The 72,089-nt window shown below is 41.1% G+C and overlaps 1 long non-coding RNA gene across 1 annotated transcript; it reads right to left on the reverse strand.

Moving 5' to 3' along the window:
- Positions 1–20,891: 20,891 nt before the first annotated feature.
- On the reverse strand, positions 20,892–42,470 carry LOC118974136 (uncharacterized). Its single transcript, XR_012126552.1, has 5 exons — positions 42,387–42,470; positions 41,070–41,179; positions 36,953–39,540; positions 25,230–25,456; positions 20,892–22,186 (listed from the first exon to the last, which is right to left on the reverse strand). It is a non-coding gene; the product is annotated as an uncharacterized lncRNA (long non-coding RNA).
- Positions 42,471–72,089: the final 29,619 nt, after the last annotated feature.

Below are 72,089 nucleotides of genomic sequence, written 5' to 3' on the forward strand. Positions count from 1 at the left end.
GGGTGAGACTTTTGGTTTGAGTTACTGTGAAATATTGGCTGCTGTCAACTGATGAGAGGCAGTAGAATTAAAAGCTTCTCCAAAGGTGCATTCTGCCACTAACTTATAGAGTTGGTTGGAAATAGCTCTTACAACTGGGCATACTCCATAGCCTTTGGAAGCCTGTGACTTCTTAAAGAACTTCTATATAGGAAGCAGGCACCCCTTTGATGCCTACCAAGCTTAAATGGATGGAAATGCTCAAACAGATTGTCTGGAAAATATTTCTTCATTAGAAGTGATCTAACTGCGAAAGTGTCTATTTGAAACAAAGCCCAGTTCCTAAACTCCTTGAAGCTTTTTCCTCTCAACAGGAAAGTAAAATTAGCAATACTAACTTCTACCCCACAGAGTCAGGAATTTTGCAAGAAGTGCTGGGAATAGCTGATTCATTTGAAAGAGTGAAGCCCAGGAGGGATGGCGGTGATCCATCGAATCACTGCTTCTAAAACTCAAACAAACTTGGAATGGAATCTAGCTGCACTGCTGTCTCTCACTAGCATGATAATGTGAATTCCCCTGATTGGTGGCACTGAGTCACAATGTTAAGGAAAGAGAGTGGCCAACTGGTCTTTTTATGTAAGACACACATAGGAGAACTCTGAAATTTGAAGGAAGGAAGGTAGACAAGCCAGGGATCTCAGGACTCCAGTACTCAACAGGATGATGGGTCCCCCGGGTTTTCTTTTTTCCTGACGTGTCCAACACTGAAGAACCCAGCAACCTGGAAATGCCAGTGGGCGTAGAGAAAGTCCCAACAAAAACTTCTTCTCTCAGTCAAAGGACCAGGAAATGGACGATCAACATATAAAGATGTTAGGCAACAACCTATCTACAGCCGCCATATGCCAAAGAAAAACCGTGGCATACCCAGCACCATACTAACAAACGGAGCAGCCTTGCTTCCACCTCGTAATGCTGTAACAAAACCCCAACACCAACGACTGGGGTTCTATCAGTATAGACCACTGGTGTCGGGGCTATATTGGAAGCAGGGATATCATAAAAAGCTGACCTATTTATGTCTCTGGGGAGCATGTGGAAGGCCTGGATTTCTGCTCCAACTCCCCTGGATTCCTACTCCGTTCACCTCCCCACTGCAACAGTGTCAGAGAAAGTCCAGGGGAGAGTCAGAACTTTGACCGTCCCCTAGCAGTCATAGAGCCACCCCTGCTGCAGTGCCTTGGAAAATGCACAGGGGGCCAGTCTCCTACCTAGCATTAATGATGAGACTCTCAACCTTGAGTGTCAATAGAAATCAAGTGGGGAATTTTGAAATGACAAAATTCTAGAAACAGGACAGATTGGACATTGCCAAGGGTATAAGAAGGGAATAGTGGGTCTGTATCTTTACTGTAGGAATGTTAGTATCTTGGTCATAATATTGCCCTGGAGTTTTATGAGATGTTACCATTGGGGGAGACTAGGTAAAGTCTCTCTATTATTTCCTATATCTCTATTATTTCCATGATATCTCTATTATTTCCTATAATTTCATGTTACAACTACAGCTATCACAAAAGAAATGAATTAAAATTTGTTGGTGAGATTAATGTGTATCATAATTCTTTGAAAATGCATAATCCATGACCAATGTTCTATATTAACTTGAAATAGGTGATTCCCACTGTGATCCTGATGTTATTTGTAGCTATCATACAGGAGAAAGAATTTGTCATCACATGCATTTGGAAAATTCTGGATTAAACATATTTCTCTTTTTTCAGAAATTCTCAGAACCAGTATTATATTAATCTGTTTAGTGGTTTTTCAAGTGACTGGTAGAATAAACAACATTCCTCCATATTTCTTGATCACTGAGACTTAATTCCTCTTCCCCTTCTCTCAAAAGGCTTGACACATCACAGGCTTGACACATCCGAAAAACATTTGAGACTGGTGTTCCATGGAATTCACTCAAGAAAATGCCAGTGTCTACACAATATGCTATTTGTTATTCTGGCTTAAAAACATAAGTAAGGAAATTCTAAGCCCAGGCAGCAACTTATCAGAAGGTACAAAAGTAGAAACTAGTATAGATTTTTGGAGTCAAGACTGAAGACATGGGAATGTACAAAGGGCTCACCGGAGGTACATCTGGAGGGCTGCCAAGTGGCCTGATCAGGAAGGGATTGGAGGGCCAAGCCTGGGAGTTTTAACTTTGTCCTGGAAGCCATGGAGTCTCTATGTAGACTTGAGGTCCATCCTTCCATTCTACAAACAAGGACACTAAGAATTGTCTCAATGACCCATGTAACTATAGCTGTCTGTATTTGACTATGAATTCTATAAATGTGAGTAGAAATAACATTAACATAGTAACTTACTAACGTAGTGAAATACGACTTTAACCTTTGATTTTAGTGATTATGGAGCACATTTATATAGGCTTAAATTCAAACACCTCTGCATATATTCATAATGTCCCGTATGGACCAGTAACTGTGAAGTGATTCTTCCTCAAATCTCTGTATTTTGAAGATAGAGCAACAAGCCTAGAATAACAGAAATGAGGTAAAACTCAGTCTTCTGTCTCCCAGCATAAATCTCTTTGCATTCTCCATCCTTTTCTTCTGAGGGAATCTTTTAGCCTGAACTCAGACATAACCCCTAAAGGAATATAGGCTTGCACCTGGACTTCTGGGACAGAGAGCAGCCCTGGGATTAATTAAAATCCTACACACTGATTAAAAGCATCCCTAGCACTTCAGGCTCAGTTAAGAAAGCTTTTCATCTTGCAGCCTCAGTTAGAAAAATCCAGTAAATAGCTCCTATTTCCAACCTGTATTTTGAGAACAAAAGAGCAGATCTGTCAGGAGGGAGAAAGAATGGGGGCTGGCAGTGGGGATTGTTTTTCTGTGGCTTCAGTATGAAATGATCTGGTTTGAATTGTTGTAAAGTACAAAAACAAATGGCATTCAGCTGTGGATCTAAACTCACAATATCAGTTTGAAAAAATGTTGTTTTCTCTTACAACTCAATGGAGCATCGTGTTTGGCAACTGGGCCCCATTACTGGAGTCCCTACAAGGGAAATGTCAGGTCAGACATTATTTACAATCCTGTATTTATTTTCTTGCAAAGACCATTCATGGCTCTGTCCACATTTCAAGTGACAGACTTCAAGCTAAAGTCATTTACTCTCTGTCCTGTCATGTCACAAGCCTTCAGATCTTAACATCTGTCATATTAGAGACTATGATAAATCTTCTCAACCAAAACTGAAGTTAGAGTACTGGAAATTTGTGTTAATGTATTCCCTGGCAAAGAACAATGTCTATTTGCTAATATTAATTTATCCAATGTTTTTATAAATGTTCAAATAGCAAATAAGGGTGATTGCAAACTGGTTCCTGCCATACAACTGGTGTCATACAATCTCAAGCAAGCCAGAAATGATACATGCACATTACATGGCATGCACCCCCATGTCTGCGCACAAGACCATCTGAACATACTAAGTCCAGGTGTTTTCATTGCTCTGTTTCTATCCAAGTTTGGTCTCTTTAGATAATGAGATGGATTGATCAGCTTCTCCTAGAAGAACCAAGTCTCTGGCATAAGGCCATGCTTTCATGAGGACATCAGAATCAGGTTTTCTTGAATGCCACTTCTTTCTCAAAATTATTCTTATTTCCACATAGCCCAGACAGAGGGGAGAAAACATGACTGCGTCACCATAAACACCTAAGTTCAAGCCCTTAACTTTAGCAATCATTGTCTCTGGGCAGTTACTTTAACTTCTTTAAGCTATTTCCCTGGTTATAAAATGGAGATAAAGATTTATGATGGTGACTCATTGTGAAAATTAGGGGACTGAAATTGTAAAACCTCTGGCATTACAGGGAATGTGCAGCAAATATTCAGCCCTTTCCCTCCATCCAAATTGCCCTGAAGGCAACTCTTACAAAGCCCCTTTGTCTGTGATTCTCCTTATATTACCACTGTCTATATACATTAATCAGGCAGCACCCGATGAGCTTCTTAAAGACAAGTGGATGATCAGCAAAAGATGCAGCAGATATAAAGATGTGTTCTTCCCTGTTTTAAACACAGTGAATCTCACAGAGTAGAAACTCACATGTGGCATAAGTAATTGAAGAAAACTGGAGCCATTCCAACCTCACTGTTTTGTGCCTTGAGTTCTAAGATGCCTGAAGATGGGGGCAGTTTGGCACTCATCTCTGTATCTCCATACCTAGCACAGTAGTCTGCATGTCCTTGGTGACCCACGAATGTCTTGCCTTACATAAATGTACTTGATTTTTCTTAGTTCTCGTCCCCAACCTCTGCTTCTGTGCTGGATTTATAGTAAGTCTCAAAAGAGCTCAGTAAGTCATTTTATTTAATGAACTGACAGAAATGCCCTGGGAAGCCGCAGATTTTGTCACTCATGTAAATGTGCCATTTGAGAGTGATGTGGACATACCACATTCATTTCTCTTATCTTCAAACATACTCATTGCTTGTATTTGCAGGGTAGAAGACACAGAGGCCAAAATACACTCTCAGACTCACAGTAAAACCTTCTCTACGTGGCCTGCCATGCGCCTCACGATCGTTCTCCCCCTGGTCTCATCTCCCACTGCAACTCTCTCCACCTGCCCTGCATCCCAGCCGGGCTGCTCTCTCCTTCATCTGTGAGCTTGAGCCAAGAGTTTGTTGCTTGTGGGCCCTCACGCTCTGTCTACCAGGCAGCTCTATTCCTCCTGCAAAATAGGACTCGAGCTGTCCTTCCTCTGTGAAGTAGTCCCCCAAATTCTTAAGCAGAGTTAGCCAGGCTTTCCTCTCCCCATTCGTCATGCCCCCCACATCACCCTTCACAGAACCTGGCCCGTAGCTTCATAACCTGCTCCTTAGTAAAATCATGAGCTACTTGAGAACTTAAATTCTAGGGTACAGCAGTGCCTGACACATAGAAGAGGGCTGGTAAGAATTTTCCAGATTCAGTGAGAAACCATAAGTGAGTAGCCAGGAAGAGGAGGAAAGAGAAATTTGGCTCAATAAAAAAAAAAAGAATATGTAAACAAGGGACATATTTTAAAACATATTAATTTCCCAAATGCTTTAATTTGATACAGTTTCTTTATAGATTTGAAATAATTATATGAATATATACTGTTTACCAATAACAGTAGAGGAAAGAAATCTTAAACTTCACTTACTAGCAATTTTCATAATTTGAAATCTAAACCTCTTTTTCCAGAAAAGCTTTCTCATCTGCTTATGAATATATTCACCATAACAAGGTGAAAACCAGAAAGCAAAAAAAAAAAAATGCTATGTAAAAGTGTCTATCAGACAAAATAAAACAAGGAACCCTTATGTCTGCAGTTTACTTTTACTTTCTGTACATGTTTCAAGAAAATTTCAAAACCGCCCAAAGAGAACTCAAATCTCAAACTAGCCCATATTTTCTGGTTATTCAATCATATTATAATTTCCAAGTTTTCAGTCCTAGCAATTTGTCAGTGATATGAGGAACACACACACACACACACACACACACACACACACACACACACACACACACAATCTTTGATGACTCAGCCTCCGCTTAGAGCACAGTAGCTATGGAGATAACACTTTTTCCTGTCTTTGACATTTTAGTTCTCAACTTTATAAATATGACTGCTGTTGGATTAAGTTTAAATGTGATGTAAGATTTTCCACTACTTCATAAGAAAAACATATCTCTCCTGAGTTTAAATAAGTCTAATTGTGTTTACTATTGTGTTAACGTGGGGAATTCCTGGATTCTCTTGCAGAGAGGGGTAAACAGCAATGTCCTTCTGCAGATATAAGGGGAGAGGAACCCTGAGGGATACATGCCAGCCAGCAGCAGTGAGTGAATTATGACCTATTAGGGTAAGAAGGGCTGAATTAGAGAATTTAGAGATGTTATAGATGGCATTTTTATTGAAAAATGAAAGGATAGTCATTTTAATGGACACTGTATCCTTAGCACCTAAAATACTGCTTATAGTAATTGTTGAGAAAAATAAGTGGATAGGTCATACTGCCTCACGAGGTAGAGGTTAGTGTATGTGAATGGCAGGAACTTCAAAACAAGGAAATCTCTGTACAATGTTAGAAGCTTTCTTTTCATTTTTCTACCAAAACAGGCTTTGGAGGAGTACAAAGATGAACTTTATTTCTTCTCCTATAACATGAAACTCCTAAAATTGCTGAAGAGGACTTGATTCAGAGGCCATTGCCCTCCTTGCTACCCCTCCTCTGCTTGTAACCATCCCCATCCCCATACTAGCTATGCTAAACAGCTCTGTGACCTCAGGCAAATTCCTTAAAATCACTGAACATTAGCTTTATTTTTGTACTGGGAAGATAGGGCTCTTCCTCTTTGTACTGTTTACTTCTCCCTGTCCTCACTCTGATTTCGAGACCCTTGTAAAGGCATGACACGCCAGTGTTTTGCTCTGAAAGGTTATTAATACTGCAATAGAGAGTTTCATTTATATTGCTGGTGAGCCAGTCTAAAGAAGTGAAGATCCAGGCTGTTTGACTTGGAAGCCTGCAAACAGATGGTCTCAACGTTTTGGAACTTTGGAGGAAGAAGAAAGGGAAAGAAGGAGAAAGAGGGAAGGAAAGAAGTGAGATTTACGATGTTCAGCTCGGTGATCTATAGAGAAGAATGAATAACTATGGTGTATCACTTGCTCGTGAATTGTCATGAATACGACTGAATTCTTGTACTGAGCAATCCAGACATTTCAAGAAAGCATAAGGGTAGAGTTATGCAAAATGGAGAAAAAGATATAAGCTCAAAGTAGAAATTACTAATGCTCACCATATCTGATTATCTTCTCCTTCCTGGAAATACAAGAAGAATTCACAGATTCCCTTGCAATTGGGCTGAGGTCATGTGACTAATTTTGGCCAATGGGCTGTAATAATTGTCACTTCCAATGGGAGGCTTTTAGAAACAGGGATGAGTTCTCCATACTTTCTCTTCCTGTACCACAGCAATCAAGAAAAACGTGATAATGACAGACCCACAAAGTGGAAACACCCTGTCTCCTCTATTACCACATAAGAAGCTGTCTAAAAGAGTCAACTTTTACCCATCAGACACAGTATGAGTAAGAAATAATCTTTTATATGTAAAACCATTACAATTTCGGGGTATATTTGTTACTGCATCACAGTCTAGCCTACCCTAACTAGTTCACTGCACTAGCAGTTGTAAGGATTAAATGAGAAATATTTGTCAAGTGTTCTGGAAACAGCAAAGTATGTTAAATGTCAGTTAATAATTTTGATGGAAAGATTTCTTAAGGGAAATTTTTATTACCAAATATCTCTATAAATAAGTACTAAACAAAGCATTCCAGACAATACATGATGTAGATTTTCATCAAGGAATTGTGTCACATTTAAGATGTCACATTCTTTGGTGGCATGATAAGAAACAGTATTTTGGAATCCAAAAACATGCATGCAAATCTCAGTTCTGTCATGTACTGACTTGGGATTTGGGGTAAACTAATCAGATTTCCTAAGCTTCAGATATTTCATCTGTAAAATGTGGTGGCAAGAGATATGAGAGAACAAAAAAAATGCCTTGACTGAATCATTATGAAAATGAAACTATATGTGCTCACTAAAGTCCAGTGCCCTATACGTAGCTCAAAGTACAAATAGTGGGCAATGTCCAATTAACATTAGACATTTTTTGATTGCTATAAATCATAGTGAAGGATGACAATAAATAGCTGGCAGATATATTTGATCTTTGTGTAAACCTATCCTGTGGAAAGAAAAGAGAAAAAAAGATAAGAAACAAAGTCAGTAGAAGGTTCTGGTCATGATACACCTTAAGAGAAAATTTGAGGAAGTAGCTGTCTTTCCATTGCCATTTCATTGGCCAAGTCCACTGTTGACATTGCCTTGTTAAGAATATGGACTTTAAGATTGAATTATATTTAGTCAGTTAAAACCAGCCTAGCTGAGTGATGTGAATAAAGAGTGTCCTCTAGAGCCAAGATGTAGCTATCGTCAATCATAAACAGACAGGAACCCAGGATGGAGTGGATCTTTGCAGAAAATATTTATGTCCATTACTATGCACTTGGGTTTTGGGAATATGTCTATTTTTCCAACAGTTAATGACATGTGACATTTAATGGGCTCCGGTTAGCCCTTGACTGTTTTCTGTCCCTTTTTCTTTTCTTCTTTCCTTTCTCCCTCTTTATCTCACTTCCTTCCTCCCTTGTAATGAATTACTTCCATGTATGTTGTCTACTATCCTTGGTTTTGGATGCATGAAATAGCTTATACTCTTAGTTCCCAGCTCATCTTCATTTCCAGCTTTGGATTTAAAAAAGAAAAAAGCTTTATAAAGTGTTAGGATGATCCTTGACATCAACTGCTTAGTTGTTTCATTTCATTACCCCTGGTTGGTATTCAGTTCTAGCCCTGGATTCCAAAGTGACTTTTTAAATTTTATCTTCAACTGATATCCTAGAAATAATGAATAAAAAACTTTGGAAAGACTTGAGTTCTTTTTATAGATGAGGAATCTGAAACTCATTTTATGTGATCCAGGGCCACTGGGTTGATAGAGCTAAGGTTCATCCAAATCCCAGGATTCCAGTGATTACATTTCTAATCAGAATTAGCCACACCTGTATCTTCTGCAGGGTAAAACATTTTAAAAGTCCTATAAAGGCATAGAGCAATTTAAAAAGCACTGTTCTCTTGACCCAATTCTCCAAGTAAAGTCTTCTCTGTTAGTTCAATGACATCATAATTCTTCAACTTAATACCTTTTCCAGGCTAAAATGAAACACCCTTCGGATTTTTGTGATGATCTCCTGAGAACATTCCTGGGCAGAGAAAGAGCAAAAGAGCACTAATCAAGGTGGGAAGAGAAAGTTACAAATACCAAGTCTTTGGAAAGAAATATCTAGAGCAAACTTCTTTGTCAGCTTTTGCCTAAAGCCAACTCAATACATTTAACAGCCAGATTCATATTTGCTTTTATTTATTTATCAAACTGTTTTTCTCTACTAAGTGAAAATCACTGTCCCAGGTAGTGAGGTAAAACAGTTCAGTGGGGAATGGTTACAAACTTCTGGGACCTTACAGGTAAGAAGGCAGTCATCGCATGTCATTTAACTAACATGGTGATAAAGCAGAATAAAATGCTTGCAACAAGGAAAACACACAAAGCACTCTCAGGGATTAGAGAGATTGATTTTAATGGGGAAATGGTGGAAATGGGAAAAGGTCCCTTGAGAATATGACCTTTAAACCGGACCTTTTAGAGTTAGCAGCAAGGAAAAGAATTTTGAAGCTGAGGGAATGTCATACCTGAACATCCATTCACCATCTTACAAACATTTCTTATGCTCTTTGCAAGACCCGAAGAATATAGCAAAGAAGACATTATCTTTGACTCAAGGAGTTTTCTGCCTCATATAAGCCATTGGACAAAACAGTCATTTAAAACAAAGTACCTAGAAGTGAACAAAAACACTAGGTTAGCTTATTTAACTCTAGGGAATGGGCCCATCCACTGCATTCCCTATAGACAGTGCATCTTGGATGGTATTTTCTTTTTTGCCCCAGTAAAGTTAAAGTAGGCAGCCTGCAGGGAGCAGCCTTCCTTGTTCAGATCTGTTCTCCCCCCCTGTACTTTTCCATGTTATGCTCGGGCCACAGGGGTGACTAGCCCTGTCTAGAAAAAGGGGTCCTAGTCCTTCCTTTGTCAGAAGCTATTCGCGATAGATTTTGGTGGCTGAATACTATTTGAAAAATGGTGTTGCTTGGACTCCATACCAGGTTTCTGTTATTTAGGTAATCTCCCTGAATAGCAGATCCAGATTATGTGGTTTACGGCTTTGTTCCTTGGGATACCCTGGGTCTCCATGCTCTGTGACATTGTAGAAATCACAGTACCTCTCTTTGAGCTTTAGTTTCCTCACCTGACAATGACTTGTACTCCACAGCAAAGGGAGTTGCTTCTTTCTCGTGTGTGCGCGCGCGTGTGTGTGTGTGTGTGTGTGTGCGCGCGCGCGCGTGTGTGTGTGTGTGTGTGTGTGAGAGAGAAAGAGAGAGAGAGAGAGAGAGAGAGAGAGAGAGAGAGAGAGAGGTGGAAGAAAAGTTAGCTGCTCAAAAAATTAGAGAATGTCAAATCTATCCCTGTCTGTTCTGCATCCCTATGTTGTGTGGGGAAAATTATGTTATGCCTTGTAATGCCTGAGTCTTCTATTTAAGAAGAAATGTATGAAGATTAAATATAACACTGATCAACAATGTAATCAAATAAGCCAGTTTGGTGAGGGGACAAGGGGAGAAGTAGGCCAGTTGACTGCTCAACTGAATTTCTGATTATTTGACTCTGTTGACCAGACTAATCAGAACCATCCGTCTAGTAGCCACGGGTGTGTGCACATATCAAAACAATTTCAGAAAAGGACTTGAGAACATCTGCTCATTTGGACTAATGTAGACAAAATATGGCTGGCTAAATGCTTTGATATCTTCCAATCGTAGCTGAAGCTCTCAGAAAAGAAAAAAAAAATGGTATAATAGAGTCCACAGATTTTTTTCAGCCTTGGCGAGGCGACAGAAGTGTGTCTCTACATATTTATTTCAAAAGAATGATGTCCCTTCCATGTTGCAAATACAAAAAACTAAGTTCATTCGTGTTCCTTTTTTTTCTTTATATGAGAGCAAAAGAATCATAGAAATAATAAAGATAATGAAGAAGAAAAATGAGCAGGAAGAAGATTACCAATAATAAAGAGGATATTTAATTATTTCAGACTTGGAATAGAATATTTTATAGGCACAATCTCTAATTCTCAAGACTTTAATGTCAGATATTCAATATACTTTTAAAAGAAAAAAACAAAACTCAAATAGAATACACGACAGATTATTTAGGACTCTTTTAGCTACAAGTAGCAAACAACAGCAGCAAAACCCCACCAGGTAAAACAAAACTAAACCAAAAAAGTGAAATTTGTTATAAACATAGAGTATGTTTCATGGAACCTTGGCAGAAATGTAGCTGAAACTCTTGGATGTCCAGGAAACCCTCCCTTCCTTTGTCCTTCACTGAACATGTCATTCTTAATCTCATTACTTTGTTCACTCTGTCCTATCTCGTTCTCCAGACTAACATTTAGGTTTCCATTTCTAGAAAAGAATTCATCTCTCTTACTCTTTGGTCACTTTTTAAATCCCCACAAAAGTACCCTCATGGCTCAACTTGCATCAAATCCACAATGTTGCTTCAGTCATCAGTGACCTCTGACTAGTTCACAGCTGCCGGGACTCTCAGCATGTGGGTGGAGCAGAGAAGCAAGTTCAACAGTGTGTACGCTGTATGGACTACAACTAATTTGAATCTGGTTGCAGAGCAAATTCACTGCTGAACAAGGATTTGAGCCCAGGTCTGTCTGGTTCTGAAGTCCTAAATGCCTTCACCACACAGTGATGCCATCATGTTATCATTTTTGCGGTCTGAAGAAAGACCATAAGAGCTCCTCCATACATAATAGGCATTTAGACTTTTTCATAAAGCTAAATTAAACTTAGTATAGGTGAAAGGAAGGAGCGACACACAGCAGCAATTCACCGGAGAGCTCCACTTTACTGGGGAAAAGTACTAGGTTATATAGGGAGGAACATAAGCTGATTGACATGCCACTTCAACGGGACTGGTGGCTATTGGCCAGGTGCTGGGATTGGGCTGGGGGCGAGAGGTGATTGGGCCTCGGGTAGCGCCGGCGGGAACCGAAGCCCCGGAAGAGAAGCAGAAGGTTCGCCATCTTATGGGTGGGGGCCCTTCAATAGGTACTTACAAAGATCACAAATATCAGGTTCCCACTTCATGATTAGTATGCCAGTAAGTATAATAATAATAATAATAATATTAATATATAATCCACATTTATACAACCCTTATTATTGCATCATTCTCCTATGTCAACAGAAATCAATGTGTATCTTATATAGAGAAAGACAGAGTTTATTCAGAGTCTTACTTGAGGACCATGGTCTGAAGTAACCGTTAATCAAACCGTTAATCAAAGTAAGAGTTCTGGTCAGACTGTTCCACTGGCTCTTTGTCTAAGAGCAGTTTATATACCTTTCTGCCACATGGAATAAATTAATCAACATATCAGAGCAGTGTGTCAAGGACGCATTTGGTTAGTGTCTTAAAAGAACAGACTGTGCACCAATTCTGGTGCTGTCTGTGTGTGAGAGGAGGCAAGGTCTAGGATTATTACTCCTTCTCCTGAAGAATCCTACCAAAGATGTGAGAACCAGGCTCCCATTCAGTCTTGTTTTCTTGCAACATTCGAGGCAGGTTCTCTCCTTGGTCGTGGGTGAAGGGCTGCAGCATTCTGGCTGACGTAGGCAGGAATGGCTGTATGGCACCTTCGTAGCACAGCGTGAGGTGTTCTGGTTGACTTAGGGCCCCTACAGCTTGTAGAGCTTTTCTTACCTGTGGAACCACCTTGTGGGACCACAAAAATTTCATTTTAATTCACACAGATGATCTCTGTTTCACCAAGGGGAAAACAGGAGCTGGAGGGAGAGTAGAAGCTATCAGGCATTTTCATCTCAGTGAGTCTTTTATTGGAAATTCTGAAAAGAACACTTGATAATTGTAAATGAGACAAAGTAAAGTATGATGTTCTCAGTTTTATGGCACAGAGAAAGACTTCAACAGTTACCTCATATATAGTGCTTACGGTTCACTGTGTGCCCTATTAAAGAAAAAATATCCTCCCATCAATCTCAGCAAGAACAGAAAGATACCCTACTCCCATTCTTTGATAAAATTGCTGAAAACTGAAGTCATTGTCTCCACATTTGTGGAGACAGTTCTCAAGCCTATAGTCTTGGTCTCTAACGATTTCAGAAGAGGGAAGACTGAGCCTTTAAGTGTGTTAGTTTACTATAGCTGCCATTAGAAAGTACTACAAATTATTTGGTTTAACACAATAAAATTTATTTCCTCACGATTATGGAGGCCAGATGTCTGAAATGAAGGTGTCGGTAGGATCCGACTCTCTCTGAAGGCTCCAGGGAGACTCCTGCGTTGCCTCTTCCAGCTTCTGGCGGCTCCAGGCACCTCTTGGCTTGTGGCTGCGTATGTTTTCCCCTGTCATTGGAGGCAAGATCCGCTCCCACAATTTAGGATGATCTTATTATCTCACAATCCTTAATTACATCTGCAAAACCCTATTTTCAAATAAGGTCACATTTACAGGTTTCAGGTGTTAGGACATGCACATATGTGTCTAGCAGCCACCATGAAACCCACTGCAAGTCCTTAGGGAAGTTCTTTTAGGTTTTTGTAAGAAACTTGGTGTACAAGACACAGTCCTAACTAAGTACTGTATTCTATCTAAAATGGAGGTTAGTACATGCGCCTCACAATGAATATCCTGACACTATTATCAAATAAATGACTCTGATCTAGGGAAATAAATGACTCTAAGCTAGGGAAAGGTTTGTTTTGACTTAATAGATCAAGAATAGGATAGACTTGTAAACTTCCACTTTCCCTCGCTAGAATACTAACTTTCTTAACTACAACTTTGAATTGGCAAAACACCCATTCAGATTTAATTAAGATCATATGTTTTAGTTTTCCCTCTTTTGACAGCCTTTAAAGTGTCATTCAGATGTGTTAACCTGGCAAAAAAAGGAAAATAAAGCTGTGAGGAAAATGAGTAAAAAGATTTTGAAAGTAAAAAACTGAAAATAATTTTAAGGGTAAAGATAGATTTGTATATTACTTTTAATATTAGTACTTCTACATTTTTCAGCTCATATGTTTTTGAGTATCAGGAATCTCTCAAATCTCAAGAAATTTTCATTGTTTTAAACTCAGAATAGCTTGAATCCTTAGAGGAAAGATGGGATTGTATTTGAGGGAATATAATAATGCCTTTGAGGAATGACCTGAACATTTATCTGAATATCTGTTGCTGTAGAAATGTTTATGTCTTCCTCAGAAATTCATATTTTGCAATCCTAATCCCCAATGTGATAGAATTAGGAGTGTGGGGCCTTGGGGAGATGACTAGGTCATGTGGCTGCAGCTCTCATGAATGGGATTAGTGCCCTTAATAAAGGAGGTCCCAGCAAGGCCCCGCCCCTCTGCAATCATGTGAGCATCGGAAAGGAGATGGCTGTTTATGAATTGGGAAGTGGGCCCTCACTATATACTGAATCCACCTTGATCTTGGAGTTCCCAGTCTCCAGAAATGTGAGAAATGAATTTCTGTCTATTTATAAGCCGTCCAGTCTAGTTAAGCCTGAATGGATTAAGTAAGACATCAATGAATCTCAGGTTGGAATGGTTAAAGAGTGGTGAGAGTGTATCAAGATCCTAGAGCATGTTTTTCCTTAGGAAAGCAGCATTTCCCAAAGTGTAGTCTCTGAAACAGCTGTATAATACTCAGTTCCTTGATTCTTCATTCAGTTCCTTGATTCAGTTCACACGTAACCACTCCCCATCTTAATATGTCTGAAATTCGGCTTCATGTTACACAATACCACATCATATTTGTTAGCCACTAGGCCTTGCTTGGGCAAACTTAGCCTTGTATGAATAAGGCCCTTTCATCTGATGATCACTTAAGGCAAGTTATTTGCATTTGTTGTACTTCATGTGGCTAAATTTAACTTGGGTGCTGAATTTTGCTTATAAAAGATTATACTTCCATGTTGCATTGAAATGAAACATTTTTATGAAGGCAGCAGATTGACAGAAGATAAGTGATTCAATTTAAGATGGTAGACATTGCCAAATCTCTTGAAGTAGATCATAAAATGTTAAAAGGTAGAAGTTGATGTGATTTATTTTGGAATCGAATCATTTTGTCTGTCCAAGTCTTCCAGCTAAGTTTCAAGAGAAGCTGATTATCTTCTACAGATACATACTCAAATTACGTACATAATAGGAAATGCAGACAAAATTCTAAGAGCATTTCATATAATATAGAATTATAGTGTCAGTCTTGAAGATCCTAAAGAAGTCAATATGATGAGCATAATTTATGAAAAACAACATGTCAATCTGATGTTCTATTGAATATTTTAGGATGATGGAAATCTTCCATTTAGGATTTCCAAAGGTGATTCACTTATTAAAAGTTCTTAGATACATTATAATAAATCTGCTTAGCTTTACCATAATATCCAAACATATATGAAACCAGAACTCCCTCACTCCCCCCACCACCACATGCACACACATAAACACACACACACACACACTGGCCAGCTACTACCATTTTACCCTAGGTAATAGATATCTAAAGTAATTTACCTCTTCCTCACTTTATAAATAATAAATTCACATATATAATCAAAAGGATAAAAGACTGTAATTCAGAAGACCCTACTACTACTTTTTCATTAATTTGTTTTATGACCATGAGCAGGTCCCTTCCTTTCTCTAAGATGATTTCTCCATCTCTTCAATAAATACAATGTACAAAATAATCCACAATTCTCCTTCCTGCCCTTCCCTTCAATGGCTACAATGAAGTCTATTAATTAAATGGGGGTAGTGGGTCAGGAATCTCAGCTTTGGTTCAACAAACAGTTCTCATTTGTAAACCTTTTTGCAAGACATAAAACCACAACTTATTCTGTGGTTTTCAAGAATAATACTAAAATTTTTTTGAAACTTATTCTCTTAGATCAGCCCCCTTTCCAATACCACATTCTCAGAGTGCTAGGCCAGCCATCACAAGGAGAGCTAGGAAATCAGATGTACCACCTGGTGTTCATTTATCAAATTCCTTTCACGTGCTGACCCTATTCTTTTGCATTGAGTAGAGTCATGTCAGGCCCCCAGAGTGGGGTCTTGGTCATGTACTGCACTTCATCAGGGCTGGTGGTGGTGGTGGTGGTGGTGGTGGATCTCCTCCTTTTTCTCTGTTGTTTTCATCATTTCTCATTTCCAATCCTCCTTCTATATTACTCCCTATAAGATTCAATCATGCGTGCCCCTGCCTAACATTTCAAATGCTTCCCATACATCCAGTAATGATATCCAGTGTCTTGCTTGGTATATCAGACCCTTTATGGTTCACCAGACCCTTTTTTTCTCACCATGCTAAACTTTTGCCATTTCCCACCAGCCACCGTGCATTGGTACTGAATGATCTCTCCTCGGTTCCTTGACTATACCAAGCTCTTTTTGGTCTCCGTGCTTTACATATGCTCTTCTTTTATCCAAGGGTGTTGTCTCCATCCCCACCTCCCTCCTTCTGCTGCCTCCATTTGGCTGTTGTTTTAATATGATCTCATTCTCATCCTAGAGGCAAATCCTCTGGGAAAGTGGATAGTGCCTTGTTCACCAGTACTGCTTTAGACTGTCCTCCTGTCAGCTTCACAGCATCTCCCGCGTTCCCTAATACAGCATGTCAGCTCTCTGTTGTAATTCCCTTCTTCCTTGTATGTACTCCAACTTAAAAAATCTCTTAGATGGCTTTTCTGCTTCATATTTTCAGATGGCATAAGGGTCCTGTGAAACTCCAGAGCTCTATTCAGCAGTGCGGCCAGGTCTGAAATCCACTGTCCAAAGCACACAAAAATATGAAGGATACAGCCTGTTGAAAGTCATTGTGAGTGACATGACCTTTTAAATCCCACCACTCCAATGTGATAGCAAAACAGTGTCCTAACAATGCACTATATACACAAAGCCCAAACAGCTGTGACAAATGTCCTACTTTGGAAATGATTCCCAGCTGCCCAAGGAATGTCTTCCATTGCAGAATACTCTTATTTGGTCTAGAGATCTAAAATTTTCTCTTTACTGTCCTAGCTTCCCTTTTACTCATGTGTTGACTGACCATATGTTTGCCTGGCCTGGGAGTGAGTTTCTCTCCCCTTCTACTACCAGATAATATAGCTTTTCTTTTGAAGCTGTGAATCAAGCTAACTGCCTGCCAATCTCTGATATAACCATGAAGGCACTACATGTGAAGGTCACTGAATCTAGAAAGCAAGTCTTTTTCACAACAGCAATTTATTAATTTACTAATATAAAGGCAATGATAAAAACTTTTTAGAGCCCACTGTGATCTCAGCACCTTAAATACACCATGTAAGTTAATCCTCTCTGCAGTCCTGCAGGTAGGTGTTATTATCCCTGTGTCTAAGAGGGAATGGTTTAATGGTTTGTTCAGAGTCATACAGCTGATTTACTCTCGAGCCTGGTGTTAGAAACCACATCTATCTGGTTCCAAATCCTGTTCTTTCCACTCCATGAAGATGTTTTTCACTGTTTTAGAACAAGATATCCAATACTTGCAGAATCAATTTTTTAAAAATGATTTGTTTGGAATCACTTGCTTTTCATATGCATTGTAGTAGATTAAAAAAGACTCTCTCTGAGCCATCCACTCTTATTGGTCCCTGAAGTGGGTAACTGCCCAGCAAGACCGCCAGCCAACCAGGATACATCTGTGGCAGGGGTAGCCACTGGGACTCACTGCCCCCTCTCCTGAGGAATGTTCCCTGAATAACATTCCCACCCCAATCCAGGCAGCTCTTTCATTGTCACATTCTAGGAGCTGACAATGCGCTGGACTGGGGACAAGCAGACCAGAGTTTGCGTCCTGAGTCTTCCACTTAACACTCAAGTGAATTGGATTACTACTAAATTACTCTTCTCATGAGGAGGAGGTGGGCACTCCCTAGGTTGGTGAGGGAGCCCATAAGTGAAATCATGCATGTGGGAGAGTGCTGAGAACTGTAAAAGCGCTCAACACACATAAGGCAATATTATTGTGCCCTCCAAATCAGTAGTCAGTAAAAACTTAAGGTGCCAGGATTTCATGTTGACATGTTGGCTTTTAAAGTGTAAGCACTGTAGGAGAGGAGACATAGTCTCATTGTCCATCTGTTGGTCCCTGCTCAGCCCCAGGGCCTCAAACAGAGCAGCAGCCCCACAGTGATGTACCCCTGTGGGTCCCTGCTCAGCCCCAGGGCCTCACGCAGAACAGCAGCCCCACAGTGATGTACCCCTGAGGACCTGGGATGATGGTATGAAGGAAGTGGCCTCTCAGTGCTCTGAGAACACTCACTGTCTGTAGTTTGTTTTTGATTTTTCTATTACATGTGCATGATAATGCTAACGGTGAACATTCATAAAGTGTTTAATTTGTGTCAGAGAAATTGTACTTTACAGACATTATCTAATATAATCTTTACAACTACCTCACATTTTATTTTTGTGCAATACGTATCACCATTTTTACATAAACTGACACCCAGAGATGGCAACCCTCTTTGTCTGGTTTGTTAGAACTCCCTGACGGAGAAGGATCTGAACTCAAGGCCCCCAAGGTCCAGAGCCCTTATTCAGGCTCTATGTCATGGACTTAGCTGAATTTTGACTTCAAGTCAGAGAACATGGCTTAACTGTGATTGTTTTCTCCAAGAAACCAGAAATTTGCATGGAGTCATTGTTAAATTAATATTCTCATATCCCTTACCTGTAAAAGAGATAGTAAAGATCTCTGTATCATGATGTTGTATGAGAATAAAATGCCATATATATCTGAGGCTTGGGCAATTTATTGTACAAAATGCTTTGCAAAGGGCTTCCACAGATAAACTTATTCAGTAAATTCAGCAGACAAGTGCCTATTATTACATATTCTGTTGGGAAATCATTTTCCTCAAACCCCGCTCCCCACTTCCCACAGCATGATACCCTCAAGTATAGTATCAGTACTAGTATTTCCTTTATTTGGGGCCCATATAAACACCTGTACCAGATGTGTAGCCCACAAAAGATGTGAATGCACAGGATGTAAAGTCCTGGGACCCGACTCACAGGGTAACCAGTTTGGGGGTCAGATCTGATGACCAGATAGGAACAGTTCCTCACAGGTGAAGAGCCCTCTACAGTTTAGAGTTAAGCAATGAAGCACAATGGTCAGTTTAAATTAAATCAAAGACCTGGTACTTTTATTGTTTCATTAAGTACAAATCAAGTGCTCCCTATATACTAAACGGGGAAAGAAATTTCATATTCACCAGCTTTTTGAACTCATTCAGGTCAATGAATTGCCTGAGCCTCCATTTCCTCATCTGTGAAATGGACATAACACAGTCTGTCTCACGGTGCTGTCAGCTTTATAGGAAGCAGTATTAAAAAGGAAAAGAAGGGACGTGAACTCCACAGTTCAAGCAGGTTTATTGCTAAACCTAAGAGGAACCTCTTCTGTTCTGGCAAGCAGACCAAAGAAGGTGTCTCTTACAGGCTGAAAGGCTTTTAGTGGCTAAGTTTTTTGGTGGGCTTTTGAAGGGTTGGATCAGGGAAGAGGTGGGCTTATGACTTGCTGATGTATCCTCCGGGGGATGCTTGTAGCCTAAGTAAGATGAAACCTAGGTCTCTCTGAGATGGTGGGTAGGCTTATTCAAAAAGGTGTTACTGCTGTCTGGGCTCTGTTAAATACAGTGACAGTTCTGAGAGCAGTGCCCAGGCACAGCAGCTCCACCTACTTGGCTTCTGTGTGTGACTCTTCACCTTATTTGATTCTCACAACAATCTTATACAACGTTTTTATGACCATGATCCCGATATTTGGGGTGAGGGATTTGAAGAGTCTCACTCAAACTTCTAACCTGTTCTTACTGATGGCACCAGGCACCTAAAAGGCATGTGTGGGTGACAGCAGGCACTCATCAGCTCTTCCTGAAGGAGACCTAAGGATCTGAAGGTACAGTTGCCCAGTGGCTACAGAGACTATTATCCCAGCTGTCTCTAAATCTTCCCACCACTGAGTCCTAGCACACCAGACACGGCCACGTGAATTTGCTGGGCCTCCAGGAGCTGAATGGAGGTGGGAAATTTTCCAGACTTGGCCTCACCCTTGGAAAAGTTCTGCCAACTCAGACACTTGTCATATTATTCATGCATGTGGTATCTTACCCAAGAAGCCGTTGGCTCCCCAAAGACTGGCATGGATAGGCAGACACTGGAAGCCCAGGCATCCAGACCAGGAGTGAGAAAATCTGGCATAAATTTGGGGCCTGCTGGGCTCAGCACTGTGGCAATTCTGGGCAAACCAAGAATGGTCTCCTAAGGCAGGCATCTTAGGGGCCAGTCTATCAGTCATGCCAGGGAAACCAAGTACCATGCCAGACACTGTGTGGAGAGCAGGAAGGGAGGTGTCCTGGGCTGTTCAGGCTGCTATGACAAAATATTGGGTGGCTGTGGCAACAAAAACTTACTTTCTCATACTTATGGAGGCTGGAGGTCTCACATTAAGGTGCCAAATGGTCAGTTTCTGGCGAGAGTTACCTTCCTGGCATAGACTGATGCCTTCTTGCTGTGTTATCCACATGGTAGAGAAGGAGAGTAGGCAAGTTCTCTGGTGTTTCTTGTGATAGGCCACTAACCACATCATTGGGTCCCTGACCTCGTAACCTCAGATAAACCTAATCATCTCCCAAAGGTCCCATCTCTAAATCACATCACACTGGGGGTTACAGCTTTAAGATATAAATTTCAAGGAGGACATAATTCAGTCTATAGCAGAAGGTAAGCATTTGCACTTGAATCTGGTGAACTTTGGCAGATATATTTAAGAGGATCAGTGACAAACTAGGAAATGCATAGAATAGAAATCAGAGTAGTCAAGGGTCTTAAAGTCATATTATATAGGAAAACGAAAAAAGTCAGCTATAACAGAACCATTGGGGACCTGCCCTAGTGTAACAAGAGAAAACAGTTCTGAAAGTACAAATTGTTAGGTTCTATCAGGTAAAATTTAAGATAGTATTCACAAATGTTTAATATTTTTATTGTAATTTTAGGATGCAAGTTATGTGGTTAGAGTGTCAATTGCAAATGATATGGATGATCATTACATATGACTAATGCACTGATTTAGTAATTAGCATATTAAAATTCAACCCTTCTGGTCCGCCTTTCTAGTAATATTCAAATTATTTAAGCAGAACTTTTACTTTACTCTGTACTCATAGGTGAGCAGTTATGCAATACTACTATTCAGTATTGACCTTTTATGGTAAATAAACCAAATCCCAAGTGAACCCTTAAACCAAGGGCCTTTACTTATTTGGTTGGGGTTAAGGACCTATTTGAGTAGTTGAAGAAAGCCAGAAACACATCCCTCTGAAAAATGCATTCATGGGCAAATCTTGACGTGTAGCTGCAGAAAGTTAATAAACTTTAGGCTTGGATAGTGTCATAGTTGGTGCTCAATGATTATTTGTTGAATGGCTTAATTAATGACTGACTGAATAAATATTGAAACCTACTTTATCTTGGAGTGTGGGTATTTCAAGTGTATAGTTAGATACCACTTTCCTTTCTGAGGCAGAGTCTGTTTCCAGAGATTTCCAGGCACACCTGTGACATTAGTTGGGCTCTGTTGAGCTCTGCTGGGCTTAGCTTTCACCTGCAGGTCTGGGTCAGGTCTGCTCTTTCTGTCTCATTCTGCAGCCCAAGCTAAAGGGACAGTGGACCCCCAGGCCAAGTGCTCATGGCAGTGACAGAAGCAGGATATAGATGTCATGTCTTGTTGATGATAAGTCAGCAGCCCGAAGTCTCAGATGGGAACATGTAGTGGCTACCATGAGGCCATAGCAGGGGTGTGGAAGGCTCATGCTGTTACAGAGGAATGAAGAATTGGGATCAATAATTCAATCCTCTAGACTCTCTCCTTTCCATTTATTTCACAGAACTTCACAAAGCTAGGTTTTGAAGATAAATTCAAGGGGGTTGAGAAAAGTTTCTGGAAAAAGAAACAAAGATGAAGAATTAGGAATAAATAAGGAATAATAAAGGAAGCAAGAGAGAGAATGAGAGTGGGAATCTGGAAGAACAACCTGGTGGGAAAAATTTTGATAAATACTGTCAATGTTTGAGGCCATTTGTTTGTTTGTTTGTTGTTTGAGAATTCCTTGAATTTCTGAGGCCCGGATAGGTTTAGCTCCAGTTCTAACATTGTGAGTACTTAGCCAAAGTTCTTCCCTTCTCAGTCTTGTTTTTCCATCTGTAGAGATGAAGAATTCTCTCAGGTGAGGTTGAAAGGCCCTTATAGCTTCAAGAATCCTCATACTCTGGTCTGAAACAAAAATGGAGCCATCCTGGAGTTTCCCTTTAGAGCCAGGAGCAAAGGAAAGAAAGAGTGATTAACTGGTTGTGTATCTGCCAGCATAACAATGGGGACAATAAATAGATGACATTTTCCAAGAGAAAGGACAACAGACCTGGGAAATCCATGCTGCAATGGATGTCCCTCCAGGTTGGCCCTGGAAGTCCCTGGGGGTAGAACATTTTTACCTCCAAAATTTTGAAGGGGCAGGAGGAGGCCAAGTCTGTATCTGATGCCAAATACATAACGGCCCTTCCAGTTAGTTAATAGAATCCACAGCTTGAGAAGAAAGCAACTTGTTTTTGCAAACAGTTCTAGGGAACCAACTCCTCTGTTTCCATTCACACCAAATAACCGCAGGTCAGCAGAATATGGGATGGATGGCCTTGGCCAAGGCCTCCAATAGCCAAGGCTAACAAGGCTCTAGGGGAAAGGACTTCAAAGAGTCCATGCATATTACTGTGTGTGCCAACAAGACTTTTGACCAAAATGAAGCAGAATTGGATTTCCAGGGAGGCACTGGCAAGAATGAAAATGTTGCATTAATGGCCATTTACTATGGACACTCCGCAAGCTGCTCTTCGGAGGTCTGACCCTGTTTGCCTGAGGCGCTGTGCCAGGGAGAGACACTTCCACCTAATCCCCGAAGAGTTAGGGAAGCTTGAAAGTTTGACAACTGGCAACAGGCAGCACTGGAAGGCATCTGGCTCTGGCTCTGAACCAGGCCCCAACTCCTGCATATCCTTGCAGGTTACTCTCCCTCTCTGGGCCTTAGTTTTCTCACTGTTAAAAGCAGGAAGTTGAGTTAGCCTTGACGCTTTGAGAATATAGAGAAGCGAGCTTTGCTTGAAGCAGCTGATATGTGGCTGGAATTTTATTGTAGGCTACTATGTGCATATGTGTAGCAACTTTATAGGGGAGTAAATTAAGACATTTCAGTTTAGTTGGGTACACATGGGTTGGGCATATTGCTAAGTTCAGGAGGCAGAGGAATGAATAAAGTTCACTTCCTTCTCTTGAGGAGTTTCTAATTGGTGGCCAAACAGACCTATAAAAAGATAATCGTAGCACAATGTGGTGTGCTATGAGGACCTAACACCGCTGAGTGGAGAGAGAGAACTAAGGCAGGAATGGAAGTAGGCCGTACTCCAGCAACTGCAGGAGGGGAGACAGAAAAAGAAGGCTTGCCAGTAGACAGGAAAAAACAATTCCTGAGTGGTCCTGTATGATGACTCTGGGTTGTCTTTTAAAAAAGCAAGGAGGAGTGGCTGGAGGAAAGGCTAAAGGAAGACTTCCCAAGAAAAAAGGCAAAGCATAAGGCATGCAAATGTAAAGAAATAGCATAACATGTGATAAAACTGGAAACCATCTCCTTAACTCAATGTTGTTGGAATATAACGTTGAAGGAAATCAAACAGTGGTTAATCGGGGCTGAAGCAAGTGTCTTCTAAAAGCAGATCCATTCTTCATCCATTACAACCACTCTGCTTTTATTTCATTTTGTTTGACAATACCTTTAAAATATTTTTATGTACAAAATGTTACAAAGAATAAAATAATTTCACTCACATGCCTACCAGTCCGTTTAAGAAATAAAACGTGGCCAACATAATTATAGAGCCTTGCATTCCCCACAGTGAGCAAACCCGTGGAGAGCAATTTCATTCCTCAAGTCATTAAATCACAGTAATTAAATTCTTGGGAATGGGGCATAAAATTGGAATTTTAACTTATTAATTTATATCACAAAATCTAACTGTCACAAGTCCATAAAGCAGTCACTTTGCCAAAAAGAAACTGTCCCGAACTCAGTACATTCCTTCCCTGTACAGGGTACACCACATCTTAGTCACAAGCCAATTTGTCACTTAGCAGTGAGAAATTCCAGGCAGTCTGACCAGTTTATTCTTTCCCAGTGGCTAATTCCTCATGAAATGTCAAATTATAGACAGATGTTCTCTTGGTAAAAGTCAGATAAATCAAAAATCTAATGTCACCAACTTCAGACAGCCTGATGCGTATCTTCTTCCCTCCCCTTTCCTCCCTCCCTCCTTTCTTCCTTCTTTCCTAGAGTTGCAAGAAAAAATACAGATCACCTAATTAAATTTGAATTTCAGATAGACAACAAATAAACATTAGTATAACTGTGTTCCAAATATTTCAGGAAACATATACCTATTTTTAAAAATCCATTTCATTATTCATCGGAAATTCAAATTGAATGGGGTGTTCTATATTTTTATTTGCTAAAGCTGGCAATCCTATAATCCTTCCTTTCTTTGGCAGGTATTTACTGAGAATCAAACACATGTTAGTGAATGGGACTTTTTTCAAACTTTCTTGGTACCTAGGACCTTTTGAATTCCCACATATTTTCAGAGATTTCTAGCTTTCCAAATCCTGTCTCACCAAGGTAGCATGGAAAGAATTCAATTCCCAGGTCTCTCTGAAAATGGGTCACAAGCAGGTCATCTGGCTGTACTAATGAGACTTACCCTTACTAACCTTTGAGTGGGAAGTCAGTAGGTATGGACGAAAGCGCCACTCAGAATCCCCGTCGCTAGCAAGTACAGTCTCAGAGACATCCACCTTTTGGTGGCGGGAGTATTTTAAAGTCTAGCCTGGTGGTTTTCTCTGAAGAGTACTCAGTAGGGCAGCAGTGGGGACAGAAGTGCCCCTGTCATCCCACTTCTTGAGCATGGTTTTTGGAGCATTTTTTTCTGGAAGTTCAGACCTGAGCATAATTCTCCAGCACCATTACTCTCAATAATACTATGGATGGTGAGCCCCTAACTTTTAACAACCTGTTTCAGCTTTGTCATCTGGAGTTGGTTTCTGCTGCCTATGCAATTCAAGAATCCTGCTTGTGCTAGGAACTAACGATATGAGTGATGAATGTACACAGACCCTGGCCACATGGATGCTTATAGATTCAAGGAGGATGCAGACATTAATTAAATAAATACAGAATTATAAGTCATGATAATTTATAATTACCTCTATGAAGAAAAACTACATCTATAGGAATGTTAATAAGGGTATTTACCTCCAGGGGATTCTACAGCAGCCTCCATGTGTATGATGCAAAATGAGTAAGAATTTCTCTTGAAGACAGTAGGAAGCCATTAAAAGGTGTTAGGTAAGAGAGTTGCTTGATCTGTTGTTTTTTTTTCTTCAAGTTCCCCCAGTGTGTAAAATGGATTTGCATTGGATCAAAAGTGAAAGTAGCCAATTCCAACCCCTTGAATGTGGTCTGTATTTAGTGATTCACATCTGAAAAGTAGAATATGGAAAAGGAAAAAACAGTCACTTTGTCAAAAAGAAACATGACGAACACTTACTTAACCAAATGATTAATATTACTAGCTGCTCTAGTAAATGTTTGTATACACCACAAATTCATATATTGAAATCTAATCCTCAGTGTGGTGGTATTTGGGAGGTGATTAGGTCATAAGGGCGGAGCTTTCATGAATAGAATTAGTGCCCTTGTAAGACCCCAGACAGACCCCTTGATGTGAGCAGACAGCTGTCTTAAGAACCAGGAAGTGGCCCTACCTGTATGCAGGATTTCCCAACACCTGATCTTGGGCTTTCAGCTTCCAAAACTGTTAAATAATTTTAAATCATTAAAAAATAATTTTTGTTGCCTATAAGCTACCCAGTCTATGGTATTTTGTTAAAAGAGCCCAAATAGACTATAAGATACCAGCAATAGGTCATGCTTATAATAAATACCTCCTGATTTGATGTGATAAGAGGGCACTTCAGTTTTATGGAATGCTTTCCCTAAATCCATAACTTTAGCCTAAACATGAGGCTAAACATAAGGCAAACTCAGATTGAGGGAATTCCACAAAATACCTGATTTCAGATACCCCTCAAAACTGTCAAGGCATGAAAAGTAAGAAAAGTCTTAGACAGTGTCACAGACCAGGGGGGACAAAGGAGGTATGATCACTAAATGCAATTTTGTATCCTAGATTAGGTTCTAGAACAGAAAAAAATACTTTTGTGTAAAAATTGGTCAAATCTGAACAAGTCTACACTACAGTTAATAGTTGTAACTCCAGGGAAAGGAAATCCCAGGGCAAAATACCTCTAAAAACTGAAATCAGGCAAAGGGAGAAATAAAGTTTAAAATCCACTTATTGCTTACAAACTGCAGTCCATGGCCGTCTCTCTCTCCTGCTCCAGTCCATGGCCGTCTCTCTCTCCTGCTCCAGCAGAAGCAAAACCACGACCCGGCCCCCCCCCAACCTCTCAAGTACAGATAAGCCCTCTGTTACCCAGGTAATTACTCATTGATATGGAGATGAACTTCTCTCCACCCCTGAGGAATGATGCAAATGTACTAAAGCCATACTTCTCTCCACCCTTGAGCACCTGCTGATATGCATATGTACTAAAGCCAGGCAAGATATTCTGGAAATATCACAATTTTACCCACAGGCTACCCCTCCAGAAATCTTGCCTTACAATTTACTCGTTTCCCCTCTCCAACCAAACTAATGACATACAGTAGCAACAGCAATCATGATAATTCTCAAGCCAGTGGGTTCAGCCTATGCAGATTAAGTAAATGTACTTTAAAGCACAATCTCTCATTAAGCACAAAATATGTTTCTACACTTGTTAACTCATTCCTAACAACCATGCTAGATTACTCACAAAACTTTTACCAAATATTAGACAAAGTCAAGCCTCTCTTTAAGCATTTTTTTCTTGACAACAGCAATACAATCATAATTCTCAAGCCAGAGGATTCAGCTAGGTATAAAGTCCAATGCAGGTTACGTCCAAAGCTTGTCCATTCCAGCCATCACGCAGCAGCTGCAGCCAGGGGGCGCATCCAGGCCACAAGGACTGTAGAAGCAAGTAACCATGATTTGGGGGAGGCAGGGTCACTCTGCTGTTACTCCAAGAATACACAGGAGGCCACTTCCAGGCCTTTTCCCCAAGGTGCCAGAAAGGCCAACCATCACTGGTCCATGTGTCAAAATGTCCAGGGTCATGTCCATCTTATTCCTAATTGCTGTACCCATCCTTGCAATGAATGTTCAATAAAGTGGGTGCCTTGATGGCTCTCAATCACTGGCAACCAGCCATATGCTGCAAAGAGATGCTCTAGTTCCCTCTTGGTGGTTTGCTGATCTACATAACATACAGGGCACTCCTTCTGGGCTCAGCTGACTTCTTCAAAGATCAATGGCAGCTCGACTGATGGGCTACAGCCCACATTGTCTTTTGCCCCATGTGCAACAAATGCTGATGTAGCCGTTGGGCCACATCAGAGGCAAGCTTTCCTTCTAGCCAACACACCTGGGCCAATGTGTCTGCTTCATCATTCCCTCGGGATACCAAAGGCAAATGGCCAGTCACATGATATACGGTAGGTGTCTGTGCCACACCACTCTGTGGCCTTTGGGTCCAGTCTCTCACCCACCCTGCAATGGGATAGGTGGTTATTACCTTGGTTGGAGCTGTTCTGGCGATGGGCTCAATAGCCAGGAAGGTGAGGTACACAGCAGCCAGCTGCTTCACTATCAAGATATACCGGACGTCTGCTTCTTTCCACAGTTGTGAACAGGCTCTGGCCGGCAGCAGAAGCAGCAGCAGTGGCAGAAGCAGTAGCCTTAGGCTCGGGCCACAGGCCAGGGTCAGCATGGCCAGCAGCAGTGGTGGCACCTCCATGACAACACGAGTGTAGACACATGTCCCTCGGCATGAGCTCTACTTCTCCCCATCATTTCTAGGGGCAGCCCTCCCAAAGGTCACACCCATTATGACAGATTTTGGGTTCAAAGGAATCCTGCCAAGTGCACCAGATGTAAGTCCAGAGAAAGGAAATCCTGGGACAAAATACCTCTAAAAATCAAAATCAGTCAAAGGGAGAAATAAAGTTTAAAATCCACTTACTGCTTACAAACTACAGTCCATGGCCGTCTCTCTCTCCTGCTCCAGCAGAAGCAAAACCACCCCTCCCCTCACCTCTCAGGTATAGAAAAGCCCTCCATTCCCTAAGGAATTACTGACTGATATGGAGATGAACTTCTCTCCATCCCTGAGGAATGATGCAAATGCACTAAAGCCATACTTCTCTCCACCCTTGAGCATCTGTTGATAGGCATATGTACTAAAGCCAGGCAAGATCTTCTGGAAATATTACAATTTTACCCACAATAGTAATGTACTAATGTTAGTTTCTTAGTATTGACAGCTATGCCATAATAATGTAAGGTGTCAGCATTAGGGGAAACTAGGTAAGAGGTCTATAGGAAGTCTTTGTATTAATTTTGTAACTGTTGTATAAATCTAATATTGTCCTAATATAAAATATTTATTCTTATAAAAGTAGAATAAGGAAAACCTGTAAACTGACCATTGCAGACAGTTGTAGGTAAGCAAATGGGGCATGGAGGTAGACAGAGAGGGGCACATAGATCTTTGCTTTGGAGGTCGGATTGGTGGTTCCAATATGTCCTTCTGACATTAGGGGAAAGGCTTTCCAACGGGAGAAGAACAAGTCCCAGAAACAAAAGCCTCACACGAGTCAAGTGTTTGCTAAGTATCCAAGTGTCCCAGCAACACACCAGATGTGTGCATGTCCCAAATCCTGATATATTTCCAATCCTCTAAATCCCATGGAGAATACAGTCTTTTTTATTTTACAAGTCCCAGAAGCTTTTCCCCCTGAGCTTCTTGTTTAGCTGATTCACAAATGTTTGGTTTTTCATTTGCATCAAATAAATTTTTCCAAACAGTAAGCTGGTGATTCAGCCTGGGTGGGAAGCTCCTTTTTGTCCTAGGGCAATGTGCTTGCTAATTTGTCATGCTGCACTTATGGCCTTAGGAATCCCTTTATTTATCCTGAAGTTAGCTGCGCTACTTCCGTCTTCAGTTGTTACAGGCTGGATGGAACTGAAGTGTATGTCTTGTTTCTCAGTGTACTGTGGGCTTGATGGGTAACTGTGGAAGGAGACCAAGAAGAGGGGCTATGTGCCTTGGCAGAGGTGGAGAATGGTGGGAGGATGTGGGGACATATACTTAGCAAGTGTTCTTCCAACCCAAGGTTTGCTTTAAGGAATTTGCAGGTCATCTTAGTTTTTGAGTCATGAAATCCAGGATATTTACTAGATAGAAACATAAGGGTACTGATGGCCAGGAACCCTGACATGCTTGTAAGTATAATCTAATAATGAAAGGTGGAGTAGTGGACCTGCATTTTTGCCTCCTTGTTCCTCCTTTATCTGTAATCTATGAAGTTCAGATGAGGCTGATGCCAGCCTATGGTAACTGAGAGAATTTCATTCTCCTATCTACAGTCAAGGTTGCAGCACAGAGTGACCTAGGACAGGCCAAGGAGAGTTAGACATGGACATTTTGCTACAGATGCTGGAAAAGAGACATTCTTTCTATTGAGGTTGCCAGTCTCCAGAGTACCAGTTCAACATCAGAAGGAAATGGGTGGTGGGATGGTTAACAAAAACGGGACTTGAGGTAGGACAGAAGGAGCCCTGATGGTGAAATGATGAACAGGGTATAGCCTGACATTTCCAATGTCCATTATCAACTTACAGTCTATCTGATGACAAAACCAGTAGGTCTGAAAGTGTGGGGGGTTGAGTTTGTCCTTGGTTCTTGTCTCCGCTGCAACAAAGAATTGAAGGGCAGAGACACAGTAGTGAAGCAGAGTTAAGGTTTTATTTAAATACACTCCAAAGGAGGAGGGGCCCGTCAAGGTAGACAAAGGCAGGTTTACTTGAATAAAGTAGAGAGGAAGGAAAAACAGAAGGAAGAAAGGGAAGCTTGTTGAACCCCTGCTCAGCACTGGGGCAGATCCCTTGCCAGCTCCTAAAGCCAGGGTCACCTGGCATCCAGTGTCTGCTTGAATCTGCTCAGCATGGAAACTAAGTCCCTACCTCCCCAGGTAGGCTTTGTTGTATGTATGTAAACAGATGAGTATAGCTATGTTCCAACAAAACATTTACAAAAAAAGGCGGTGTGCTGGATTGGGTCCACAGGCCATGTTTGCTCACCCCTGATTTAAACTAAGGGAACTAAGTGTTCTGTGACTTATGAGGAAAGTAAGTTTCTTCCTGGCTTTATTCTCTCTCCACCCCGCTCATGTCTGTTTTTCTGCCTAACAAAGCGTAGTGAGACAGGAAGACAACCTGTTCTTCGACAGCCCTGGACCCAGCTATGCCTAAAGCTGAGTATTTATTCCATCAATATATTGTTTTGACTATATGAGCTGATGAGTTCAATTTTATTGATGTTTGAAGCTGCTTAACTCAATACAAAGAGAAGTACCACTTCCAAATGTCTGTGAAAGGTAGCAGAATATGCTACTTTGACATACAGATTATTTTTAGCTGAAGAAAATTGAGAAGCAGCAGATACAAGGATATAAGAAAACTGTCTGCCCTCCCCAGTTTACTTAAAAGCCTGGCATGAATTTGTAAAGGTGTCCCCCCACCCTTTACACAGGATAGAGGTTAATCACCAGACAGCTCTAGACCTTGATCTTCCTAGACCAGATGCTAGAAGAATCTACATAACAACCTTGATAAAAGTAGCCCTTATCTACCATTAGATTCCATATATATATATATGTATATATATGTGTGTGTGTGTGTGTGTGTGTGTGTATAGATTCCATATATATATATATATATACCTTCCTGCAATTTGCATACCTAGAATCTCAAAGTCCTTTTCCTTTGTCTTGTCACTTGTCTACAAATTTATTGTTCTTTGCTAAGATGCTATGACAAACCCAAGATCTAAACACCCTTTTGAGTTACTCATCAGTAAGTACTCCTTGCTGTATTTGTGGTGCACACATTAATAAACTCCTGTTTGTTTTTCTCCTGTTAATCTGTCTTTTATGAGGCTAATTTACAAGGCCCTAACCAATGAACCTAAGATGGATAGAGGAAAAAGGGCATTTTTTCTCCCTTGCACCTGCTAAGTATTCCACACTAACCCTGCTAGGAGCTGATGTCTGATTTCCCTTTAATCCTCCCAAGAACATTGTGAAGCATTATTTAATCTCACTCACAGCTAAGGAAAGGGAAGAATAGAAAAGTTAAAAATCCGCCCAACGTTTACAAAGGGGTTAAGCAACGGAGCTGGGAGTCAGTCCTGAGTTACAACCTCACCCTGCTGACTTTTCCTTTAAGGACCAAAACTGTCTTTTGAGTGAGGTATTTCAGTGGAACTAAACAATTACCCAGTTGTGTGGATTAAACCTCCTTAGAGTCTGCCAAATCTTTTTTTCATCCCACTGCCAATACTAAACTAAACAGGACCAGGCATCCCCTGCAAATTTTAACAGCAGCCTGCTAAACCACCTCAAAACTGCTCCTCTGCTTGTGGTCCTCCCCCCACTTCGTTCTTTACTCTGCATCCAGAAGTAATTCCAATGCAATTTTAATCATTACTTGGTATAGTATTATTGTTTCATTTATGTTGTTTATTGTGAGGTCTCCAAGGACCAGGATTTGGCTTATTTTTCTCTGCTGGCTGCCCAGTGCCTAACAATGTTTGACATTACTCCCTCTGTGTTCTTATGCATCCTTCTATTTCTAAATACCTTCTGTAGGCTAAGTCTCCCAAATTTATATGTTCAGACTACACCTCTCCCCAGAACTTTGCCTTTCATATCTGTTGGTTTGGTTTTTGCACCTGCCTGTCTCATCGGTATTTCAAATTGAACACATCAAAACCTGAATTCCTGGTGCTCTCCCAGAACCTCCTCCCCATTTCCCTCATGCAGTCTTCCCCATGGGGCTTGGCTGATACAATCCATTTTAGGTGCTCAAACCAAAAACATGAAGTCACTCTCTGGCCCCCTCACCTGTTCATGCACACCACCTCCAATCCATCAGCAAGTACTGGGTCTCACTATAACTTCTAACCATACCCACTGCTCCCATTACAATCCAACTCACCATCACTTTTAGTTCCTGGGTTACTATACTAGCCTCCTAACTAGTTTCCTGTGTCTGTCCTTGCTCCGTCCCAGCCCCTAGGAATTATTTTTAACCAGAAGCCTAAGAACTTCATGTCTCGGCTCAGAACAATACTGTGGCTTCCCTTTGGACTTGGGGTAAAAGCTAGAGCCCACACACTGGACTGCAAGGTTCATCTCTTTAACTTTGTCTCCACACTAGCCCTTTGGGCTTCCTTGGTGTTCCTCAAACTTACCAGATATTTCCTTGCCTCCAGACCTTTGCCCTGGTTTTTCCCTTTGCCTAGAATGTTCTCCTCCTAATATTCTTACGGTTTACTCCTCACCTCCTTCGTATCTTTGCCCAAATGCCACCTTCTCAGTGAGACCCTTCCTGCTCACGGTACCTAAAAATCCCCTCCTGCCCCTCCAATGCACATGCTCTGTCTGATTTTGGTTTGTTTGTATGTTTTTTGTGTTTGTTTGTTTGTTATGCTTTATCTCAAGTGCCTGTATGTGTTCAGGAAAATGTTTCTTGAATAGAAAGTAGTAGATGGTAAATATTTAAAGAATGAATGCAAAAATAAATAGATCTTACCTAATCATTGATGGCTCTCCATTACCCTAGAATCAAGTTCAAATTCATTAGAGCACAAAGCCTCCCAGAATCTCATGCTTGACTGTTTATCGAGCTTTTTCTCACAACAGCCACCACACCACAACTTGCCTACACATACCCTGTGTCCTAGTCACACTTAAATATTTACTCAAACTGCATACAAAACTCTCATTTGATTGTCCATTGTGAAGTCTTCCTTGGCCTTTCACATTGCCTCCAGATGGAAAAGTTGACCTTTGTAGGGCTCCTACAGTACATCATTTTTCTCCCTTGTAGTACTTACCATACAGTTATTACTCTATTTTATTAATTTTCTGCTTCTGAAAGTTCTATGCAATGAGACTCTGATACCCGTCGGAGCAAAGGACATATTTTTCTGGCTACTGTATATCCAGGACCAGCACAGTGGCCAAATCTGTCTGACTACTTGCTGTCAATACTTTTTTACACTGAAAGCACCACCTCCCCTGTCACATAGCAGACATGTGGGGGAGACCTCCCGTGTCTTCCCTTAGTACGAAGGGCTTCCCTTAGTAAGAACTCTCTGTTGGCCATGGGGTGTTGCAGCAGAAAGAGGGGGTGGCAAGGGATACCAAAGAGACAGAGTCAGTAATCAGAAGCCTCAACTTTCCTGGAAATTGTTGCTTGGAACATGAACTACCTCCGTGTGTGACCTGAAGTTCTCCACCTCTGCTCCACTCCAAGCCTTGGTTCATCTAATCCCCATTTCAAGTGAAAGTGCTATAATAAAAAAATGAATATTGCTATCCTTCTCAGCAAAGGTTTGAGCAATTTTAATGTACAATTTTGACTTTAGTATATTTCTTTCCATTTGTTTCACTTGAAAACTGAGTAGATTACTCATTACATTAAAAGTCACCTGTATTTACTCTATAAGCAGTCATATGAATAGCCAGGGTTCTATAAAAAGTAATTTGAAACAATAAAATATAAAAAATGTCAAGCTGGCCTAGCCCCATCAACAGGAGTCATGCAAGATGAAAGTGATATTTGCTGGCTCTGGCACATTAAGTCTTGAGACGTGATCACCATTTCCCCCTGGAAAAGATCCCGTCACCCCCAGCCTAGCCTTTCCTCTCAAAGCCTTTGCTCTGTGCTCTCCCTTAGTTATTTAGCATGTTGGAGGCACCAGCTCAGATTGCACACTGGTGGAGCAGCATACTTGGGAGCTAGTATGTCTTCCCTTAGTATGACCTGCTTCCCTTAGTAGGAACTCTCTTTTGGACATGCGGTGTTACAGCAATAAAAGAAGGGCTTGCAAGGGACATCAAAGAGGCAGAGGCAGTATTCAGAAGCCTCAGCATCTTCTCTGGAAATTCTGTCACTTGGAACATAAGTGTTTTCCCATTCAGATCCATGGCTTTGTTACAGACAACCATCCCTTGATGGGATGGGTGGGGCCAGGGTGGGTGTGCACAGCAGTAATCATATATGCTCAAGGGGAAGGAGACCTTGAGGGGGCTGTTCATTTCCCCCTGCCTCTCCAGGTCTAGCATTAACCCATATCAGTCTGAGACTTGTGCCCATGGCTGGCTCATCATACGTGCCAGAGACTTCCTCCCAGTGGACATTTCCAAGTTGGTGATGTGTTGAAATACCTCCCTGGGATGTCTGCAGTTTGTTTTAGAAATGCATGAAAATCATTCAGTCATTTTCATAACTGATTCAAGGACTAGGCCTGGTCTGCATAGACAGTTCTCTGATCACAGCTTTTATTTTTCCAAGCTGGAGCTGCACTGTGCTTGGATCAAATCGTCATGAGATGAGGATTCAGAAAACCTGTTTTCTCAAAGGCATTTTAACTCTATGAAATATTTACCCTTTATTGTATGTTTGGGAATATAAAATCCTTACTAGCTGTAGGAGTTGGGGTTTTGAGTTAACCTCCTCAAGCATCAATTTCTTGATCAATAATGGGCACTTACTGACTTCTTTCTCAATGGGTTCTTGTGAGAATTAATTGTGAGAGTGCACATAAAGTGTTCAGAGGACTTTCAGACAAACACCAGATGTCCAATAAAAGGTAACTCTTAAGTCTTATTTCCATCATTATTTCTACTGTTGATATTATTATTCTATCATTATGTCCATTTTTGACATTATTAAATATTGCTTCTTATGAGTAACTCTCCAAGAAACCCTTATGGCTTAGCACAGTAAACCTATTATGGCCCCCAGTGGTCCACTTGAGTGCCGTTTATCCACTCATTCATGGGAAAGATTAGGGCCACCCATTGAATTTATGTCTCAGCTGATCCCAGGGCTTTGCAGGTGGACAGAGACTGGCCAATAACTGCATGTTATGGACTTAGGAATGAGGAAGGGCCCCACATGGCAACAGGGCCTCTTTTCTATCTTTTGCATTTTTGCACTTACTCATCATTCATTGCTAACAACCATTATTCTAAATCTATATCCACATATATGCATTTGTCTTTATATATAAATCAGTGTCTGTTACTTTATTTTTGTTTTTGTGTTTGCTGGTTTGGTTTTTGTTTTTGTATTTTGTTTATCACAAAAAGAAAAAAGGACCTAAGACCAGATCTTGAAGCTAGAATAGACAATGGCAAACCCACTACATTCACTACAAGAGCTCTTAATAGAGGAAATCTTTGGGGCCAGTGCATTCTAACAACTGTACCATAGTGGACTTACAGGGGTGAGATGAAAAAGAGGGATTTTTGTTGCTGTGGTGGTGGCTTTTGCATTACCTCTTACTGCAAATTCACAAGACTGTCTAGAATAGAAAAGAGCCACAAGGTGTAAAGTATTCCAGAGAGACAATATATGTGGTCTTCCGGGTCATGGTCTTTCATAGTTCCAAGTTGTACACATTCCCTACGGGGAAGCCCAGTTAAATGCTCAGAGAAACTCAGCAGTACTTTCTCATAGACAGGCCTTTCTAAGAAGTGGAAACTGAGGCCTACCCCCCTCTTTGAAGTGTCAAAACATTTTTAGATAAGCTGTTGAGGTGAAAGTCACTCTGAAATAATCTGTGCAATGTTTGATGATCCTAACCTTAGATTTTGTTGGCTCAGCACCCCAGTGCCATTTTGCTGGGAAGCTGTTTGTCTGCTTTGCTTTTATTTTTAACTTCTCTATTCTCAAGCTGTCAAGTCTTCTGTTGACATTTTCACTGTTTCTGACAATTCCTCTTCCAAGTCACTTATTTTTAATCTGCTAGAGAATGAAAAAAAAGAGCAAATAATCAAGCTTGCTGTGTAATGTGTGTTTAATAAGATTTTGTGAGACCCCGCAGGAGAGCCAGAGGGTTTGCACCTTCATCAAATTCCATCTACGTGTGTTTATTTTGCTTCCTTTGTGCAAGGCCTTATGATAATCCACAAGCTTTGGCTTGTGCTGGGCAGTAAAGCACCTTGTTTGGGGGCTGTAACTTCTTGAAAAGCGTACTTCCATTTTCAGGAGTCTTTTCAAATACCTGAGTTTGTAGCTAAAATAAATGTTCAATACTGTTCAACTTCTGACCTTGGAAGATGTGATTGATTACTGAACTACCCTACCTATCTTCATATGTGTGGCTTTCCATATCTCCCAAAGCATTAACATGGATAATCCCTTTTTTTTTTTTGAGCCTGTATTTGAAGTAAGTAAGTTAGAATGTTTATCTGCTTATAAGAAGAACACAGGGAAAGGAGGCTCATAAACTGTGGATCATTTCAAATTCTTTAAATTATCAGACTGGAATTGACTCTCCACTTAGGTGAAAGTGCATGCTTGGAGCCTTTGTCCAAGCCTTGAAGAAGGAGAGTTTTTAGATCTCTTAATACTATGCCCAAGATCCCATGTTGGAACACACACTGGCCCAGGAATCAGGAGACTTGGTTTCTAGTCCAAAATCTGCAGGGAAATCACAAGCAAACCTCTCTGGGCCCCACTTTTGTCTTTTTCTCTGTAAAATGAGGATGATCCTATCTGTCTCACAGGATCATGTGATGACATATTTTAAAATATAATTCCTAAGCCAAGTATATTACCAAGCCCCTCTGCAGTCCTGAGCATAATTAGACATAGAGCTACCTCCACCGTAGCAGGGTCCTGCCTGCCAGTTGACAGAGCTCCCTGCCTGCAGGAGACAGCAGCAAAAGCCCAAACACACTGGACACACAAGGAAGTGACCTGTAGAGACTGTCTCTCTGGCCACACCACTCACCTCACTCCTTCCACGCTGGGCTGGGCAGGAGGAGCCATCGGGGAAGAGCGCTGTCATTCAACAGAGGCCTCCCCGGGACGTCAGTGTGTTTCTCTGCTGCTGGCTGCTGCCGGCCACAGGTCACACACAGGGAAGAACACTGGCTCCATCCTGACTCCTTGCCAGATTCCCAGCGATGCTGCTGAAGACTAACAGATGTGCACCCTCCCCTCCTCCACAATCTGAGGCCGGGCACTGGCTCTCTGGGTGTGGGCCCTTGCCCAAGAGTCCTATCAGCAAGCACCCAACAGTCTCTGGGTAAGGTAGGACCACATGCCACACACTTTAAGTCTGGAGATGTAATAGAGAGATGAGGGCAGTTAAGAGACCAGAGTAGACAAACCTGGGTAGATTCTGGGCTCTAACACTTTTTATCCATGTAATTTTCTAAATGCACTTCCCTTCTCTCTAAGAAGGAGCTAGCCCCCTTTTGTCAAGATTTAATGAAATTAAAGATACAGAAGTAAGATGCATGTTAGTGTTCAGCACAAAGCACATGCTTATAATTTATTACTCCCCCTTCTCCCATCAGCTTACTTAGGGATCCAGTGGAAATCACTCTATTCCCTGTAAGAAACAGTAATAAATGAAATCTTCAGGGCCAGTCTTTTCTGGCAGTTAGGCCAGAAAGAGCTTACAGAGATGAAGATAAAAAACACTGGTTTTTGTTTGTTTTCTTAGTTATTTTTTGCACTGCCTCTGAGAGCAAATGCATGGCCCTGCCTAGAGTGGGTAACTGGCAGGTGTCAGTCAGATCCCTGCAGCCCCGGTTCTCAGGAGCCTGTTCTGCCATCTGTGCCCCCCTGCCCTTGGCAGGATGCGTGAAGAGGACAAGGCTGCTGTTCCCTCACACCCACAGGAGTGTGAAAGGAGGCAAGACAGCAGATGCCCAGAGTGGTTCCCTCTCTGCCTTCAGGAACCCGCCCACCCTTCTTATCTGAACCCCCAAAGAACCCTCCTTGCCCAGCTAGGCTCTGACCTGACACAAGGAGGACTCAGTCACTGCCTTTTGAGAGCATTTGGCAGATGCTGGGGCCATAAGGAAATGTGATATTTCACAGACCTCCAGTTGGACTGAACAGTGCTCTCGGGATGCTCCTGTCAGCAGACCTTGCAATGGCCCTAGCATGACCTCTTGTAAGGATGACCTGTTACACGGGTAAGCCGCGGTAGTTCGGGCACTTATGGTAAGCCAGAGTATTGCGCTAAATGTTTTTTAGCCATTACTGACATTTAAGGACACAAAGAGTAAGGTTAAGCAGCATAGTCAAGGACTACACCTAGAAAGTGACCCGAGCAGGCCCCACCCCCAGTTCTGGCTGCATCCAAAGCCGGTTTCCTAAACTGCTCTGCTGCCATGCTTCTCGCAGTTGGCCTGGGGCGGTGTTGAGGTGCTCCTCAGCCTCCAGCCTCAGCCGCTTGAAAGGGAGCCGCGCCTGCGGTGATGGGGAGTCCTCGGTGGTGCCCCTGTGCCTCCATCCGGAGAGGCTCTGCGGGGCAGTGGGGCATCGTGGCAGTCAGATCACCTCTCTGAGCCTTTCACCCGCTAGTCAGACGGGGATGACACTCATCCTCCCTGCCCTTCAGCCACCAACTCGCTGAGAGTGGCCCCGACGAGGCTGAGGAGACACTCCCCACGATGCTCCCGAGCGGGACCCGGCAGGACCACCGTAGTCCCCGCTCCCCTCTCCTGTGTGCAAGGGAGAACATGCTAGTATCCTTGAGAAAAGCTCAGTCTGCCTATCCTTAGGCTAGTTAGTTTTCTGACTTTGGAAATTTTCTAATAAATGATATTTAATAAAACATCACAGAATTGACAGATAAAAGGCAATAGATGAGCTGGAGTAAATATATTTTTCAGGGATTGCTGTAGTGAATAATTTCCTATTTCAAAAAGAATTCTAACCAACGATAAAAATGCTGCACTGTAAAGGAAACCTTGCCAAAAATTCAGTATCCTTTTAAGAAAAAAGGAAAAGGAAATCTGATTTAATTTTGATTACTTTTGTTATAGTTGTGCTGTTGTCTTATTTTCCACCTCCGGCGCTGTGGTGATTTAGAGATTCTCTCCCATGGGGGTCCCAGGTCAGGTCCTGACATGTGCTGTGATGCTGAAGAACCTAATAATACACAGGTCGCGTTTTGAGCAGCTGTTAGTAAGATGGGGAGAAGAGGTGCAGCCAACCTGTGTGCCGTTCTCCGTGCTTTGGAAAATCACAGCAGGAAGTGAACCTCAACAGTCACTCGGTAGCAAGGCTGAAACAGGGAGGGATTGGGGATTCGTGAAAGTATTACTCTTGGTCTTTCTCATAGTTTCCAAACATACTCAGGTCGCTGTGCAATGAGGTTGGTGTGGGAGGAAGTGGTCCTACTCTGTGTTGTCGTTGAGAAGCTGGGCTCCTTCCATCTTACAGCGCTCCCATCCTCAAGATGAGGTCTCCCTGGGTGCTGCAGAAGGGGCAATGTTTAGAATATCACATGTCAGATTTTAGGGCCAGTCCCTAAAACGGTGCCTTCACTTCTGGATCAGTTGCATCGTGCTCACGTCACTGCAAAACAAGAATGGGGAATGTCTAAGGAGAGTGTGCCTACGATAAACTTGAAACTTCTGTACGCATATTTCATTGTCTCTGCCTCACACCTTCTTTGGATTTCCTGCTTTGATCCTTGCCCCCTTCAGACTAATCTCAACCCATCAGGCAACAGAATCATTTAATATCACAAGGAGATTATGCCATTTCTGTGCTCAAAACTCTGCAGAGGCTCTACATCCGTTGCAGAGTGAACGCGGAAGTCATCACAGTGCCCTGCATGGCCCCACATGATTGGCCCCCATTTTCTCGCCGACCTCAGCTGTGCTGCATCTCCCCTCCCTCACGTGGTCCAACCAGCCAGGCCCCTTAGAGTGTCTTCCTTCGCCTTGAACTCTGTCTGGAAAACTCCCTCACATGACTCCAGCCCTTACCTCCTTCAAACTCAAATTTACCTTTTCAGTGAGGTCGACCATGATCATTCTATTTAAAATTTTAGTTGTCCTTCTACCCAGTGCCTCTGATCCCCTTTACTCTGCTCTTTTTCTTCTACGTAACTTACGACCTTGTATCTAGTATTTAAACTAGTGGTATGATTATTCTGTATTGTCTGTGTGTCCCCCCTGGACAATAAGACCCTGAGTTGGATGTCATGTTGCACATGTTTGGTGATCAGGGAGACATTGCACGTATTTTATTCTAGATATTCTATTTCTGTGTATCTGGTCCTGTGACATGACCCAAGAGCGTAGAATAGTGCTTACAATGTGGCAGGTACTCAATTCATATTTGCTGAAGGAATGAATGAGTGACTTAGAGAATTATGTAACTGAATGGAATCAGTGAACCTAGGGAAAAGGCTTTGAGATTGGATCCATTTTTCAAAAAAGGTTCCAAGTCCCAGGATTTACACTTAAGTTCTGGACATGGGTAGATTCACTTTGCTTCAGCAATACTCCATTTTCTCTCCTACTAAACGAGTATTTTCACCATTATATCTAACTTTTGTTATAAACATTGTCATAAACATTGAGACATTACACAAGATTATATAAAGGGAAATACTTTTAACAACAGAAGTACTAATTAACATTGTCTAGGGATATGGTTTAGTTACTGTACTTCCTGCACAGAAAGTATACGTTGCTCTGATTGGATCTCTGTTTGCAGATTGCTAGGGGATCCCTGAGACAATCCCCTGAGGGCCTGTCCACTGCTTGCCTAGCTACCCCTGATCAGAGCCAGACTGCATCTAGTCGGTCCCATGGAGAGGCCCTACAGAGTGAGATTGACAGCTTTCTCTAAGGACAGCCAAGGCACCTGGAGACACACCAGTGCCGCTGTTTTTGCATCTGCTGGGACCTTCTGTTGGAAAAGTTGTCTCCCATCTGGTCAGGAAACAAAGAATCCTCATGTCTGACATTTCCACCTACACTGCCCACCAATGCAGTCAGCTTGAACTACGAGGCTCAGTCTTGTATGGACTGGTAAGAAACAGGAAATAGTCACCCTTAAGGCCTGCTTTTGGCTAAGCATCTTCCTTTTACCTCTCTGGTTGCATCTCAAGTTAGCGCCAGGAGGTGGCATTGGAGATTGAAGCTTTCTTGTGTTTTGTCCATCCTCTGTGAGTCTGTGTCCTCATGTAAAGTCTGCTCACCTAGAGGAGAACAAACCTGCTTCAACTCTACCCTGGAATTTAAATGTTAACCCTTAACTAGAGGACACCAGTGTCAAGGATATTGGTGAGAAATGTATGACTAATTGCCATAAACAGATAAGGATTGTTTGAAGCTGCTTAGAATTGAAAGAGTTTCTAAATACGTTCGAAAAAATGTCTTCTTTCACACAAGGTTATTTTCTCCTTATGGTTCTATTAATAGTACTTATTGTTTGATATGGAAAAATTATCATTATCATGAAGGAGCCAAATCTAAACTACATCCTGTCTGAGTGATCATCTGTTCTTTCATTTATGAACTTGAAATTAGAAAATTCAAGTTTCTAAGCAGACCACCATCCCAAATTCCCACTTACACTATGATTTTGATCTGTGGTCTGTTTGTTCACCTGGTTCAACTCCATCAATTTGCCTTTAGCAAATTTTTTCTCTTTTCTCTTGCAGTCTGTCCTTATTAAGGAGAGTAAAGAAATCTTAAGGGAGTTTCAGAAAAGGTTTCTAGAAGCTATTTATAAATCTCACAGAGTCTAATCAGTTGATTTAACAGGAAATTTGGCATCTTGCCATATGATGGGAGTAAGATAAACAGGAGCAAGGTAGAAGGGAAAGGCCCTCCAAAACCAAGCTCTACGTGAAGATCCCTTCTAGTTAATCCAGAGCTCTGAGAACATCCACAAGGGAAGACTCCCAAAGAAATAAATGTTCCGACCTGTGACCACCGTATCCCTGGATCCTTTTTGGAACCCCTGAACTTGGCACTGAAATTCCTGGAGATTCATATCTGGAGCTGTGGACAAACTGATTTCAGGGGGTTTCCTCATTACCAGAGTGACATGTGGGCAACAATAGATAATTTATTCCAGGACATGCTCCCTTTCCTGTTATGTTCACCCCTCTGCTTTCCCAAAAAAAAAAACTGAGTGTGGGAATACACAGACATGAATTCCCCCCTCAGCTCCCTCCAGCCCCATCCCTACCTCAGAAACTCACTCTCTCTTGCCATACTTCTGACCTGAGAAGGCTTTATTACAGCTCCTACATCTGGAGTTCCTACTGCGGGCCAGACCCTGTACTCAGAGACTTCATGCATAGCATCATTTCATCCTCACATACCCTATGGAGTAGGTTCTATTATTTCGATTTAACGCAGGTAGAAGCTAAAAGTCAAAGAATTTAAAAGACGTACCTGAGGCTGCACAGATAGAAAATGACAGAGATTGCCTCATAATAAAGCATACTTCTTTTTCTTATCTTTTCTCCCTGAACTTCCTTTATCAGCTATTTATCAGTTCTTGGAGGACATTTAAAGGCTCGCAGTGTGTCACAACAGCTGCGTATCCTTGAGCAATCCATTCTTCCTCTCTGAATGTGTTTTCCATTCTTTAAAATATTGGGTAAGCTTTGTTCATGCATCAACATACTTGGACTCTAAGGAAGCAAATGGTGGCAACAGATGATTTGCTGAAACATCCCACTTTGTAAACTCCTACACACCTGCTTTTACGAAGCCTATTGAAAAGTCACCTGGCAATTCTTTGTGGCTCAGAAATAGGAGATGGGGACATCTGAACCCACAGGTCAAGAGAAGTAGAGCAAGATGCAATTTGGTCACTGAACAATTTTCTAATTTTTGAAAAATTGGAAAAAATCCCTGGATGCTCAAACAATTACAGTATAGACTCTAGAACTTCGGAGACTCTAGTTCATGTTCTGGCTCTGTCGCTAGCTTAATGTGTGATCACCAAACTCTTTGGGAAACTGCTCATCTGTAAAATGGGAGATGCTAAGAAACATGCTTTCTTCCCAGGATCCCTGAGGAACAAACTGGCCCCACAGATAGGGTTAACCACTGAGTTAGCCCATCACAGCCTGTGCATGTGAAGTTCTCAACAAGGTGCTCGGTATACTCCCTTGTTTTCAGCCATAGAGGGTTGACCTCTTATGGGTATGAATCTAGACAACAAAAACAGTCAGAAAAGGATGGGAGAAGATTAGCTTTCTCCCTCAACAGACTGACTGACCATTAAAGGAATGAAGCAAGAACAGATCTCTCATCCCTTACCCTTGTTCTTCTGCACCAGTGAGGCTCAAAAGTGATACCCACTAAAGGCCTAATTTTGTTTTTTGGCCACTGGTTTTAAATACTTATTTGATTTTGAGCCTGTTAGCTCTGGACTAAACATTGTTTGAAAGCTCCAGTTAAATTTACTACTCTCTTCTCTCTTGAAGCAGATTTATCTGTTTTACTTTCCAAAGCAATGGCCCCTAGTAGGACAGTAGTCTTGACTTTTATTTGAATCTGTGTCTCCAGGCACAGAGAGAACATGCACCCAGAAATGTGCTTCCCCCACATGCTTTGCTCCAGGGTCATACCCTTTTGGGTATTAGTCATTCGTAACTCATAAGATCAAAACTGAAGCTAAATAAAAGCTAAAAATGGATGATTTGTCACCCAGCAAGCACCAATAAAATGTAACCGCATGGAAAAATGAGTTAAACCAAGCCTGTCCTAAAGATAATTCCCTCTGATGTCTCACGAGCTAGTTTGTTTGTTTCCCTACAAATCCTTCCTCACCCGGACAGCCAAGCCCTGCCCCTCATTCCTCCTTTAGGAGTCCCCTGGCTCTTTCCTCCCAGGGAAAGTGTCTTTGTGAAGAACAGCGCCCTCTGATTTGGGCAGGTGTCATGAATCTGGGTGGACCACGATTGGGCTGCCCACCTGCAGCTGCCCCCACACACCCAGACAGCACATCTGCCAGTTCTCTTTCTAGCCCCAAGCCCCCAAAAAGACCACCCTAATGATTTCTGGTACGACAGCAGACTCAAGTCTGGTTTCCTGAGGCTTGACTTTGTAGAGAAGATGAAACCATCTGATATTTTGGAATTTCCTGATCCATCTCAGCTTGCCAGCTGTTGGTCTTCACCAAGGGAACAATGGCCCATATATACAGACTTTGATGATAAGTATTTTTATCTTCTGTTTTACTGAATAATATAAGTAATAAGAACACTAGCAAGAACACTTAAGATGAGATAAAATAATTACTAACACTTACACTAAACAGTATTGTTGGATAACACTAACAATACATTCATGTCCCTACTAATAATAGCTCCGATACACATACTACTAAAAATTATAACATTAAGAATATTAAGAAGAATAACACACCATATGGTGGAAGTTCCCTCTCTGTTAAACATTCCACTACACGTTTCTCTCGCACTATCTCCAGGTAACTGTGAGTGGATCATAATCATCTTCATTTTAGGCATAAAGAAAGCAACGTCCCAAAGGTTAAATAACTTGCCTATCTCATATAGACAATAAAGGCCAGGGCCAGGATGAATACCCAGGGCTGGCTGAGAACCCATGCCTTCAACCACTCTAATCCTCTCCCATCCGTGAGGTCAGGTAAACCATCCATGTGAACTGGGTGGAGTTTGGTCCTCTGTCTCCATGATAGAATTAACATAAGGGAAGATTTAAGTTGGCCCTTCAGCCTCCAGTACTCCTGGGCCTGACTGTCTTCTTTCCACTCTCATCTCTGCACACTTGAGTCATCCCATTGTGAACAAGCCTAGCTGAACAGACCAACATGTAGACACCCTGAACCAAATAAATGATGTGCCATTATTATACATATTGGGGACATGCACGGGTTTGGGCCGCATGATTTTTTCAATCTTAGTTTTATATGTTAATCTAAGAGTCTCTGAATTGAAGGAAGGAAGAAAGAAAAGAAGGAAGGGAGGGAGGGAGAGAGGAAGGAAGAATAGGAAAGAATAGCATTTATTTGTAATAATGGTTAACATTTACTGAATCTTTCGTAAGTGCAAATATGACATTAAAAGCTCTACATATATAATCTCATTTAATCCTTCCAACAATCCTAATACAAAAGAAAAAAATGGTTCTTGCTGAGATTAAAAAAAATTCTTCAGGTCACATGACTGAAAAGTGGTGAAGGTGGATTTCAGACCTAACTCTGGGTACCCAGGGAACCTGCAACTTTTACTACAAAGCTGTAATGCCTCCTAGGTGCCAGGCACTGTGCCTGACACTTCACTTGTACCCTGCACATTGCCATAGCACTCAGTCCAGTATACACTGAGGATTTCCTTCCTCCCTCATCCCTTCATTAATCCTGGCTCTTTAGCATTATATATATAAGGCCCCACATGATCTGCTCTTTGCCTACACCTCCAGCCTTGGCTCCTGCCCCTCTCATTCTGCCATCTAGCCATGCTGAACTCCTTACAGACTAAGCACCTCTGGCTCATGGTCACATACATTCTCTTCTTTCCTCCCCATTCACTTAGTTCATTCCTTCTATGTTTTCAGTAGTGAGCCTGGAGTTCACCTCATTCAGGAGTCTGTCCCTGGGTTGCTCTAATGTGGGCATCTTCTGTGCACATCCTCCATATCCTAAGCTGCTCCACATTGTAGCATTCATCGCACTACACTATGCTTGTGGGTGGATGTGTCTGTCTTTCTCTTCCCCCTAACCTCAAAGCCCTTAAGTACAGAGACTGTATCCTCTATGTATTGATTCCCTACCACTCAACATAGTATCTCATGCACAATACCCATGCTAAGGGTATTTCTGCAATTAAAAAATGAGTGTATGGTTCACTGGCTAGATAGTTGGATGGAAAAAAAATTTGAGAATTATTGCGAAGAGTTGTTGCAGATGCTAAAGCACAGTGTAATATGCCAAGACCCCTGACACAGGCCTACTTCTATAGCCCTGAAGAATACAGAGGAAAGCACAATAATGAGCAAGAATGGTTAGGACACAAGGAAGCACATTCTAGAGAACCAGCAAAGAAACATTTACCTCCCAACTCATCAAATGCAATCTTCTTCTTTTACAAGTATGGAAACTGAGGCAAAGAGAAGGGGAGTGGTCAGACAATGAGTTATAGTCAAAGGGAAAATAGAGCCTAGTCTCTTGATTCCCAGCCCAGCGTTCTCTATCTTTTCCTCAACTTGGGATGCATGGAATGGGACACTGCCCACATAAAATATTCCTTCTAACAAGAGCTGTGTTTGAAGTGGATTCCTCTTAATGGCAGGAAGTATGTGAAGTGCCCCAAAGCCAGCAGTGTTTAGCCAAAAAAAGAGAGTAATGAGAGCTTTAGTTAGAGTGACACTGGGATGATAGGAAGTGCATCTAAATTCCCTAGAAAAAGAATAAGATTCAGAAGCTCCCCAAATGTATGACAAAACATCACGAGCTGCCCAGAGCTCTGGGTGACCTCTCTGATGACTCTGGGTAGTGACACATGTATTTTGGATGTGCATAAAGAGATACACGAAATTCATGAAGAAGACTTGATGCCAGAAAGCTCAATGAATTAGGTTTGGAAACAGTAAACTCTGACATATGCGTCTGATAACATTATGATCACTCAGTAATCTAGATTCAGATCTTCAGTCTGCACTACAAATATTTATTCATGCCTCACTGCTTTAGTGCTTCCTCCCCCTGTGCATTCTCCACAAGGAATTCAAGATGGTCTTATTAAACTATAAACCAGATCTCTGTCACTTTGCTCTTTAAAATCCCCCTCTGTCACAGTTAGAACAAACTTCAGCTCCTCACAGTAGTATGCAAAGCCCTTAGTGACCTGACTCAGACTACCTCCCTATTCCTCCACTCTCCTGCCTTCCTTCTGTGCTCCGGCTACTGGCCTGGCTCCCTTTTTTTTTATTCTCCCAACACACCAAATTCTTTCTTGCCTCTGGGTCTTTTAACTTGATGTTCTCTCTACCTAGAATATTCCTCTAGCTAACTGTTCATAACTCTGGCTTTTTTTCATTTTCCATGTTTAAATCAAATGTCAGGACCTCAAAGAGGCCTGTCTGACTACCCTTGCTGAAGTAACTCCCTAATGTCTACCTCCTTATTGGGTGTTACTGTTTCCCTCTATTTTCTTTGTCATGTTTTTCATTATCTCAATTTACTGTGTTCACTTGTTCATTGATTATCTCCTCTAAGCCAGGGTAAGTTCATAGAGGGCAGGGACCTTGCCAGACTTTGCCACTAAATCTCCCAATGTCCAGAAGAGTACCTATCACCTAGAAAGTTATTTGGTTAATGAATAAACAAATATATACCAGAGAGGCCTTATTGAGTGTTTACTGTGTGCAAGACATTTTAATGGGTGCTATGGAGGACAAAGAGATGAATTAACCATGGCATCTACCAGTAAGGATTTTGTAGATTTAGAGAAGGTGATTCTAATAATTGGTAATGAATAAATATAATTTCAGTGCAATTTAGATATGCCTGGAGTCCCAGAGAGAAGTAGATAATAAAAGGTGGGGTTAAACTTACACAATGATACATGTCAAATATATGCATTTGAAAAAAAAAAGCCAAACAAAACGATGTTTGTATGAGAGAGGCTAACTCCAAATGGAGTCAGATCTTGGGGGAATAGGTAGGATTTTCAGAGATGGAACGAGGTGGGTAAGGTTGCCTGTTGGGTTGAGTGCAAGGACAGGGATACTGACTATGGTATTCACTGTTTTCTTCCCAGAGTTAAAAAAGGTGCATGGCACATAATAGGAATTTGATGAATATATGTTGAGTGAATAAGCAAATACATAAATGAACTTACTGCAATCACCATTTCTGCGATATAGTAAGATATGCTTGTGTCCACTTAATGGGAAAAACAGTACACTATTCTTGTTATATTCTATGTATAATAGAAGTTTCCTATCATTTCTGTTAAAATAAAGGAGCGCCTTTGCTTCTACTTGCACCCATCCCAATCCCAGGATCACTGTTTAGGCAATAAATAAGCATTGAAGGAGAAGTCGATACTCATTCTTCATGAGAGAAGAACAGGGAGCTAACAGCCCTGGGTGAGAAGAGACTGTCCTGTGCTTCTCATGCTCCAGGGATCTTTCCATGGCTGTAAAGAGCAATGAAAATAAACATGTGAGAGGAGTTGCTATGAAGATGAAGAAAAGCCTTTACAGTTTCTCCTCTGTGTGATTCATTTTTTAACAGCTTTATTGATGTGTAATTTACATGCCATAACACCTACTAATTTCGCATATCAAACAATGATTTGTAACATATTGGTAAAGATTGTAAATTGTGTATGTGCAACTATCACAAAATGCAATTTAGAACACTCCCATCACCCCAAGAATATAACTCATGGCCAGTGCAGTTACCTGTCATGCCCACACCTAGCCTCAGGTAACCACTAATTTGCTTTCTGTCCCCATAGATTTACCTTCTCTGGACATTTCACAAAAACAGAATCATACTATGAGTCCACATCATTAATTTCTATGTCAAAATTTTGTACCTATCTGATATTTGGAGAGAGAACTTGAGCATAATCCTCTTCTTGTGTGACTTACTTAGCCTTTTTGTGCTGTAGTTTCTTCATCTATCAAATGGGATTCATAAAATCCCCACACATGATTAAGGTGTTTAGTGCAATGCCTGGTAAGTGGTACATGCTCAGTTTTTACCCCAGCACAGTTTAGCAAGGCTGGGATAAAGAAATCACAAATGATACATTAAAAGGAAAGGAAATATTTTCTCTAAGGTTGTAGCAGAAGGAATCCTGTTTCTATTTCAGGACTTTCTGTTTTCATTTCTTCTTTGGGGATAGGATGTGGATAGATGTGAGTAGGCGTCTCACCCACTGCTGATTTACTGCCAAAGAAATGATTCTGGAATCTGAGTAGATGTGAGTACAGGGGTGTTTTGTGTTTTACTAGAATGAGAAGAGAACTTTAATATGAGATTCAAGTGACAAGGACAGGGAGCTGGTATTTCCATTAAGTCAGCACAGTAGTGTTTTCATGTCTGACTATGGCATATCCATTAACAGGAATGTTGAAAAAAAACCACTTCTGTATTAAAATCCAGTGGACATAAAGGTTTTCTTTTTTCCTGAAGGAATGATTTCTTCCTCCTTTCAAACTAAGGAGAAAAATTATATATTCCCTGAAGAGACTCAAGTTCTGGAGCTGCTCTGTCCTCAGAGCAGTTGACTGAGTAAATCAATTCTCCTCTCTGCAAAAAGGAGAAGTTTGACCTTAGATGACCTTCTGTAAGGTAAGACTGTGGTTCTGAGTCGATAGTGTTCTTAAAGGGAAGGCAAGGCTGACAGTAGATGGAGAAGAGCACAGAGCCACAAACTTCCCTACAGTATCGTGCATTTTATAGACCAAATGTTTGTGTTGGAAGAAACTTACTTTCCTCATAAGTCACAGAACACTTAGTTCCCTTAGTTTAAATCAGGGGTGAGCAAACATGGCCTGTGGACCCAATCCAGCACACCGCCTTTTTTTGTAAATGTTTTGTTGGAACATAGCTATACTCATCTGTTTACATACATACAACAAAGCCTAAAACACTTGCTGACTGGCCCTTTACAGAAAAAAAAAACTTCTGATCTCTGGTTTGGCGAATTGATTGGTTTTCTGAACCACTCTAAATAAAATTCAAAGGTAGATACAGTATAGAGTAGAGAAGTTTCAGAAAGTCCTGAATAGTAGCTAATATGAGCTGACTGAGGTCACGGAGCTGGTGAGAGAGAGTAAGGAAAAAGGGCCAGTAAAGGCCAAGGAGGAAGAAAACACAGCATTCAAAGAAGCAAAATAATGGTCTAAGCACATCATACTGATATATTTCTTCCTCAAAACTGTTCTTTTTATCTCAATTTTGTAAATGAGGAAAAGAAGGCCTGGGAGTTTAAGAAGCTTGACCACATTCATAAAGCTAGTCATGATTTGGGATATGGGACTATCTGGCCTGGTATAATTTTTCTCTTAAAAGAGTGGGAGACAGAAATCCAGGGAAGGAGAGGAGCTTGCACAAAATCCTTTACGACAAAGGAACAGGGGATCCAAGCTTCCTGACCTTATGATCAGCACGCACTAGTCCTTCTGCTAACTCCTGGCAGATTTATGATATATATTATCTATGTACTTTACTGACCATTTCCAGGCTATCAAATCTAAGAAGAAAAAAATCACACCTTCTGTTTCTTTTCCTAGAGCCCTTGCATATAGACGATAGGCACACAATAATCTCTTGGCTATAGTGATAGCAAACGTTTCCTGATAGAACTAACAAGAGATTTTAGCACTTTGCATGGATTACCTTAGAACCTACCACTAATGGGTACTTAAAATAGCCCTGTATGTTAGGCATTGTCATTATCTGTGAACATCATATACAAATATTTAAAATAAGTGAATGGAGATTCAGAAATTAATAGTGTTTCCATGGCCTCACAGCTAGTGAGTGGTAAGGCCTAGTTTAAACTTGAGCAAATGGTCATGCTCTACGACCTGGTCACTCAGTGTCGTCCACCGACCAGTGGGTATGACATCACCTGGGAGCTGGTTAGGAATGCAGATACTCTCAGACCTGCTGAATCATGGTCTGCATTTTAACAAGGTCCTCAGGTGATTTGGGTGCACATTAAAGTTTGAGAATCTTTGCCCTAAATCAGCATGCTATGTTTCCTGTTGATTGAATAAGAAAAGGAGAAAGTGATTGCTTTCTGTGCAGGGGCAAGAAACAACCTGGTCAGATGAAAATTGTACTCTAAGGGAAGGGATCAAAGTGTCCATTTCTAGAAATCAACCCTATTCCAACAGTGAATGCTCTTTCTCCAGATTCTGTACTGATATAGCTGCCCTTGCAAAGGCTCCAAAAATCACCTCACTACAAACGTCTAAGATGTGTATGTATATTCTCTGCTGTACGATAAAGACAGAAGCAAATGCTTCAGGACTGAGTAATAGAGCTATAACCAGGCTGGGCTTTGCTTGTGACACACTCAACGTGTGTTTTTAGGCATGAGGCTTAGGGGAACTCAGTTGCTATTTCCAGAAAACCTAAGTTTTTTCCAATTCCTTTAACGTGAATAAAAACACGAACTTAAGGCAACACTTTTGCCCCTGAAAAGTGCCTCTCTGACTTTTTAGATACAGTTAGAGGCTACAGGGTCTTATTCAAGCTGACAAGATGATTTTGTTTTTTTCTGTTTTTTTTTTTTTTCAGATCTTTAATAAACATTTTCACAAAATAATTAAACTAAAATTTTCAGTCCAAATCCTCTCTCTTTTCCAGGCCATCAAAATGCCTCCCACTACTTGGGAATCTGAGCAAGCACCTTATTGCTACTTTAGTTGGAAGGCAGCAAAGAACAATTATCTTCCTCTTTTCTAACCAGATCCTTTGGGTCCTGTGCTAATTGTAATTCCTCTGACCCTCAATTTTCTCAACGGTCAGATGGTGATAGTGCCACCCAACCATTATTGGGTCTTGGTGAAAGTAATTTTCCTTCATTACACTGAACTGTTCATAGAACCACTAACCTAGCGATTTCTACATGTTCATGAAAGTAGCAGTACTCTGTTAAGCTCCTCAGTCTTCAGATCCCATTCCCAGTGAGTCTAATGGGGTAGGAGCCATTAGATAATAATAAGACCCAGAAATCAGCACTTAAGAGTTGTTTTCCAAGTGATTTAACCCAGATGATCTCAAAGTCATAATCTGATGTCTCTCTCCAGTAGTTCTTTGTATTTCTGTAATATAAACTCCAACTCTGTAAGGAAATATGACTCTCCAAACCCATTGAGTCCAAATTTGAGGTGATGCCTTAGCACTTAAGGGCAAATCCCGTGGTGTGCTCTCCCCACTGGAATATCAATGTGGACTGTAACTTACAGGGGAAAAAATCACAGAGAGGCAGGAACATGCCTTGAAAAGTTCTGCCCTGGGCTGGAGTGGTCAGAAATTAAATGTACCCATTTGAGACTAAGATCTTAACCCAACTCACAGGTGATGGGGCCACACACCCTGCTGCCTCATTGGGTAGGACACTCAGGAGTATGTCCACCATACCCCTGCCAGGGACTTGGCTCAGTGTGCCCAACTATTACTAAAGTAGCAGCAGATTCCACCCAGTTTGTTAACCCTGGACTTGTTATTACAAACAACTGCACACAACAGTAAACTTGGGAATATCTTCCTCCTCGTTCTAATGCTATGGCTCCTTCAGATTTCTTTCTGTCTTTCTTTCCCATATCCAAGCTCCCTCCTGTCCTAATCAAAATAATATATTTTGAGGACCAATCAATTTATGCTCTGTATGTTTACCTCAAGGTCCAAAATGAAGACTTTGCTTATGGTTATTAATCACCATAAGCTCAAATCCACCAATGTGTAATGTCTGCTAGGTTTCAGATACTGATACTTGCAGTGATCTGAAAAGTAAATTTTTATTTTATCAATAATATTAATAGATGCTTTAAATTATCAATAAACTGTGTAAAACATTTTTCATGCATTGTGACTAAATTTTACAACAATCTGGCTAGGTGATATACTATTTTTTTAAGAACTTGAAATTAAGAGGTAACTGTCAAAGTATTTGACAAAATCAAGGTCTGAACCCAGTGTCATGCTTTACCTGCTGCATGTTTTACCACCACCACTTTGCCCCTCCCAGAGAGGAAGAATGAGACGTTAGCCTTGTGGGAAAAGTCATTGAGGTCTCACAGTATCACCAGCTTTTTATAGAACTTTATTCCATGCCAGACAGTTATACATATGCCTCCTTTAATCTTCACTCCAACACTGTAAGGTAAGTTTCATTATCCCCGTTCACAGCGTCCCAAACACACATTGTAAGTCACAGAGCCAAGATCTCAAGCAAGGTCTGTTTCATCCTACATGCACTCATGTTCATACGCCAGTAGCGTCTCATTTAACTCACAGGAAAAGCCAAAGTTCTCACTGCCACCTAAACAGCCCTATTGTCATTTGCTGAAATTGTAGGTTTCACCTCAGTCTAAACACACAATTGGACTATACCTCCTGATTCCATCTTTTGGGTCAATCCAATTAATCTGTTCAGTCCAATGAATTATGTGTGGAAGTAATGCATGTCACTTCCAGGCAGAGTGTTGCATTGAAAGTATGGGACCCAGTGGTCACCAGCACTATTACACATACTGGTGGCTCCATCAGGCTGGGTCCTAGAGTCAGGAAGACAGTGAGGACATCTTGGCCCGTGATGGATATTAGCCTTGTGGGAAAAGTCATCCAAATCTTAGAGTTATTGATTACTGCATCAGAACCTAGCCTCTTTTGATTGATACAGCAGCTTTTTTTTCTTAATGTATTATGACTAATCTTGTCACATAGTTTACTTATTTATCACAGAATTTTCTGTCACCCATATAAAACATTAGCTCCATGAGGTCAAGGAGTTTTGCCATTTTTGTTCACTAATATTATTTCCTAATCTAAGAAGAGTGCATGGCTCATTGTCAGTACTCAGTAAATCATTGTTGAATGAATGTAAGAACAAAGCTATGTTATTATACCTATAAGTGTTGAGATAGAATTAACTTCAAGGTGCTATTAGAATACAGAGAAGAGGCTGATTCAAATAAGGTCAAACCTATGTCTTTCCCTGTATGACCCCAGTGTCCCATGAGAGCCCTCAGCCTTGTGGGAAATCAGTATGTGATTATTGAGCTGTTGTAGTGAAAGCTTCCACTGTGGTTTTCATAACCAACTAGCTCAGCATGCACACATGCATTCATAATTACTCTCCTGTCCTAGAAGTCAGACCTTCATCCATAACCCTGGAGCTCCTGGTCATGCCTTAGTCATGGCCAGTGACTCAGCTCCATCCAGCTTCCCTCCCAGGCACATTCTTCTCCTTTCTCTATGTCCACTCTCCTCATTAAATTCTCTTTTAATTCACACCCCATTCAGGTGTGTTTTTGACATTTAGCTCCAAATGACTCCTGCCTCCTTTCAGGATAAAGTAGCCTTTTAGTTCCCATGTCAGTGGAGGCATTTCTCCCAGATTTCAGCCTCAGCAAACTCCTATGGATAGACAGGCATATCTGTCAAAAGATTCTAAAGGAATCGTGCCCTTCTCACCAAAACACCTTTGCATATCGGAAATAATACTGGCTTCTCTATCCTCTGAATGAATTGCTTCTGATGGATATCCATATGATTGCCCTGCTGACATATAAAACACAGGATTCCAAATCAAAACTCATATCTTTCTCTTCCTGAATTCCTTCCCTATTTTGGTGTTGACACCACTTCCAGGTACCCAAGCTCTCTTTTTACCCAACTTGCCACCTTCACCTAAAGCAAGGAAAGGAGACTACATGTGTATTACATAGAGAAGTGGATCACATGATTGTGGGGGCTAGTGAGTCTACGTTCGTAGGGCAGGCTAGAGATTCAGGTAACAATTGTCATTGTCTTTGGCATTGGACCAAGTGGAGTCCAAAATCTGTACAGCAGGCCCATAGGCTGGAAATTCAAGTAGGGTTTATTTATTACAGTCTTGAGGCAGAACTCTTTCTTCTCTGGGAAACCTCAGCTTTGCTTTTAAAGCGTCCAATTGATTGGATGAGACACATTATCAAGGGTAATATCTTTTATTTAAATTTCACTGATTTTAAATGTTCATCCCATCTACAAAATACCTTCAGCAAACATCAAGCCTATTGTTTGACCAAGGAACCTTAGCTGAGCTAAGGTTGACACATAAAACAAACCATCACAGCTGTATAATTTTTTATTTCATGGCAGACATTTCCCAGGGAAGTTCAGACAGTTTCATGGTTCCTCTCCCAGCAAGACCCTTGCCAGCCCTTACCAATGGGTCAGTTCTGGCAATTGAGTTGAAATGCATCTCTGGCTTGTATGTTTAAAAGCAGTTCTAACACTTTTCTCTCCTGCTTAATTCTTTCCTGCTTAATCCTAAAATTCCTTATGCAAAGCATGTTTCACAAAACATTAATCTTACTGAAATATTCTGTGAAAAAGAGATTTTGTGGTCACAAAGGTTCATTATAATTGACACATCATGCCCCTCTCCGACAATCTCAAGAACTCCTACAGGCATCAAAACAATTTACAGTTTGATAACCCAGATCTTCCAAAATTGATTTGAGCATTCAAATTACTCTTAACATCATCTTCACTAACACTGAGGAAAATACCTTTAAGGAAATGCCTGTCACTCAAGATCTTTCCATATCTGGCCTCAGCTATGTTTCAAAGCCAAATATCCTTTGAATCAAAGTGTTCCTTTAACATTCCCTACACTATATACACCCCGCTTGTCCCTCAACTGTTCAATTAAAACTATCCTACGATATCTATGTCAATATCCCTTGTAGCAGAAACAATGCTGTGTGCTCAGTGAAACTTCTGTCCTGGGCATCCAGAAAGAACCCACTTCCCAGCATGTAGTGCTATTGTTCATGTTATTAAGTCTGCCCACAGGAATGTGAGTGAAATGAAGTAACCCACTTCCAGCTTTGGATTCTCAGCCTTTCACTCAGTCATGCACTCACTCTCCCTTCCCTGCTCACATGGCTAGAGACACAGGCCTCTCAAAGGTGGAGCCACACGGCGCAAAGAGCCTGTATCCTAAGTCACCACTGAAAAAGAGCACTTTGGAACTCCAACAGAAAGTAAGGGAGACTCCTTACTATGCTATGCCACATGTTAGGGGCTACATGTCACAGCAGCTACTGTTAATTATCTTGTCTATTACACTGTCCCATAAAGCCTAATCTGATGTCATGGGTAGAATAGACTTTTTGTTTCTCAGACTCCTGTAATACTTTGGCTCACTCATGATACTTACAACTTTCTACCTCTTGTTAGAATGATTTATGTTATTATTATATCTCTGTTCTAGACTTTGAGTTTCTTGAGGGCAAGGTTCATATCCATTTCATCTCTGTATCCCTCCACCTCACTTGAGAAAGTGCGTTGTAGATGGTAATCATGAATGATGTGGAATAAAAGATGACATGAAGGACATTCACATTCTAACAGAAAATTTCATTATGGTAAAACAAAGCTATGAGCCTTAAGGGACTTTAGTATCTATAGCAATTGGCAGGGACTCTCTTTTACTAGCTTTGATATGCTGATCAAATTGACTCACACTCATCCTTATATAGTTCTTTGGTATATACATCTTCTTGATGTAGAAGGCTAGACTTGCTACAAAAAATGTTAAAAATGTTCAGAGTTTAGAATTAGAGAGTACTTGGCTAAGTCCCAATTTACTCACATGTTTCTCTGATGTTGGACAAATGACTAAACTGCTAAACCTCAGTTTCCTTGTGCTTAAATCCAAGAATAATCCCTACCTCATGAGATTACAATAGATTAAATAAAGTCTTGACTATGAAGTGCCCAGTAGAGTATCTGGCACATGAGCAAGGGCTCAAGAAATGGCAGCTCCTTCCACCTGGTCTGTTGTGGCTGACACGGCAGCCGGGGCCCTGCTGGTCTGGGGAAGTCAGAGTCCTAAAGGAAATTGGATGACTTCTAAAGCAGAGTTGATTAAATATGATTTTGCAGCTCCTGCTGAGAGATGAGCTGCAAAAGAACAGCTGTGTTGTTTTATTGGGGAATCAACGATCAACTGTCATGTGAAGTCCTCTTAACAAGAATCTCAAACTAGTTATTGCTCCTGCTGAGCAGTTTAGTAAATGAAGTCCTGACTCAAAGAGCCATGGCTAAATGGTGAGGCCAAAACTAAAAGTAAATAGCAGTTTTCTTTTCTCCTTGGTCCTGGCAGATTAACACATAGGTATATCTGTGTGACTGCCCTTCAGGCTGAGCTAATGCAACATTAATGCAACTCTCTTTCTGGGTGGAAAAATGACCAGGTAGAGCAAAGAGTAGCCTAATCTGTTACATAAATATGTTAGAAATGGGGTCCCTGGATGGCAATTTAAAATGGGAAAGTAAGACTTTATTCCTGTAACTGCCATGTTCTTCATTTGGAAGCGGTTATGGAAAATGGAAGGTTGATGAGGTGGAGATATAACAGTTTGGGATTTGATTTTTCTCTAGAAATGTCAGAAAAATGTGGCAGAAAGCATATTAAAGAGACTTGGGTTCAAGTTCTGGCTTGTCAACTGTGTCATATGAGGTAAATCCCTTCCCCTTTCTGGGCATCAGTTTCCTGGCACATTGGGCAACCTCTGAGCCATCCCTGCAGTTCCGCCATCCTAGAATTCCTTTCCATATATTCCTTGGGCTGGTGGGGAGAAATAAAATGGTTACATCTGAGGTGAAATTGAAAGGAAAGTCTAGAAGAAAAATAATGAGAACTTTTGGTTCATTTCTCTATTAAGAGATAACAAAAAAATGATGTTTTTCAGTTTATTGGACTTCTCTGTGCCCATCAGAGTTGCTGTTCATAATTTCCTATTATGCAAAGACCATGGCAGGAAGGATTCTGACCCAAACCCTGCACATGCTTGTCTCCTCAGATGACTAAGATCCAGCATTTACTGAGCCCTAACGAAGTGCAGGCACTATGCAAAGTGATTTACAAATTCCGTTTTATTTTTCTTCACCACAGCTATAATGAAGTAGAGATATTATTCCCATTTCATTAGTTAGAGACAGAAGTCAATTGCCCAAGGTCATGAAAGTGGGGACAGTGCTACAATGCAAAGCCAGCTCATTCAGTTGTTCTCACAGAATAATTGTGCTATTCTGTTCTCCCTCCTGGTGTCCTTCATTTTTCCTTCAAGCAATGTTTACCCAAGCCCACAGTGAACTAGGTGCTGGGGATTGAATCTGTGGCCAGACAAGAAGGGCTCCTGTTGATGGAGAACTCATGTCCTAGTTGGGAGATAGCCAGAAGCACACTAAATCATAAACAGAAATAGAAGAAAAATACCAGATAATAGTAAACAACATACAGGCAATAACCTTAGAGTAAATATAAAGAGGGAGTTGCGGGGCTGGCTGCTTTATACCGGGTGGTTTAAAGCTTCCATCTGTGAACAGGTGACGTTTAAGCTGAGACCTCTCTGAGCTTCAGATTTCCCGTCAGGAATCTGGAGAATGACAAGATGAGCCCAGCCAGCAGGATTTTAGAAAGGAGCAAATGGGACTGTGAAGGTTAATAGCTTAGTGCATAGTAAGAGCCTTGCAAATGTGAGGGGTTAACACCCAAGTGCTTCAATCCCTATATGAGATGATTTTGCACTTAAAAATTCAACATTCCTTAGCATATGGTTAAGCCAGAGAAATTATAATGATGATAATAAAAATAATAGCAAAACTTTACTGAATGCTTATTATGTGCTAGGCAGTGTTCTTAATAATCTGCATATATTAAATGATTTAATCTTCTCAACACCCCTAGGAAGCAAATACTGTTATTAATTTCAGCCTATAGATGCTTAAACTGAGGCTGTGGAGGTTAAGTCAGTTGGCCAACTTTATGCAGATAGCAAGTAGTGGAGCCGGGCTTTGGACTCAGGTGCCCTGTATCCTGAAGCCGTGTCCTCACCCCTAACGCTTTGATGTTGCCTATGTAGTTGTCTGTGACCCAGATCTCCAAAATCCACTCCCATCCTACCAGGAGGGACGAAAATGCTTTCACCCCACATGGCCCGTGCACTCTAGTTTGGCACCAGACATGGTGACCTCGGCCTGGGAGGTCATCTGTCTGGAAGGCAAATACACAGCACCGCATTTTCTCCAAGTGATTTGAGATCCTCCCACGAAGAATGAGCTTCATGGTGAGAAACACAAGATAACAGCCTGCTGCCTAAAGTAGTGAGCTTGCCACCAGTGGTATTCAGATAGGGGTTCAAAAGTCCTTTGTCAGGGGTGATGTGTAATGGAATTTGCACCTTAACAAAGTATTGGTCTAGGATCTCGTCAGTGCTAAAATCCCACCTTCCCATGAAGATCACACAGTAAGGGTCAGCTCTGCATTTCTGTGCCCCTAGATGAGGCAGGAGGCCACCTAATAAAATGACATGGTAGTGCCAACCCTCCCCCCTTCTCAAGTATACAATTGCTGCCTGTAATTCTCAACCTGGAAATCTCTGCTTCTTTGATTTAAGGCACAAAAGCCTTTGGTCAGAAAGAAATTCTGATCTCTGGAAGGAGGTGATTTATCAATGACAAAAATCAGGTGTTCCCTGGCAGTATTAAACAGGGTTAGGGAAGACTTGCTGAGATAATAAAAGGGGTAAGAGGGACATCAAAGTCCAGATTGGAGCCTAAGGATATAAATTGAGATGTTGGAAATTTTTTTAAAAATTCAAAGTGTTTCATATTTTTCCTGAGGCCACTCTCATACTTCTAAAAATATCTCTAAACCATAGGAAATATTTTCAGATGTAAATTATCATCTGGAAGAAAAGTGGAGTCGGCTGGGAAAAAAGCTCCTTGTAGACATTCCTGCCCATTCTAAAAGAAGGACCCTTATATTCCCAGTCCAAGAGGGAGGGGGAGAAAACAGCTATATTTTCCACATATCCAGGAAAGGGTCCCATTTATAGACTCAGACAAGTGGTTCAGAACCAGGTTTTCATTTTCTTTTATGTGTCAGTTCACAAATGTCAGTCTGCAGGGCCATCGAAATGAAAAATAAAAGTTGAAAATAAATTCCCAGAGCCCAGGAAGAAGGGGCTGGCTTTGCAGTCTGAAGGGCTGAGTGAAGAAGCTCCTTTTCCCTGAAATAAAGGTCAGGCCTAATGGGATCCTTAAGACCTGACTTCATAAGGAAGCATGAATGACCAGGCTCACAGAGCAGGGACCCAAGTACTATGAGTTACAATTCTGCCCTGAACATGGTACTCAACAAAAACTCAGGTTTCTGAGATTCCATTTTCTGGAATGAGTTGGAGGTTTTGTATATAGGTGATTTCCCCCCAAGGGATTGATTTTTCAAGTCAACAGCAGGATGGCATGGACCGGATTTACACCTGGGACATTAAAGATAATATCGCCGAGTGGCAAAAACAGACGTGGGTTCTGAGTCTCTACTATGTGGCCAAGTTGCTTCCACTTCTGAGCCATTTACATCATCTATAAATGTGAAATAACAGTGCAAAACACTTGTTTTTTGTGGCGTTGAAGTGAGATAATGCAAATAATATGCAATGCCTAGTATAATAGGAACTTTCAGTAAATGCCGTTATTACTAGTGTTGTTGTCATAATGCATATTATAAAAGCTTATGTTTATATTTATCATTGGGGGAGATTTCTCTTTCAAATAGCTATCTTCTTTTGTATCTTCAAATCCTAATCTTAGACATAGTCTGTCTGAATGGATTAATTAGAAGACATCACCTTTGAGTAATCAGCCAATGACTTTCATGGGTCATTTCATGGACTTTCATGGGTCCATTATAGCTCAATCAGAGGCACAAGAGCCCGCCTACAGAGGCTTCTGTGAATTAGACAGTGATCATGATGTTTCAAGTAACAGAGTCCTTAGATTGATTTATCTAGCACATCAGCTGCACCAACCCCATATACATAAAAACTCTTCAAAGAAACCCAGATATGCCTGCACCCTCTACATACCTTGGGAGCTAATCAACAATGTGAAACCAAAGGTACCACATATATTCCAAGTGGAGTGGTCCCTATTAGTTGTTGGATATCATCTTTACCATAGATTCTTAATTGAGAGGCATTAAAGCCCATTTTGCCCTGCTCTTTTATTTTCATGTGGAAAACCTGAGTTCAGAGAAAGGAAATGACATGGCCAAGTCACACAACAATCTCTTCTTTATTACCCAAGTCACTCCCACATTCAAGCATCAGGTCTTACTTCCTTTGCACAGACCTGCTCAGCTTTGCATGGAGAAAGTGTTCCTGTCCTCTCGTTGTGGTCCCTTTGTTCCTAGTATCTGTGCTATCCATTCGGGACTTAAAGTTCATTCACTCACCTTACGCAGAAAGTATTCTGGAGCACTTACAACAGGCCAGACTCTATACAGAGGTGAATAAAACACTGTCCTTACCTTCAAGGAGCTCACAGTCTAGATCAGTGCTGTCCAAGGGAAATAATGTGTGCCACAAACCTAATTTTGAATTTTCAAGTAGAAAAAGTAAGAAAAAAAAGTGGAATTAATTTTAATATTTTAATTTAACTCAGTGTATCCAAAATATTTTAATTTTAGCATGTACTCATTATAGAATTATTAATGAGACATTTTACATTATTCTTTATACCAAGACTTTCTAGTGTGTGATTTTTATACTTATAGCAACATCTCAGTTTGGACCACCACATTCCAAGTGCTTAATAGCCACATGCCATTAATGGCTACTGTATTGGATAGCTCAAGTCTAGATGGAAAATAAACAAGCAAATTCATAAACACAGAAGATAGGTAGGTATATAGAGTGTTTGAGGAGGGCAAATTATGGGTCCCTAGCCTGGTGTCATGTAAGTGTGTGTGTGCATACGTGTGTGTGTGTGTGTTGATACCTGTTTGCAAGTATCTGACAGTGTATGGTAGAGTTAGGTAAGAGGAGAGTTCATCAGAAAAGAGTTTTCAAAGTTTTGTTATTTTTGACAGTATTTTTATTGAGATGTAATTCATATGCCATAACATTTGCTCTTCCCAAAGCTTTGAAGGGTGATGTCATTATTTGAACAAGTAGGGTAGGGCGTTCCAGCTGAGGGTACAGTATTTGCAAAAGCTTAGGTATGTGACCAAGTAGAGCATGTAACAAAAAATAAGTCATTTTTATGTTTGGTAGTAAAACAGGAGCTTTAAGAACAGCAGGAGATGGGGCAGTAGGAGGCTTTCCACATCTTCTAAGGCATTTGAACTTTATCGCTTAAGGCAGTGAAAACCCTTTGCAATTGTTTGACTGCCAAGTGGTAAGAACAGATCAGGCCTGTCGCGGTGAGAACTGGGAGAGGCCAGTTTAGTGGCAGGAGGGCTCACCTGCTGACAGCTGAATTTATTTTGAGGAAGGGATTGATATTTGGTCTCATTTGTATTTTGACAAATGGTGTGTTTCTGTATTGTATCAAGTAGTGTGGAGGCCTCCCAGGGGCAGTGAGTGTTTATTATGTTTTTTTTGTTCAGTGTTCTTCGTCACTCCAATCCCTTAGATGTTTTTCAGCTCTAATTTGCACACTGTGACCAGAACAAGAAAGCCTTAATTCATACCATCTTCTGATGACAGAAGACAAGCAAGTTTGTGATTTAATAAATGCAGTCAAAGCTGACCTTTGAGATGAACAACAAATATCTTGTAGCCTGAAATTTAGTCCCCAGGACTTGCCAGGGACATTGGATAATATGATACCTTGATTCTTTTGCACATAAAGTCCTGGGCACACAGTTTCAATATGCATGCCCCAAGTCTTTCCATAAAAGATAATTGTGGAGTTCTTCCTTCTGAAATGCTAAGATAGTTAGATGCTGTCTCATAAAAAGGCTTGTCAAGCTGGGTCTAATATGTTGGGAGCTAGCTTCTTAAAATGATGAATTACATGAAAATAACTTGGGAGCTGCCAGATGGATGCTATTGCCTAATGCTTTTACGGATGTAGAAGAGCTGTGTAAAGAAAGAAATGTACTGAGCAGATCATGGAAAACTTAAACCAGAGTCAAAGTCAAGCACCAGTCTTGATAAATGACAATACAACATGTCCCTTGGATACTAAGCCCCATAAACAAAAAATTGCACAAACATGCTACTGCTCACATGCATGTCTAAAGTGCACATGTGCGCCTCTAACATACTCTTGTCCTCTCTCATTTGGGAGTTAGTGTTTAAAATAATAAGAGGAGTTAGCTAAATTGTTTGGGTAAGCTCTTGAATAGTTTGGTGCTTGTCATGACTAGTTGAAACCCCTCTTGTTTACCTCTGTGTACTTATAGTTTGACAAACAGGAATAGTGTTAGTCTCATGCCTGCTTTGTGTTTACCAGCTTGGAGAACTTAGACAAGGCATGTTCTCTCTCAGAGCATCAGTTTCCCTATCTCCCTGTCTGGGAAATAAAACATTCACACTTTAACATTCCTATAAGCTCTGAGGATGACCTCCAGATAGTAACGAGCCAGATGATCCCATCAGGCTAAGCGGCCCCAGATCACCTGATCCAATAGATGAAAAGTTCATTCTTAATGTAAATGTTGAATGGATCTACAGAGCTATTGCTTCTAGACAATGCTTGGAGCATTTGAACTTAGATTCTCTCCTCCTAGAAAGAGGTGGCTGCATACACTCTGGTTTACTGTTTACCATCCATTTCCCTTTCTTGAGGGAATATTTTCCACAAACTTCCTTTGGAGGAATGACCCTTCCCCATTCATAACTTTGCATGTTAGATACGATTGACTCACCCCCAGCTCCAGAGATAGGCCTTCACTGATAATATGCTAATCAGTGAAGCCCATCAACCTGGCCACATGGTTTAGAGATGGACATGTGACCCACTTTAAGCCAAAGCAAAAAGGCATATCTGAAGACTTCTGGGGATGGAGCTTTCTCACTCTTTAAAGAGAACTAATAGAAATAAAGTTCTTTCTATCCCTGCTTATGAATACACATGCAGACCTACAGCATCTGGTCACTATTTGATATCCCTCTTATATTCTAAGCCAGAACAAAAAAGTAGGAAGTGCAGAGAAGTCGAAGAAAACAGGCCTTTGGTCATAATAAACAGGACTTTGAGCCACTGGAGTGAGCTGTGCAGAAAGCCCGCCCTACTTCTAAACTTTTAAATACAACCATCAATACATTTTCTTAATTATCTAAACAAGTTTGATATATTTCTGTTACATACAACCAAACAGTCGAGTAAGTCTAGTCATGAAGAGTACCTCATGCCTGAATATCCTTTCCTGTTTGTCAAACTCTGTGGCCCCAAATGTCTTTCCTGTTAGGAAATCAGTTTCATGGACAGATCCCAAACACTTTGGCAAGTCTCTTCATGTTACACAGAGCCCTGCTTTCTTTTGTGTATAGAAAGTGAATCTTAGCTAGATAAGAAAACATGTTATGCAATACCACAGCTTATTCTAGCTAAATCTGTGCAATTGAAAACTGTAGTTTGGTTATTGGTAATTGTCTAATAATCTACATAAATAGGATTCTTTCTGATCTGAGTATTAGGGGCTAAATAGGATGATTTAAGGTTGTTCCAAAAGACAGTTGAGACTTCAGCTTATGAGCCCATGCAGCATCAGATCAGGATGCCAGATCCAGAGGCTTCACAGGGGACGTTTTGCTATTTTATTTATGTTAGAGCAGACTATTTTTAATATATATGAAAGCTTTTCAATCCCTCACCCTGGAGCTGACAGCCTGGGTTTGAATCCCAGCACTGACACTTCTGGCAGTTCATTCTCATGTGCACTCAGACTTTCTCCTTCTGTGCTTCTGTTCCCTCCTTTGAAATATGAGGAAAATAGAATTCCCTATCTCCAAGGGTCTTTGGAAGGATTAAATCAATTATTACTTTAAATCCTTAGAACAGTGCCTCATACAATATAAGCTCTTAATAAATACAGTTATTGTTAGTGGTATTTTAGAAACTATTCAAATTTTGTGATGGATTCTTATCTTAAATGAACTGTTCAGAGTATATAGACATTATATACTCATGACAACCCTGTGCCAGGGTATTATAACCCCATCTTCCATGTGAAGAAATTGGGTCTCAAAGAGGTTAAAGCCCATAGATAGTAAGGGACAGAGACAGGATTGGAGATTCTTTCTCTCTTAAGGCTTAAACCACACATGCTCCGTTCATTTGCTCATCCACACTGGATGACTTGACGGTCTCTCTGTTTTTGTGGGCTTCACATAGATGTCCCTATTTACTCCCAAGGAGGAGTCTTCTTCTGTCTCCTTCTCCTGATTCCCTCTATTTCCAGTGATTGCAACATGTGGAGAAGACTGTTCCCATTACAGCAAGCACCTACTTACAAGGTACTGGATGAGTTCTTTGTTTACCTCAGTCATATGATCACTAACGCAAATCAGAAGTTAATTTAAAGTCAGTTAAGAACTCCTCATTGACTTCATAATAAAGCTCATTGATGCATGCAGCCTTTTGACAAGGATGTATCAATAGTCCAAGCACCGTGCTGGTTCAGATTCCTTAGATGACCTACAAGGCTGTCAAGATTTGCTTTCTCTGCTTTTCCAACCTCGGCTCTTGCTATACCCAACATTACATACACCAGCCTCAATGCGTACCTTGCCATTTCCTGTGTGTCCCGTACTCTTGGCAATCTCCTGGATCTATATATGCTATTATCTCTGGCTGAAATGCATCCCAAAGCCCCATGTCCACTTTGGCTGATGTTTACTTGTCCTTCAGGCCTCAGCTCAAACAGCTCATCCTCTCTACTCTGGCTGCTGAATAGAAACAGGAGCCTTACTTTGTGTTCTGGCCCTGTCCCTGTGCCACCATCCCATCTGCTATATGCTATTGAAATTTCCTGCCCTCTTATATAATCTTCCACTGGAAGATAGCACTCGTAAGAGCAGGAATGATCATTTATTCATATCTAAATAATTATCACTTCGCATAGTGCTTAATATGCAGTGTAAGCTCAATAAATATTTGATTAGTGTGTGGATCAGCTATGTAATCTTTAAACCAGTGAAGGTAGGATTGGGAGGAAAGAAAGAGGCTATTGGCAGTTTCCATCTACCTCTGCTCACAAAGGCTGGAGGGAGCCTAAGAAATAACAAGTCTCAAGGGATCCTGGTAATCAATTCATTTAAACTGGATCCCTGATACTTGAGTGCCTTAACTCAAGTTCATCCTGGCTTAACACAATACTTTTCTTGCCTATAACTTCCTAGGAGATCTTGTGCTCAATTGCAAATTCATGAAAAAGACTTGATTTAGGGTATCCTTTAAGGGAAAAATAGTCTGTCTCTGACCAAATTCCACATCAGTGAAGAAAGTGGAAACTTGGGGAAAAAATTAGTCTTCAGGGAGATGAATTGGAAGAATGAGTAAACTTTTCCCAAATTCCCATGAGCTGAGTAATATTTTTTTTAAGGTCTTCAAATCTAATTGTTTTAGGAAAGTCACCCATCCAAGAGCAAACCCAACTCTACCTACATCACAAAATTTCATTTTCTTCTGGCCTCAATGAATTTTATCAACAAAATTTAACTTAACATTTACTATGTACACTGGAAATAGTGTCATTGAGTACATATTCCATGCTAGACACTAAATGATTTTTATAAATTATCTAAGTTTTCCCTCTCCAGCACCTATGTGTAGTAAATATCATTTTCCTTATTTTATTGAAGACAAATGTGAGGCAGAAAGAGATTCGGTAGCTTAGGTCTGGGATTCAAACCTGGGCATTCTGACTTCAGAGATTGCTCTTTTAACCAGTTGGCCATTTTCCCTTGCTTTCATTATATCACGTCATTTAACTCTCAAAACTGCCCAGGCAGGTGGTTACTTTTATTTCCATTTTATAAATGAGGAAATCGTCATAACTTACCAAAAATATAAAAAACAAATAAGCATATGAAAAGATGCTCCACATCATATGGCATCAGGAAAATGCAAAATAAAACAACAAGATAGCACCACACACCTATTAGGATTTTCATGGCCCAGATCTAGAACACTGGCACCACCAAAAGCTGCTGAGGATGTGGGACAACAGCAGCTCGCACCCATTGCTGATGAGAATACAAAACGTTACAGCTACTTTGAAAAACAGTTTGGCAGTTTCTTACAAAAGTAAACATACTCTTACCATACAATCCAGCAATCACACTCCTTGTCATTTTACCCAAAGAAGTTAAAACCTTACAGCCACATAAAAACCTGCACATGGGTGTTTATAGCAACCTTATTCATCCCTGAGAAAACTTGGAAGCAATAAGGATGTCCTTCAGTAGATGAATGGATAAATAAACGATGGTACATCCAGACAATGGAATATTACTGAGGCTAAAAAGAAATAAGCTTTGAAGGCAGTGAGGAAACTTAAAAGCATATCACTAAGTGAAAGAAAATCCTAAAAGGCTACATATGGTAGGATTCCAACAATGTGACATTCTATAAAAGGCTAAACTGTGGAGGCAGTAAAAAGCCCAGTGCTTGTCATGGGTTAGGGGAGAAAGAATGATAAATAAGTGAAGCACAGAGGAACTGTAGGGCAGTGGAAATACTCTGTATGATAGTACAATGACTTTGTCCATAAAATATATAAGACCAAGAGTGAACTCTAATGTAAATTATGGGCTTTGGAGGATTATGATGTGTTAATGTGGCATCATCAGTTGTAGTAAATGCCCCATTCTGATGGGGAATGTTGATAATAGGGGAGGCTCTGCATGTATGGTGTCAGGGGATCAAGGGAACTCTGAACCTCTTACTTTCGCTGTGAACCTTAACCTGCTCTAAAACAGTACAAGCTTAATTTAAAATATCCTAGTTTCATGAATTTTTCAGCCAAAAATTTCTAGAAAGGTAGCTCTAGATGGGTAAGAACTGTGTGTTCCCTTTTTCTCTGCTATAATTCCAGCTCCCAGCACCATGTACGCCACACGGCAGGCCCTCCACGTGTCTGCCTTGAATAAGTAGGAAATGCTTCCTCACTTCTTGGTCTTCTTTCATCCCAGTCGCTCACTGGGACTGTGCAGTGTCTCATCAAAGGAGTTAGGCAGGTCAATATTTTATTCAAAAAAAAAAAAATCATGAGAGTACTTCAAAGTGGACTTTCAGCGAGAAATGAAAAGAAAAATAAAGATATATACCATTTGTGTCTGTGAATTGAAAATACCTGGTCAAGGAGACTTGTCAAATTTTGAAACAAAATTATATAATTCAACAAACTGTAGGTTGGAGACATCTAGAGAAGTGTCTGAGTCCCTTTCTCTTCCTGGAAGTGTAGAATATAGGTACATGTCTTTCTGCACATAGAGCCATAGTGAAGTTTTTTGAAAAAGTAAGTAGGAGGGAGGAAAAGAGGGAGGGAGGGCATGGGTCTTATTCTCAAAATGTAAACATGCTTCATTCTGTTTCCAAAGCTCTAGTAAAGCAAAGGTTGCCATTGAGGGCATGTGTCTGTCAGAAATTCCTTCAACCAAATCTGAGTCTGGGAATTAGGCCACCTCCATTCCTACAGGGACTTACAAAGCCCCACTATTTCAGCAAAGTGTCCTTCCATGAAGAGGCACAGCCCATTCCTGCCATTTCAAAGAAAAGCCCCTCTTTGAAACAAAAGACTAAAAGAGTCGTCTCAACCCAGAGTCTGCACTTTATCACAAAACTAACACCTCAGCCCTGACAAGGAGGGACCTTTTAACAGGCAGATGAATAATGGAATTGATTTATCTACCCAGAACAGTAACTGTTTGCTCAACTGATAAATGTAAAGGCCTGCTGACATGGAAACTAGGGAGACATTCCTTAAATCCCAGCAGGTCTTCTAGTCTAAGAAAGTGTTTCCAGTCAGGTCTCTTCCTCAGAAAGCACAGTCTTAGAGAGAAGAGATAAATGCTGGTGGGGGGAGGAAGGGGGCAAAGAAAGTTCACATCCTTTGAGACTTTTGTGCCCTCAAGTATCCAGGTGATACTGGCAGATGCAACGTCCTTCCAGCTTCTGGCTAGGGAAGTTGGAGAGCTAACATATTAAGTTATATTGTGTGTTGTTGGACACTGCAGCATCCTCTACATGTGCCAATGTTTTACATTCATTATAAGCCTACTAGAGAGATATTTTTCACTCTGTTTTACAGGACATGAAGCCCAGGGAGGAACTTGTTCACAGTCACAGAGTAAATCCATGGTAGAGCTTGGATCTCCTTATGGGCTTCAAAACCCACGTGCTTCCCAATGTATCTTATTGCAAGGAGAAAATACACTGAGAAGCAAGAGTCTGAGTGTAACATTAGAATCTGTAACTTTCAGTGGCAAGATCAGGAGAATGGAATTAAAAACATGGGTCCCATTCTTGGCTTTGCACTAACACAGTATTACCTTGGGCCAGTGCTAAATTTCCCCAGGTCCTTGGGGTGTGAAAAGTGAGAGGGTTGTGTATGCATAATGTCTGCTCACTTTGTGGGGAATCATGGACAACCACAGGTTAATAATTACTTAATAAAATTCCTTTGCTAACATTCACTGGTGCTTTAATAATCACACTTGTGGTATGCTTTAAATCGGAACGACAATGCATGTATGCATTGCAATATGATATATTAGAAAGTTCTTAGGTTTTTTTTATAGGACATTAAGGGAAATACATTTGTGCTGGACCATTTCCTAGCCTTCTTACAGTTTTCTCCTCTGTAAATGGTGTTTGTGACACTTATCTCACATGTTAGTGGGTTAAATACAAGAAAATGCTTGTGAAAGTGCCTGGCAGAAAGTATATGGCCAATTAAGATTACCCAAGATGAGAATAGGGGAGGGTTATAAAATTGGAGCAGCCATCTGCTATCAGAAATGGAGAGTCTTTCCAGGCCAGAGTCACAAAAAACAAAAAAACAAAAAAAAAATGCAACAAATATTTAAGAACAGAAAAAAAATGTGTACTGAAAATACATTCTTTTCTAGGTGTTGCAGAATTGATACCATGGCCTACTTGCTCCAGGAAGTAAATTTCCTGTCTGAAACATACTAATGCCACTAATCATTCTCTCAATAATGGTGAAGACAGAACATGGGGCTACCTTACAGGATTCCCCAAGGAACTGACTTGCACAGAGGCGTAATAAGTTTAATACTTCCAAGTATAAGGATAAGTGACCTCACAACACTTTCTCTAGATTTATTGTGTTCATTTTCCTATTTATTTTGCTGGATTGAGATTCAGGAGGTCTGTATTTTAGCCCTCAGTTTTCCCAGTGACTTACTTACAACTCCAGAAGTCCAGTCTGATGATTGATTATATTTCTTTCACGTGGCTTTCTTTCCTTTCTTCTTTCTTTTCTTCCCTCCTTAGTTTTTATTTGTTCATTCCTTCTCTCCGTCCTGCTCTCACTTCTTCTCTCCCTTATTATTTCCTATTTAAAATTGCATTCAGCCACAGCTACTATGGACCAGGTGCTGAGCTAGGTCCTGGGAAGGCAGGGGTGGCCAAGGCAGATACGTCCTAGTCTTCACAGAGCTCACAGAGCAATGGGGAAGACAGACGTGAGACACAGCTGTGGAACTGCAACTGGGGTACCTACGGTGAAGAAGATCGGGTTATTATGGAACCATGTAACTGGGATCTGACCGAGTCTGGGAAGTCAAGGAAGTCATGTTTTGATTCCATCCTCAGGATGAGCTTGAGTTAGCCGGGAGAAGGAGTAGGGGACAAACTATCCAGGATGAGGGAATAGCATTTGCAAATCCTTGAGGATGAGAAGGACTCAAAGATGGTGGTCAGCCCAGCTGGAGAAGATAAGAGCAGTCCTAGAGAAGGCCGTTGAGATCGACCTGCTCGTGCCAAGCCTAGTTGGCCACATTTATTCAACAATTTAAACTTACCCTAAGAGCGTGGGAATGGCATGATGCTGAGATCCTCCCATTTCTTCCTCAAAATCATGCTTTTCTCTAAAACCCTAGCAATAATTCATGGGACCCATTTCCTCCTTTTTCTTCTCCGCTCCCACTCATTCCTGGAGTGAACCACCCTAGTTTTCCCTCAAGCTTCCATCAGCAGGGACTGATTGTAAGGAGCCCCAGCTTGGGAGGCTGCCCTTTGGACCTGGGCTGCAGCTGATGCTGTCCGCTACATCACTTACCCAAACGTGCATCAACCAGGAATTATTGGGTAAAACCTATCCATAGGATCTACCCAAGCTGCGGTCACAGTGGGGGAACTGGTCCCCTGAAAGCAGTCACGCCTGCCCATCGAGGAACAGCTGAGTGAACGGCCCCATTCATGGGCCTGCCCACACCTTCCAGGTCTCCTTCCCTCCAGAGATATATGGCAGGATATCCATATATGCAGCTGTCAGTGGAAAACCATGGAATGGGTAGGGTGGATGGAAAATATCTTTCTTTTTGCAAATTTATGGAAAGCAAACATTGCAGTTCTCCTCCCTCATGATGCTAAATATAGCAGGTAACAGATTCTCCTTTTAAAACTTAAAACGGACATTGATTTTTTTCATAAAGAAGAAATAGCAAAAACACAGGAGACAGGCAAACCTGCTACAATCATTGAATCTTGATTCAAAGGCCAATTCTTTCTAGTTAGACCCAAAACCACCCATGCAAAGGACGGCTGGCATGCAGTCTTAACCCAGAACTTAGTATTAACACTGACATGTTCATATTCAGCACATTCCTCCCAAGGCTAAGTCCCGCCCTGAAGTATATTCCTTTTTTCCTGCTTCCTGCATGGCAAACCCATTTCCTTGTGTACATACACCGTCTAACTTCAATCCCTGCAGACTTGATAGTGCTACTTGATATTGATGAGATAAAAATAACAATTATGATAAGGTTTAGTAACTTGAGTCTGTTCCAGGACTCCTCAGTCTCAGCATTACTGACATTTTGGGCCAAATAGTTGCTTGTTGTAGGGTCTGTCCTGTGCAAGGCAGGGCCTTTGGCAACATCCTTGGCCTCTACCCACTAAATACCAGTAGCATCCCTTCCTTCTTCCACCCAGCATCTGTGAGAACCAAAAACATCTCAGCACTGTGAAATATTCCCTGGCAGACAAAAAATGCCCCAGGTTGAAAACCACTGCTCTATTCTCAGGCTAAAAATGATGGTATCATCTTCTAGAACCCCCGATGAAGTGCAAACCACACCGCTGTAACAGTGATCATTATCACCTCCAGGTCCAATCTTCTACTTCTTTTTTTAATTTTTTTATTTTGATATCGTTAATGTACAATTACTTAAACAACATTATGGTTACTAGACTCCCCCTATTATCAAGTCTCCCCCACATATCCCATTACAGTCACTGTCCATCAGCATAGTAAGATGCTATGGAATCATTACTTGTCTTCTCCGTATGGACTGCCTTTCCTTTGTCCCCACCTCCTGCTACATTATATGTACTAATCATAATGCCCCTTTTTCCCCCTTATCCCT

Source organism: Manis javanica, chromosome 2 (genome assembly GCF_040802235.1).
Source record: "Manis javanica isolate MJ-LG chromosome 2, MJ_LKY, whole genome shotgun sequence".
Taxonomy (NCBI): domain Eukaryota; kingdom Metazoa; phylum Chordata; class Mammalia; order Pholidota; family Manidae; genus Manis; species Manis javanica.